The sequence below is a fragment of the Hemiscyllium ocellatum genome, chromosome 40 (assembly GCF_020745735.1).
Source record: "Hemiscyllium ocellatum isolate sHemOce1 chromosome 40, sHemOce1.pat.X.cur, whole genome shotgun sequence".
Taxonomy (NCBI): Eukaryota; Metazoa; Chordata; class Chondrichthyes; order Orectolobiformes; family Hemiscylliidae; genus Hemiscyllium; species Hemiscyllium ocellatum.
This window is the reverse complement of record NC_083440.1, coordinates 7,248,733-7,320,821: the sequence shown is the minus strand read 5'-3', so window position 1 is coordinate 7,320,821 and position 72,089 is coordinate 7,248,733. Positions and strand designations below refer to the sequence as shown.

General features: G+C 41.9%; 1 protein-coding gene across 7 annotated transcripts; it reads left to right on the top strand.

Moving 5' to 3' along the window:
* Positions 1 to 29,146: 29,146 nt before the first annotated feature.
* LOC132834537 (erythroblast NAD(P)(+)--arginine ADP-ribosyltransferase-like) lies at positions 29,147 to 60,861 on the top strand. 7 transcript variants are annotated; one of them, XM_060853465.1, is made up of 5 exons: positions 29,147 to 29,242; positions 30,985 to 31,044; positions 37,074 to 37,241; positions 37,427 to 37,600; positions 56,852 to 60,861. In XM_060853465.1, the coding sequence occupies exons 4-5, from the start codon at positions 37,546 to 37,548 to the stop codon at positions 57,694 to 57,696; spliced, it is 900 nt and encodes a 299-aa protein (XP_060709448.1). In that variant the 5' UTR covers positions 29,147 to 29,242; positions 30,985 to 31,044; positions 37,074 to 37,241; positions 37,427 to 37,545; the 3' UTR covers positions 57,697 to 60,861. The 7 variants fall into 7 exon arrangements, with proteins under 7 accessions (XP_060709448.1, XP_060709446.1, XP_060709447.1 ...); XM_060853463.1 differs by having other exon boundaries at positions 29,147 to 29,246; XM_060853464.1 differs by lacking the exon at positions 37,074 to 37,241 and adding an exon at positions 34,366 to 34,464 and having other exon boundaries at positions 29,147 to 29,246.
* Positions 60,862 to 72,089: the final 11,228 nt, after the last annotated feature.

The following is a 72,089-nucleotide window of genomic DNA, read 5'->3' as shown; positions in this document are numbered from 1 at the left end:
AAATGTGGCGCTCGAAAAACACAGTAGGTCAGGCAGCATCCAAGGAGCAGGGGAATCGACGTTTCAGACATAAGCCCTTCATTAGGGATGTCCGGGAAGGGGGCTGTGAGATAAATAGAAGAGGATTTGTTGCTGGTGGAAGGGAGCTTGGAAAACGATAGCTGGATGCAGGTGATACATCAGAGCAGAGGTAGAACAGATAGGTGGAATGGAAGATGGACAGGTGGGATAGTTGAAGACGGTGGTGCCGAGTTGGAAGTTTGGATCTGGGATGTGTGGGTTGGGTGGCGGAAGATGAGAAAACTCCACTATCTGCTGAATTGACCTTTACTTGTCACTGTCAAAGCATTTATTTTTCTGTTTAATCTTCCACAACATTTGCTTTCTTTTTGGTCAAAAAATCTACTTGATTGCTAAAAAATATCTTTATGTACAAACGGTGATGCCATGTGGAAGATGGGGCGTTTGTTCTCCAGTTGTCAGGCGGCTATGACTTGGTGGTAGAGGAGGCCCAGGACTTGCATGTCCTTGAAGGCGTGGGAGGGCCATTTGAAGTGATAGGCCAAAGACTGGTGGGGTTGTTTGGTGCCTGTGTCCCAGCGATGTTCTCTGAAACATTCTGTGCTGGTCGTTGGTGTCCTATCTCCTCAATGTCGAGAAGACCACATCAAGAACAACAGACAGAGAGAATAAGCTGTTTGGATGTACAGGAAAATCTGTGCTGCGTGTTGAAGGATAATTTTGGACCTTGGATGGAGGTGAAGGGGTGGTGTGGTCTCAGGTTTTGCTCGTCTGGCAGCTGCAAGGGAAGGTGCCAGCAGAGGAGGTGAGTTAGTGTGAAGAGTGGACCTAACGAGGGAGTCGCAGAGTGAATGGTCCCTACAGATTGTAAAGGACCTGGGTCTCCTCCACTGCCTAATCCGAGCCTCTCGAAGCCTGGAGGAAGAACGCCTCATCATCCACCTTTGGACCTTCGAACCACACAGCATCAACGTCGATTTCACAAGTTTTCTCATTTCTCCTCCATCCACCTCATCCCACATCCAACCCTCCAACTCATCAGTGCCCTGTTGAACTATCCTACCTATTCATCTTCCTTCCCATCTTTCTGCTGTACCCTCCACTCTAATCTATCAGCTGCATGCAACTACCGTCTTCCCTGCTACATTCTCCCCAGCCACACCCTGTCTCCTATTTATCTCTCAGCCCCCTTCCTCACCCCACATTCCTGATGAAGAGCTTATACCCGAAACATCAATTTTCCTGTTCCTTGGATGCTGCTGACACATCCTTATATAGCAGAAGGGGCTGCACCTCAACGTTTGGTTGGACCCAGGCTCACACTCTTAATGTACACCTTTGAACAGGGAAGGGCAGGCATTTCAGAGGGTCTTCAAGTGATGTATTTTTAGTGTGAAAGTACCAAACGTGTTACCTTAGGTCTAAAAATGATTACAAGGAGGTAATGATAGAACATTACATGAGCAGAGCTACATTGGCGCAGGTGTGTTTGGCATTCAGAAACATGGCTAATAGATAGATCATCATATAGCAGGCAATGTTCTTGTGGAATTTAGTATTGCCAGACTCGTAATTCAGATATATGTGTCAGACTTGGGAGACTTGGTTTGGAATCCCAGCACAGCAAATGAATGAATGTTACTTTAATAGAAATTTGGAGTTAAAACTCTAATGATGCCCTCAACAGGTTTTGCTTGCAAATATTAAAATAGCCACATGGATATTTTACTGATGGTGGGAAGAAAGTCTGCTAAGAAACACTTTTCACAAAGTTAGATTCGGCGATGCCGGTGTTGGAATGGGTGTACAAAGTTAAACATCACACAACACCAGGTTATAGTCCAACAGGTTTAATTGGAAACACTAGCTTTCGGAGCGCTGCTCCTACATCACGTGGTTGTGGAGTACACAATTGTAAGACGCAGAGTTTATAGCAAAAGTTTACAGTGTGATGTAACTGAAAATATACATTGAAAAATACCTTGGTTGTTTATTAAATCTCTAATCTGTAAGAGTGACCATGTTAGCTTCAGTTCTTTTATATGTAGTTGTCGATCATATGTGTATGTGGGCGTGTGTGTGTGTGTGTGTGTGTGTGTGTGTGTGTGTGTGTGTTTGTGTCTGGGGTGGGGGATTGTGAGTGGCCAGTTGGAGAACACTTCAGCAGTCCAGGACATTTGATCGTGGACCATCGGCTGACCGTCCTCCAAGGCGGACTTTGGGACAGGCAACAGCGAAAAGTGGCCCAGCAGATGCTGATAGCTATGTTCAGTACCCATAGGGAGGGTCTCAACCAGGACCTTCAGTTCCTGTCACACTATGAGTGACCACCATTGCACTATACACACACACAGACATCCCTACACGCAGGCGTGCACAAACATACACACTCCTACACGCACACAGCCACTCCTATCCACAGATAAGCACATATTCTCACACACTCCTACAGACACACACACTCCCACACTCACATATGCACCCTGTAACAGATGTAGACCCCTTTACACTCACACACACATATACAACTCTCTCTCACAGACAATCATAGCCCCGTCACTCTGACACATGCGCACACTCCTACAGACCCGCACACTCACATATGCATCCTGTCACAGACTTAGACCCCTTTACACTCACACACACACATATGCCACCCCAGCCACACACACCCATAAACCCAAACCCAAATGCACACATACACACATACATTTGTGGGGTGAATTTGTACGTGCAGAGTTACATTGTACTTTGCTCAAAAACTGCATGAAACGATGTAAACCTCTGTTAAATCAGTTTTTAGAATTGAAACAGTCTAAACATTATGGCACAGACAGCAGCACACAGGCCGCTTAACACCTTCAACATATTATCTGGGCCGACACCAATCGTTAAAGTTAACGTGAGAATGTAACTTGTAAAGAACGGTTTTGTGATTTATTTATGAAAGAAGTGAAACTAACATGGTCACTCTAAAAGATGACAGTCTTAACAAACAATCAAGGTATTTTTCAATGTGTAATTTCAGTTACATCACACTGTAATCGTTTGTTATAAATTCTGTGTCTTTCAGTTGTGAACTCCACAACCACCTGATGAAGGAGCAGCGCTTCAAAAGCTATGTTTCCAAATATACCTGTTGGACCAGAACCAGGTGTTGTGTGATTTTTAACTTTATTTACGAAGTTGGCTTCATCTTGTGCCCTCATTGTGAAACAAATATGGAATAAGAAATACAAAGGAAAAAGAGGTTCTGTTGATAGGTCTGTTGAGGCACAGTGGTAGTATCCTTCCCGCTGTGCCAGAAAATGTAGGTTCAAGTCCCAAATGTTTCAGAGGTGTGTAATAATATCTCCGAGCAGGTTGATTATAAACACATTTTAAATAAAAGTCTGATGATGGCTATGAAACCATTGTTGATTGTCAGGAATCATTCATCTGATTTAATCATGTCCATTCGGGAAGTAACCTACCATCTCTACCCGGTCTGGCCTACACGTGAGTCCAGATCCACTGCAATATAATTGATTCCTAATTGCACTCTGTGCAATGAATGGATGAAAAATGCATGCCCGTATCCTGTGAAATGCATAAAAACGAAGAACGATCATGACAAATTATCCACCATGTAGCCTTTGTTATCAGTTACTAAGGAAGCAGGAGCATTTTACCCAGTGTGAATTATTTATTGTCTATTGTCAGTGTGAGTTAGCAATGTCAGTTTCTTGATTTCAGGCTGAAGATGCTCTCAGTCTAGACATCAGTTGCCCTGTCCTCTTCTCACTCTAAATGCACCTTTCCTTAATGCTCTGGCATCCCTTTGTAGCCCAATATTAACCTTTTTTTTACTATCTTCCTTTCCCTTCTGTGCTTTGTACTTGACCTTAAACACCTCTGTTGGCTGGATGATGACCTCATCCTCTCCCTTGATGAATGAGTATTCACTGACATCGACACCCATTTTGGTTTCAATCGAAAGCAAAGTGTTATCACCTCGAACCTTCTTATAAATCGTTCAGCTAACGTCAAGTCCAAGGATGTTGAAATGAAATATTGAAACCTCACATTTTTCCCGTTCCTGGCATGGAATGTCTTTTCAATTCACCGACAGGTTTTGCACCTTTTTCTTTTTAAGTTTCCCAGGATGACAGAGAAGAAGTAGTCGAAACTTTTGAAGTAGAACTTCCACTTGTAAATGGCATTAATAGCTCCCTACTGCCTGCTTGCTGCATGTAACACCAGGTACAATATAGATGGTCGGGTGTAGGCGTGAATTGTCACCAGACGCTCCCTTCATAGTCCCCATGGAATAATATAGTTTCGGCCCAAGCTGCTGCTTGCGTTGTCCCTGCTTTTCAGGATATTTTGACATGCCTTCCAATCCATGCCTCGTCAGCCAGTCTGGTCTGCCTGAAGATATAAGCAACAGAGCTGTTCGCTCTGTCCAGGTCAATGTACTTTTCTCCAGATCTTAAAGCAACAGCTCTCTCACCTGGAAAAAAAAAGTGAACCAATGTTCAAATGCATCAGTGTCAACATCCTGGCGCTTACCATTCGTCAGAAACGGAAGTGTGCTCGCCACGTAAACACAATGTCAAAAAGAGCAAGTTGGAGGCTCAGAACGTTGCAGCCAGGAACGCTCGCATCCAGCAAATAAATTATGGTTAGGCAGCCAGCAGCTGAAATGGCTTCTACACTGTAAAAGCCTCAATCATGGTGAGAGATAGTGTCTCTGTGGTTAGCACTGCTGCCTCACAGCACCAGACGCACAGCTTCAATTCCACCCTGGTCTGATTGTTTGCACATTCCACATGTGTCTGCATTGGTTGCCTCCTGCAGGACAAAGTTGTCTAGGTTAGCTGGACTTCCCAATACCCAGCGATGTGTAGATTAGATGTTGGGATAGCAAAGGATTTGGGTCTGGGTGGTATGCTCGTCAGAGGGTCGGTGCAGAAAAATGGGCTGAATGATCAAGTTTTATACTTCAGGGACTCTATGATCATGCATTTTGGGACGTCTGGCTGGTTTTGACACCGACCTCAGTTTATTTTCTTTTTCTTTTTTTAAAATTGTTTTTCTTTTTCTTTATTTTTTCTTTTTTTTTGTTTTTTTCTTTACATTAACCCCCACACTACCGCCTAACTGCGGTAGCGCTTATTTTTCCCCAGCACCCATGGTGTGTGTGTGCAGGTGTGAGACACAGCGAGAGACACAAAGTGCACAGATCTTTATTTAAGTTCCACCACCAGGAAGAAAGAAAACACCCGAGTGGCCTGTGACAAGCAGTGCCCTTCACATCAAAGGGCAATGCTGTGTGATCAAAACAGTGAAGGGAAGGGCAAGGACTAAATCAAAATAGCGTTGGAGGGGGAAATGATGCACTCCACTCCCTGCGGCGTCCACCTCCCCCAAACAACTACAGGGTGTTGGTGGACACCACGTGCTCCTTCTCCAAGGACACCCGGGCTCTAACGTAACCGCGGAAGAGGGGCAGGCAGTCGGCCCTCACGACCCCCTCCACGGCCCGCTGCCTGGACCTGTTTATGGCCAGTTTGGCCAGGCCCAGGAGCAGACCCACCAGGAGGTCTTCAGCCGACCTCAGTTTAAAATGCAGCACGGGCATGTTGTAATTTGTAGTTTCCCGTGTTTACAAATTAAGGCAAGTGTCATGGTGCCTCTCAACAAGCTGGTCGCATTCTACCTTATATGTGGCAGTAGATATGTGGAGAACAAAGTTGGTCACATCAGTCGAATCAAGGTAGCATTTGATTCAAGAAAAAAAATGAGGATTATTGAAAGTAAGATTGGATGAAGTGAGTTGAAGTTAAATTACATGAAGTGAGAAGCAAATGTCGCCATGAATGTATGTTTCATATTAAATTAGATTAGACTTACAGAGTGGAAACAGGCCCTTCGGCCCAACAAGTCCACACCGACCTGCCGAAGCGAAACCCACCCATACCCCTACATTACCCCTTACCTAACACTACGGGCAATTTAGCATGGCCAATTCACCTGACCCGCACATCTTTGGACTGTGGGAGGAAACCGGAGCACCTGGAGGAAACCCACGCAGACACGGGAAAACATGCAAACTCCACGCAGTCAGTCGCCTGAGTCGGGAATTGAACCCGGGTCTTCAGGCGCTGTGAGGCAGCAGTGCTAACCACTGTGCCACCGTGCCGCCCACTGATATGGGAACTGAAAGCATAAGTAAACAAGGGCTTGCGTAATTTAATTCTGAATTATTACCCCAACGTTGGCCTGTTAAGTAAAGTAAGAATACTGAAGTAAAAGATTGCAATATTTCTTTTCAGGCAACAGAATAATATTTCTTAAAAATGTCATGCAGCATAACGATAAGAAACAAACAACTGGGAGCTGCTGATATGTGATCTTATCACCGACATTTTCCCCTTTACAATCAACATATGTTCTTGTCCCTTTTCCTTATCTGATTATGCAATTTCCTTTCAAATACATGAAGTGGTTCCTACAAACCTATGTTGAAACCGCTCCCGCATTCTTATTCAAGTTTGGAGGTTAGGATGGGGGTGCAGTCGTTAGTACTGCTGCATCACAAGGCCAAGGGTCTGCATTTACTTTCAACCTTTGATGACTCTCTATGTGGAGTTTGTAATGTTCTCCCTGTATATGTGTTGGGGCTTCTGATGGGTGCCGTTGCTTCCTCCCACAGTCCATGGAATTTGAGGTGCTGATTTTGGACTGGGATGCACAACGTCAGAGTTCACATGCATGACAATGCTGTCACTTTAAAAAGACTATGTTGTCCTTTTTTTAAGAGAGTTTATATATAAAAAAAGAGGTATCAAAGAGTTGAGTTGAACAAGGGAAGGGGGCGATGGTTTGAGCTGTACCATTTACAAAATGAGTTAGTTCATAAACTATACAAGCTCAAGTAAAGGATTTCTCTGACGTTTTCTGAAATCTCTCTCTGAGTTTTGTTCCCTCCATCCTGTGTTTGAGTTTGCCTCTTTTTGCCAAGGGGTATCTTTATGGGATGTTACCACATTGGAACAGTTAATGAGGAATAGTTACTGTATCAAGTCGGTTACGTTTTCTGAAAGTTAAGCTATCCTAAATTCCGCTTTATTTTGTTTGTGTTTCAGCTGTTGTGTTTAAACAAATTATGTTCTACTTAAAGCAGAGTGGTTTAACCAGCTGCATCACACCTGGAACATCCACGCCTATTCTACCTTTGACATAAGAAAAAGTAGGGCTTATGTTACCTTCCCAAAATATTTTTGAGTGTTTCTGGCCTGGTGCATAACACATAACATCAGATTATAGACTGACAGTCTGTTTGAAATCAGGTGAAGTGACGAAGCAGCAGCGCTACACAACCTTGTGATTTCAAATAAACTTGTTGAATGATAATTTGGTGTCATGTGACTTTTGACTCATCCAAAAATGCCCAGGCTAGGCATAATTGAAAACCCTTTTTGGGTTACAGTGAGGGAATGCTCAGTGTAGACTTCGTGAGCTTAATGCATCTCATAAGCCCTGCCTGCTAGTTCATTACCCTGATTTTCACTGAATCCCGCTCTATCAACAACCCACAAAAGGTCTACAGGAGCAAATCAGATGCTGGGAATTCTGCTGCCGGTCCTTGAACTTCTGTTCAATCACGTGATGAGTGCATCACTGGCTGGCAGAGCGGTTATTGTCCATTAATGATTTACCAAAGGGCAGTTAAGAGTAAATTGCATTCGTGTGATTCTGTAGTGACGTGTAGGCCAGACCAGGTAAAGGTGGCAGATTTCCTTCCTATGTGCACACCGAATGAGTTTTTTTTTTGTCCTGACAATCATTAATACTCATCATCAGACTCCAGGTCAATAACCAGAAATCTAACTGGTGTTTTTCTAAACGTTGGTTCTAAACTTCAGCATCTGCCATGGATGGACTCATCTGCCAACTTAACGGCTCACCAATAACCTCACAAAACCACAAACGCCGCTGCTGCTTTCCTAAAGTATAACAATATGACCATAAGACATAGGAGCAGAAATTAGGCCTTTCAGCGCATCGAGTCTCCATCGTCATTCAATGAGGGCTGATAAGTTACTTACCCCCTTTCTCTCGCCTTCTCACTGTAATACTTGAAGTCGTCGCTAATCAAGAACCTATCTACCTCAGTGTTAAATATACTCGCAGTCCTGTCCTCCACAACCTTCTCTCGCAGTTAATTCCATAGATTCACCACTCTCCTTATCCCCATTTGGAAAGATTTTCTCTTGACTTTAAAGCTGTGTCCTCGGATCATAGTCTCTCCTACTAATGAAAACATCTTCCCAATATCCATTTTATCTCGGCCACTGAGTGTTCTGCATGTTTAAGTTAGATACCCCATCACTCTTCTAAACTAATTTGAGTATCATCCCACAGTCCTCAAGCGTTCCTCCTAAGTTAAGATTTTCATTGCAGGGACCATTGTTGTGAACCTCCTCTGATTCAGCTCCAGGGCAAGTACATACTTCCTGAGATGTTGAGCCCCAAACTGCTTATAATACTCTACATGTGTTCTGACCAGGTCCTTGCAGAGTCTCAAAAATATATCCCTGCTTTTATATTCGAGTTCACTCAAAATAAATGCCAACTTTGCATTTGCCTTCCTAACTATGGACCCATCTTGAGAGAACTCTGAACTAAAATAGTCAAGTCTCTTTGCACTTCAGACTTCTGAATTTTCTTCCCATTTAGAAAATAGCCCATACTTCAATTTTCCTTCCCGAAGTATATGAACTCACAATGTCCCACGTTGTTCTCCATCGGCTACTTATTTACACACTCTCCTGACCTGTGCAAATCCTTCTGCAGCCTCCCTGCCTCTCAGTACTGCCTGTCCCGCTACCCATCGTTGTATCATCTGCAAACGTAACAAGTAAGCTGTCAGTTCCATCATCTAGATCATGAACGTATAAAATGAAAAGTCCAATGTGCGAGACACAAGCCAGGCATATAATGGAATACTTTCCCATTATCTGGTCGAATGCTATTCCCAAAAATGGAGTGATTGGGCAATCTTCCCCGTGCTCTGGGAGAAAATTAGATCTTCGACCAAAATCCATTTACCAAGGGGAGACTGAATTTCGAGTTAGAATGCACCATCAGTTACAGTGTCCCTATGCTCTTAATGAAAATCAACACAGTGTCATCGAATCATAGAGATGTACAGCACGTAAACAGATCCTTCAGTCCAACCCGTCCATGCCGACCAGATATCCCAACCCAATCTAGTCCCACCTGCCATCACCCAGGCAATATCGCTCCAAACTCTTTCTATTCATATACCCATCCAAATGCCTCTTAAATGTTTCAATTGTACCAGCCTCCACCACTTCCTCTGGCAGCCCATTCCATACACGCACCAACCTCTGTTTGAAAAAGCTGCCCTATAGGTCTCTTTTATATCTTTCCCTCTCACCCTAAACCTATGCCCTCTAGTTCTGGACTCCACAACCCCAGGGAAAATACTTTGCCTATTTACCCTATCCATGCCCCTCATAATATTGTAAAACTCTTTAAGGTTTCAGCCTCCCAAGTTCCAGGGAAAACAACCCCAGCCTGTTCAGCCTCTCCGTATAAATCAAATCCTCCAAACCTGGCAACATCCTTATAAATCTTTTCTGAGCCCTTTCAAGTTTCACAACATCTTTTGGATAGGAAGGAGACCAGAATGCACACAATATTCCAGTGGTAGCCTAACCAATGTCCTGTACAGCCGCAACATGACCTCCAAACTCCTGTATTCAATACTCTGACCAATAAAGGAAAGCATACCAAACGCCTTCTTCACTATCCTATCTACCTGCGACTCCATTTTCTGCACTACACCAGCAACAGTTTTCCTTTAGTCTTTCTATTATAAGCTTTCAAAGTGGTTAATGTCTCTAACGAATATTAACCAAATTGTGAGAAGCAGGGGTATATAATTTTAAGGTGAAAGGCTGGAGTTTACAGGGGATGAGGAAAACTCTTTTCATTCCGAGCAAGGTAGGGATCTGGAATGCGCTGCCTGGGAGTGTAGTTCAGGTGGGGAATTTCACAAAATTTATAAAATAAATGGATGAACACTTGCAATGTCATTACTTTCAAGGCTTCGGGTCCAGTGCAGGTAAATGGAAACAGTATTGACTAATCATACGGAGTTTGGTGGCATAGAGCTGTTGGGCAGATTGTATAAATCCGTGATTCTAAATCTTGCCTAACATTCTGTTGCCGAAGGAAAGCTCCTGTATTTTCTACCATTCACTGAAGCCTTACATCCGTGGTGCCCTTGAACTAAATTTCTATGCATTGTATTCTTCAATGTAGTGCCCAGATTTTTCTCGATAACAAATAGGAAACAAAATGTCCTAACGATAGCCATAAATCACTTGGCTTGTTACTCCATATTTCTCTCTATAATTTTTAAAATAAAAAAAGTAATGATCACTTATGCATATAAAATATCATTTGCAAAGCCTAAATGTTGGTGGGAATCTGGTTCACTACAGCCGTCCAGATAATGGGAAATCTGCCATCTATGCCTGGTGTGGCCTGCATATGATTCCAGGCCAACAGCAATGCTCGGGCAAAAAGAGCACAATACATAAGATGCAGTAGCAGCAATTAGGCCATTCATCTCATTGGGTATGCTCTGCCATTCAATAATAAACAATCATGGGATGGATATAAAATCTGGCCCAGCCAGCGAAATCACATCCTACGAATGATTAACTACAAATTCTTTACCCTTGTTGCCCTCAGTCTTTTGTACAGTTGATGTTCATCATTGCATAGTACTGATTCTACAGCCTCGGTGTGTCAGTGGTTTGGAGAGGGGCAGAAGGGCATCCTTTCCTTTGTTTGATCCCACCCTATTGGCTTTTAGGGCAATAGTCTCCCGACTGTGCTGCCAACTCTGGTTGGTATGTCCTACCGGTGGTGCCATTGATCTATTTTGGGAGGTCAAGTGTTAGAGAAAAAATATGCAGTTAATGGCACGAGATTCACAAGAATGTTCATAGAGATGAAGGGCCGAGTACATGAGGAATGGTCGAAAACTCCGGATCGGTAGTCGATGGAGTCTGGAAGGATGAAGGAGAATCTGAGTGAAACTTACAGAACAGTGAGAATCCTGGATTCAGTCGACGTGGATAAAAGTCTCCACTCGTCAAAGGGACTAGGACCAGAGGACATTGCATTGGAATGAACGGACGAACCTTGAGAATTGAGATGAGGATGGCATTCTTCAATGAGAAGGTGGTGAATCTAAGGAACTAATTGCTGCAGAATGACGTGACGATCAAGTCATTGAGTGTATTAAAGACAGGGAAATGTGGTTCTTAATGAATAAGAGGGTCAAGTGTGACGGGGAAGAGATTAGCACTGCACCCTCATGGAGCCAGAGACCTGGTTTCGTTTCCAGTCTTGGATGACAGTCTGCATGGACTTTGCACATTCTCCCCGTGTCTGTGTGAGTTTCCTCCGGGTTGTCCGCTTTTGTCTTACAGTCCAAAAATGTGCAGGTTAGGTGGGCAGCCCCGTAGTGTTCAAGGATGTATGGACTATGTGGACTAGCCATGGTAAATGTGGAGATAGGTTGGGCCTGCGATGCATTTTCTTTGGAAGGTTGGTGCTGACGTGATAGGCTGAAATACGTCTTTTGCACTGTCAGGACATTTTGAGAAATATTTCTGCCATGATCTAATGGTGATGCAGATTTGGTGGGTCGAATGGCTTAATTCTGCTCCAATATCTTATAGTCTAAGAACCTGTTGTTCACAGTGAGAAGGAAGGATATGCACAAATGCCTTATTCAATAGCACTAACAGCACGAAATTGAATCTCTTATGTTAAAGACATGACAGTTTAAAATGAAAGAAAGCGTGTACCTGCAACACAAGGGGATTTTGATAAAGCTGAGTTTACATTGAGAAGTGGTTTGTTCATATTCGAACAGTTTTTTTCTATGCGAGCTGACAAGCTTGACTTATGCTGTTCACAAGTAAAGGCCTTCAGCTTTGCTGGCAGTTGTGGTTAGCTGTCGTCAGGGTAAGAAAAGATGATTTGACATTTCCTGAACCAGATGTACACATGCAATAAATTACAGCTTCCTCGATGCCTGTTCACTGCAGTGGGCTTTGCAAAGAATTCTCTAAACGACAGAAAATGTATGAAATATTTTTTAGGTTACATTGTTATCAAAACAGAAGAAAATCAAGTACTTATCTTCTTGGACGTGGGAATGGTGGTGTGCTGGTAGTTAGTGGGGAATTAATTTTCTCCTCTGCCTTCCTGTATCTATTATTGCCTTTTCTCTTTCAATTAATTATATAAAACAAATCAAGCCTTCTCTTTTTTTTGCGATTTTCTGCCCGATCTATGAGTTAGATTTAAAGCCATGTCTCTGTCTCTTAGACATGCACCTCTTTACTTTTGCCTCTCCATATCTCAACTTTTTTTTTACTGTCCCTCTCTCACTTGCACAACGTTTTCTTTAATCTGTCTCAAATCCCCTTTCTCTATCTCATCTGTTGCTCATCTATTTCTTCACCTTCTGGCCCTTATGCTTTTTTGGAATCCCTACAGTGCAGAAACAGGCCCATCATCCCAACAAGGCCTTACCGACCTGTGAAGAGGAACCACCCCAGACCGATTCTCTTATATTTATCCCTTACTAATGCGCTTAACCTAGGCATCCCTGTGTGACTTTGGGGAACTTAGAATGGCCAATTCACCCAACCTGCACATCTTTGAATTGTGGGAGAAAACTGAGCACCCGGAAGAAACCCAAGCAGTCACGAGGAGAATGTGCAAACTCCACACAGAAAGTCGCCTGAGGGTGGAATCGCACCCAGGTCCTTGGCGCTGTGAGGCAGCAGTGATAACTACTGAGCCACCATTCCACCCAAAACGCATCTGGATTGGTTTTTTTTAAGATTAGATTATTTATAGTGTGAAACAGGCCCTTCGGCCCAACAAGTCCACACCGACCCGCCGAAGCGCAACCCACCCATACCCCTACATTTATCCCTTACGTGGTCAACTCACCTGACGCGCACATCTTTGGATTGTGGGAGGAAACCAGAGCACCCGGAGGAAACCCACGCAGACACGGGGAGAATGTGCAAACTCCACGCAGTCAGTCGCCTGAGTCGGGAATTGAACCCGGGTCTCAGGCGCTGTGAGACAGCAGTGCTCACCACTGTGCCACCGTGCCGCCCGTGGTATATGTGTAACAAGGGTTTATAGTGTTTTGGGCCAGATGCTGGAAAAGAGGGCTAACTTAGCTAAAATTCTATTCAGCATGGACAAGTTGGACTGAAGGGTCTGTTTTAGTGTGATACGTCTATATGACTGCAGAACTGTGAGATCTGCTCAGGCCTCCGTGTAACATGCCAATCTTTCAATTAAACACGTTGGATTCTTGGTACACATTTGAATGGCAACATGCAAGTCATCACAATTTCCCAACTCATTTCAGTCAATTTTCCCTAAAACAGGTTGGTGCCACTGTGGCCTGAACCAAGGGCTTTCTGTGAAGCAGACATGATATACACTACACTATGGAATTTGTGTCTCAGCAGCTTTTCTCCGTATCCTTCTCCACTCTCCCTTTCTGCAGTCTTTCTGTCACCTTTCCCCTTCCTTTTGCACTCTCTCGTCCCGTCAACTTCACGATTTCCCAGTTCAAGTTCTTATTTCACTTAATGTAGGCAATCAAGCATTATTTATGAAGACAGACCTCGCTGCGCACAATGTGAAATCTCTGATCTCAGCTCAAAGCAATTTACAATGTAACACAAGACAGTGTCACTCTGTTTGAGGACGATCAGAGGCACAGAGAGATCCTGTGGTGTATTCCTGTACAACACAGCTGGACAGATTAATAGGGAAGTTAAGAAGGCATAGTGGATTCTGGCATTTATCAGTCATTGCATCGATTATAAAAACAGGGAGTTATTTTGGAGTTGTACCAGACTTTGGTTTGCTCACGATTGCCGTACGTTGTGTAGTCAGGTCTGCACATTATGGAATGTATTCGATTGTTCTGGAGTTTCACCTGGGATGGTACCGTTCCGCGATGAAGGGAGACTAAATAAGCTCACTTTGTTTTGTTTGGAACAGTGACGATTGAGGGGGTTGCTGATAGAGGCGTATAAGATGATCAGGATGGATAGGAAGCAAATTTTCTCCTTCTTTGAAGGGTCACTAACAAGGTGGCATAATTTCAACGTGAAAGGCAGGACGTTTGCACTGGAATTTAAGAAGATTTTCCTTTCAGCCAGTGAGTGGGGTGGAGTAGAATGCACTGCCAGAGAGGATAGTGATGGTGGGAACCACACAATCGTGAAAAAGTACTTGAATAGCACTTGAAATGTCATGCCATCCAAGGCTACACCCTCACTGGCGGTAAGTGCAAGAGTGTAGATCGATTGATCTAGAATTGGTGGACAAGAGCCTCTTTTGCACTGGATAGCTCCATGACTCTGTGCTTTTACAAATGAAATAAGAGGAACCCGTTACATTGGATGCTTGGGAAGGTAAACGAGCCTTCTCAGGAAAACAGCAACTGCCACGTTTTGATTGCCCTTCCCAGATATAAAGTATTGACACAGCTATCACAAACAAATCAGTTTAGCACTCTGTAATCCAATCAAAATGGATACATCAAATTTAGAACTCCTCATAGTGTCCTCAGCGTGTAAAGCGAAATCCCACTGGTGGCTTGCTTCCTTTGGCAATTCTGACACGCATACTTTATACTGCTGGGATAGATTTGCATGGTACTTGTCAACCTGTGACAGATCCTGAGGTTTATATCTCAACTCTTGCAAACGTTCATAGACAAATTTATGATAGAGCATAAGAATGAATAATTTTTCAATGAAGTTTCAACATGTTTGCTGAAGTTCTGCATGTGAAAACAGGCCAATGCGTCGTTCAGGGATTAACAATTATACACACAAAGGTTGGGACATTCTTGCAACCCTCTTCCACAAAAAGCAGTGGATGCTGCATCAGCTGATAACTGTGATTATGAATAAATACATTTTCGTTAAGCAAACGTACTTAAGGATATGGTCTTAAGACCGGTGTATGGAGTTAGGTTGCCTGTGAACTGTGCACTGGGCAATGAGGGATGTTCCACTGGTAGTTGAAACTAGGACAAAAGGGCTGTCACAAAGTTGATTTCTCATTTTTTCTAAAAGTTGTTCCCTTTCTCAAGGTTGCAATGTCCTTGGTTTTTTATTCAGAGGGGTAATAAAACGCTCTCCATTCCGATTTCAGTTTGGTTTTGCCCATAGATTAAAGCGTCTTAAGAGACTTTTTTGTTTATATGGAAACAGATGAAACTTCAGTCTAAAGTTGTCATGTTTTACAGGTGACCTGAATAAAGACCGGTCAGTGCTGTAACTGACCTGTTCAGTCCAGAACCGATTGGGGAGTTCAACAATGAGCTGTGTGGAAACTTTCTGTTCTGCTTTTGTAACTTCAAACTGCATGCATCTGATCATTTTTGTACTGTGTATTAAAGGGGGCTTGCGTATTGGACTGTTGTGAATATGCAGAACAGCATGCTTATGTCTAGTTTGGATCGACTGAGTTCTTTGGGGTTCTTTATTCTGTTCTTTGTGTTTCATTGTGCAGGGTTGTGAATAATTTTTTTGTCTGTTTTAAACCTTGCAGCCAATCTTGCTAACTCAGTCTGAGTAATTTTCACTGCACTCATTACCAAAACTAAAATTGCAAAGTTATAGAACATAGAACATAGAAAAATACAGCGCAGTACAGGCCCTTTGGCCCTCGATGTTGCGATGATCCAAGCCCACCTAACCTACACTAGCCCACTTTCCTCCATATACCTATCCAATGCCCGTTTAAATGCCCATAAAGAGGGAGAGTCCACCACTGTTACTGGCAGGGCATTCCATGAACTCACGACTTGCTGAGTAAAGAATCTACCCCTAACTTCTGTCCAATATCTACCACCCCTTAATTTAAAGCTATGCCCCCTCGTAATTTGATCTGGGTTCCCTGCTTTGGAATGTTTTGGGTGGTCTGGCCTAGTCAAAAGTAGAGGGAGTACATTTAGGACTGAATACAGAAGGAACGTCTTCAACCATAGGTTTGTAAATCTATAGAATTCCCAGCCAATGGAAGTCGTTGACGCTAGTTCAGCCAATGTTTTTAAAGCAAAGATTTTTTTGATCAAAGATGCAATTAAGGATTATATTGAAAGGATGTTTAAGTGTGCTGAGGTCACAAAAAGTTCAGCTGTGATCCCATTGAATGGCAGAGGAGGCTCGATGGGTCAGGTGGCCTACTCCTGCTCCTAGTTCTTATGGTCTTACTTAAATGCTGGTCTCATCACCCATGTCCTTATACCGCGAATGCCTTCAAAATTCATAGATCAGCTATGATCTCATTGAATGGAAGTAAAGGCTTTCATGTCTGAATGGCCTACTCTTGTTCCAATGATTTACTACCAAGGTAGAATTGCCTAGATCAACCAATCACATTGCTGTAGCTCTGGAGATACATGCAGTCCCATTAGATTTGAAAAATCTCAACAGTTGCATTGGCGCTTTAATTTGAAATTTTAAAAATTGAATTAAAATTCCACAACCTACAAGATTCAAACCGAGGCCTCTAGATTAATAACGGGGCAAGTGTATCCAGCTTCAAGGTGCCGCGTTTTAAGCCTTCAGTGCGATTTTCTTGTGGAAAATCTCACCAAAGTAGCTGCACGAGTTTTATCTGCATATCTAAATCTTAACAACGTATTTGCGATGTAAAAGACTCAATTTTCCAATTAGTAACTGTGAGAAGATATCACCTGAAACAAGTTACGTCCATCTTTAGATCTCAGAATTTCATTCCACAACTTGGAGTCAGGAGTACATACATCAACGTACTTGATTATCATTAGCTCTTCATAGCTGATACATTTACATTCAAGGAGTTGTAACAAGTTTAATGCTGGTCATTTCTTTTCTGGTATATTGGTCCTACATACAAACGAAGGCTAATATCTGTTTTTTTTTTCTTCCATAAGGGAATTTAATTCCAAATGTGAAAGGTTAAGCATCATTTTAACTCGGAATACGTGAGCCCTTCTCTGGAATTCTGTTTTCCTTCAGGAAGGAGTCTTTAAATCGGAAACAGTGAGCCCTTCTCTGGAATTCTGATTTCCTTCAGGAATGAGTCATCTTTGCTGTTAGCACTTCAGTGAAGGTTAGCCTGACGAATATTAGGAATAAGCAGGTTGCCATGTTCCTGGACTGCGACTTAAGTTTGTACTTATATGTCAAGAGTGTGGTGCTGGAAAAACACAGCCAGTCAGGCGGCATAGGAGGAGCACGAGAATCGACATTTCAGGCGTAAGGTCTTCATAAGATCTCCAGCATCTGAAGTGCTCACTTTCTCCCTTTTGTGCTTATATGGGGAGCCAGACAGTGGATACAAACGGTTTCAGTGATGGCATGTGCTTGCTATGAATGTTACATGCGGGAAAAAAAAATCTATAATTGGAGGTCAACTGTTGTAAATAAGCATTGCCCACTTAAGGTTGAGACAAGAAGTTCTTATTTTTAATCTCACACTATGCCATGAAACTTTGAATCTCTCTTCCTTAAAACATTTTAATAGCAGAGACTTTGCACCTTTTAAATCCAGATTTAGATTGGCTCTTGTTGGGGAGAAAAAAGTGAAATAATTGCCCAACCTCAGCGGGAAGGGGAATGAATCATATCAGCCACAATCTTAAAAGAAGACAACAAGGCAGACTGAACACGCAGTCAGATCTACCTCTGTGGTTCATTGAAATGCTGCTGTATTTGAATATTTCTTTACCTCTGTTACAATTACACGGTTGAACCATATTTAGCATTTAGACAGAAATTTATGCATCTCTAACTTAATTTGAAAAGAAAAGCAAATTGACCTCAGTGGTCAATTGTCAAAAATATGCTTGCCCTTTTAATTTTTAGAAAGGAAGATGAAATTTTGTTCCAGACTAATAACTTTTCACGTATTAAGTACGCTGGCCATTCAGTTGCTTCAGTTGCGACTAATGTTGGTTCCTCGCCATTTAAAAAAAAATCAACTTGTCTATTCATGCATTATCGAAAAACTGATCACCTTGGAGGTTGGCTAACTTGGTGCCACTGTTTAAGAAGGTTGGTAAGGACAAGCCAGGGAACTATCGACCAGTGAGCCTGACATTAGTGATGGGCAAGTTGTTGGAGGGAATCCTGGTGCATGTGTGGAACGGTCTCCCAGGTGAAGTGGTGGAGGCTCGTGCAATTGCAACATTTAAAGGCATCTGGATGGGTATATGAATAGGGAGGGTCTGGAGGGATATGGGCCAGGGGCTGGCAGGTGTTGAATAGATTGGATTGGGATATCTGGTTGGCATGGACGAGTTGTTCCGAAGGGTCTGTTTCCGTGCTGTTTATCTCGATGACGTTATGATAACGATATATAATTCTCTTTTGAGTATTATTGTGGATGGGCAGTCCAATGCTTACTCAAGCACTTTGCCATGAGAATCTTGAAACTTAACCAAAGTACGCATTTCTTCTTGCCCTTCATTCTTCATTCATTCTATTTGATCTCTCCTTATGCCTCGTTACTCTATCATGTCTGGAAAGGTTCCCACCAACTCCATAAAGCGCACCTTATTTTTCACTCTCCCAACGCGAATAACAGCACTAAATTCAGTGACCTGAATGCAGTAAAAAACGTACTGTAGCCACCTTTGCCAAAGACACTGAAATACGTAGGAAATTAAGTGCAGTGAAGGGGCAAGAAATCTACGCACGGAAATGGATAGCTTTGGTGAATGTGCCAAAATTTGGCAGAAGGAGGTTAACGTTCATTGTGAGGTTATCCAGTTTCAAAACAAGAAAAGAAAGGCAGCTTATTCTCTAAATCATGGAATCCCTATAGTGCAGAAATAGGCCATTCAGCCGAATGACTCTACGCTACTGTTCTGATCAACATACCTCCTCGACTCAGCCCTATCCCGTAATCCTACCTTTGCCATGGTTACTTCGCTAACCTACACATCACTGGACATGACAGGAAAAAAAAAATAGCATGGCTAATATACTTAACCTGTGCATCTTTGGTCTGTGCGAAGAAACACGACACATACACCCACTCAAGGCTGGAATTAAACCTAGGGCTCTGGCACTGTGTGACTGCAGTGCTAATGGAGACAATAATGGAGAGAAACTTCAGAGTGCGTCAGTACAGAGGGATCGAGGTGTCCTCACATGTGAATTACAGAAAGCAAACGTGCAGATAAGGCAGCAGCTAATAGGGGAGGAAGTGAGGAATTTGAATTTTGGGATTTATTGTAAACGCATCAGCGCATCGAATCAGGGAGATCGTTATGCAACTGTAGAAAGCATTGGGTAAAACATATCTGGAATACTGCAAACAGTTCTGGTACCTTTACCTTCAGGAAGGATGCAATTGCTTTGCAGGCAGTTCAGCGGAGGTTCACTTGATGAATTCCAGAGATGAAAATCTTATTTTATGAGGAAGCATTGAGCAGATTAGGGCTATACTGGCTCCAGTGCAGAAAGATTTTTTTAACTACACATGATGCTGAAGCGGATTGACAAAGTAGACGTAGAGAAGGCGCTTTTTCACTGTGGGGCAAATCCGAGGAAGAGCCAATAGCTTTAGATGGAGGTGGCAGAGTTAAAACAGAGATAAGGATGAACTACTTTTCTCAAAATATGGCTAATCTGTAGAATTCATTCCGTTCAAGGATGGTGGATGCTGCGATATGGCGTATTTTTCAGAAGGGGCGAGATATTTATTTTATTAATTAAGAGGTTGAAGGGTTACTGGGAGCGGGAAGGAAAGTGCAGTTGTGGCAAAACTAAGATCAACCGCGATCGTGATAAATAGCAGAGTAAGTTAGAGGAGCTGAAAGGCCTATTCTTGTTCCTTGTTCTTATTTTTCCACTTCACTTAAATCTCAACTCCCTGCATCTATTCTGGAAGATATCACGTGCACCTTGTTCACAGTCTTGTCATTCGTCCAAAAGTTTGCAATTCTACGGGTGTGATTGAACAAATCTCCAAGGAAAGTTTGTCTTGACTATTTTAGTTTTGTCTCTCTACCCTGTTTTAAAACACTCAAGGATCCAACAAGTTTTCAACAACATGATTAACTTGTCCTCCGTGCTTCAATGACTGGTACGCAGATTCCCACTTGCTCCGTGGTGCGTTTTAGAAACAGTAACAACCCAAAATTGTGCAGGTTTGGTGGACTTCCCGGTAGTGTCCAGGGATGTACAGGCCATGCGGACTAGACATGGTAACTGTGGGAATAGGGTAGGCCTCGGGCAAATGTTCTTTGGAAGATTGGTGCAGATTTAATCGGCAGCAATGCCTCTTTTGCACTGACAGGATTTTATGAGAGATATTTCAGTCATGATGTAATGGCGCTGCAGATTAGATAGGCTGAATGCCCCAATTGAGCTCCAATATCCTATTGTTTAAGAATCACAATAAGTAGGAATTATATGCACAATAGCCTTATATGCAGTAGGAAATTGTCTCTGAATTTAAAGACATGGCAATATAAAAGAAATAACGGCTTGTAGGCACAACATATGGGGCTTTTGATAAAGCTGAGGTGATGTTGAGAAGTGGTTTGTTCACATTGAACAGTGTTTTTTCCAATGTGGGCTATCAAACATGACTTATGCTGTTTGGAAGTAAAGGTCTTCAGCTTTGCTGGCGGTTGTGGTTAGTTGTTGTAAGGATAAGAAAAGACGAATTGACATTTCCTGAATCAAATATACACATGTTATAAATGACAGCTTCATCGATGTTTGTTTGCTGCAGTGGTCTTTGCAAAGTATTCTCGAAACGTCAGAATATCTGCGAAATAATTTTTGCAGTGTAAATTATGATCAAAACAAAGGAAAATCAAGTATTTATCTTCATGGACATGGGAGTGGCGGTATGCTGGTAGTTGATGTGGAACTAATTTTCTCCTCTTCCTTCCTGTCGCTATTAGTGCTTTTTCTCTTTGAAGTCATTGTGTAAAACAAATCAAGCTTCCTCTTTTTGGTCATTTCCTCCCGACGCATGAGTTAGTTTTAAAACCATACTTATTCTCAATTTCTCTCTGTCTCTTACCTTTGCCTCTCAATATCTCTACTTTTTAAAATCTCTCCCTCTCTCATTTGCACAATATTTTCTTTAACCTCTCCCAATTCCCCCTTCTCTTTCTCGTCTCTTTCTCCTCCTTCTGGCCTTATCATTTGATCGAATTCCCACAATATGGAAACAGGCCGTTCAGCTCTAACAGGTCCACACTGACTCTCCAAATGGAAACCCTCCCAGACACATTCATTTATAATTATACCTTACCAATTCGCTAACTCCAGACATCCCTGAACACTACGGGTAATTATGTATGGCCAATTCATCTAACCTGCACATCTTTGAATTGTGGGAGGAAACTGGAGCACCCGAAGGACACTACGCAGTCACGAGGAAAAATGTGAAAACATCACGCAAATAATTGCCTGAGGTTGGAATCGCACCCAGGTCCTTGGCCCTGCGAGGCAGCAGTGCTAACCACTGAGCTAACATGCCACCCAAAAGGCATCTTGATGGGGATATGTGTAGGAATGCTTCAGAGGGTATTGGGCCAGGTGCTAGCAATTAGGGATATTTCAGGTAAAGTTCTGATCAGCATGGATGATTCGGACAGAGGCATCTGTTTCAGTGTCATTCATCTGTACAACTTTCGAGCTGTGTGGTCAGCTCGGGCCTCTGCAAAGCATGCTGATCATTTGATTAAGCACGTTGGATTCTTGGGTTCACATTTGAATGGCAACAATGAGTGCAATTCCAATTTACCAACTGATCTCAGTTAGTTCGCTATAAAGCAGAATGGTTCTAGTGGTGTTCGAATCCAGAACCATTTGCAGGTGAAGCAGATGTGATATCCTTTACATTATGGAACGTGCAGGGTAGAATCCTTTCTCTGTCTCTTTCTCTTTCCTCCATTTCTACAGACTGTCCATCTTCTTCCCTCTTTGTTTTGCTCCCTCTCTCTCCGTCAATTTCACTATTCCCCAGTTCAAGTCCCTGTTTCATATAATGTAGGCAATCAAGCATTGTTTATGATGACAGACATAACTGTCCACAATGTGAAATTGCATTCAATCTCTAATCTCAGATCAAAGCATCTTTACATTGTAACACAAGTTAGTGTTACTCTGTTTGAGGAAGATCAGAGGAACAGAGAGATCCTCTGGTGTATGTCATACACGGTGGGAGAGATTAATAGGGAAGTTAAGAAGGCATAGTGGATGTTGGCATTTATCAGTCATGGCATCGATGATAAATTCAGGGGGATTATTTTGGAGCTGCACTAGACTTTGGTTTAGTCTCGACTGGCGTACTTTGCTTACTTCCGGTTTTCTACCCCAAAACATCAGATCGTTTCATTGGTTTGAATATTATCAAGATACTAAATTCGAATTTGATTAAATTCTGGTGTTATGAGGCATAGTTTCAACCGATTAGAATTTTATCTTGTTCACTTTGTTTCATGACAACGCTAGCCATTTGACCAAGTTACATTATTACATTGTTACATTGCATTGTACGATGTCATTGTTAGCTTTTCAACTCTCTTAAATGTACAGTGGCATTACACCTTCATGACATGCTTTTGGGTGTTAGGAAGTTATTTATCCTTAGTTTGTGAAGAGTGTGTTTATTGACACCACTGCGAATGTATGTTCTTCACTCTGATCACAGAGAAAACCATGCCCCATTCAACCTCTCTTTGTCTCTCAGCCTACACCCCATTTCTCAGTCTATTCTCCTAAGGCACCAAAAGAAGAGTTGCCGGAGCATGGAGAATACAAGAAGTGAGGTTGGTAAAGACGGGCATTTCTCATACTAGAGACGAGTTAGAAGCAATGTTCCCCATATATTTGTGTTATTATGTCTGTTTTTTTTGATTGATATAAATGATTTGGATTTGGGTATTGAAGGCAGAACTTCTAAATTTGCACTGCTGATTATAATCTTACGAAGGTAGTGAATTGTAAGAATGTCTGTGAATAACATCAGAGAGACAAAGTAAAAAAGTTACCAATAGGCAGACACCTGGGAAAATAATTTAAGTAAAAAGTGAGGTCTGCAGATGCTGGAGATCAGAGCTGAAAATGTGTTGCTGGTTAAAGCGCAGCAGGTCAGGCAGCATCCAAGGAACAGGAAATTCGATGTTTTGGGCTAAAGCCCTGATGAAGGGCTTTAGCCCGAAACGTCGAATTTCGAAAATAATTTAAGTGCAAAGAAACTTAAGGCATTACTTTTTGCATAATAAGTATAGAGGGGAAATATAGAGTCAGTGGTGAAACCTTGAGAAGAACTCAAGAACAGAGGAACCTCGGGGTCCACGTACATAATTCTCTGAAGGTGGCCAGGCAAGTGAAAACTGTTGATCAGAATTTTACAGGATGCTTGAATTTTTAAAATAAAAAAAAGTATAAAGCAAGTAAGTGATTCTAGACATCGACAAATCATCGGTGAGACCACATTTGGAGAATCCTTTTCAAGTCTGGGCATGTTATTGAAGGAAAGATGTTAAACTCAGAAAAAAAAATGCAAAGATAATTTGCCAGAATGTCACCAGGAACAAAGCATTGTAGATATAAATAAGAACTAGCGAGATTAGACTTAATCTCCTTGCAGCAGAGAAAATTATGAGCTGACATTTTGGACTTGTTCAATATGACAAACATCTTTTTTGCAGGGTAAAGAATGATATTTTGTTTGCTCGAGTTCATTTCGTGAACTACTGGCCATATTGCCAAGACTGTTGGCAAGAGAGCAAGGAGCAAGATAAGGATAAACTTCTTAACTCAGAGAATTGTTAGGATTTGGAATGCTAGACAGTAGTGGAGGTCGATTCCACTGGAGATTTTAAAATAGAGCTGGATATAGTTCTGAAAAGGATAAAGATAGAGGGAAGTGGAATTACGATTGGAGAATGGAACCACTTCCTTCAAAAATCTGTACAGACACGATGGGTTAATTGGCCTCCTTCTGTACTGTAAATGAATATGCGGGAAAGTAAAGTTGAAGGTAAAATACAAACAACCAATGATCAGGCTCGAAGAATCAAGTAAATTACTTTTGTTCTATTGTTCTATTCTTTGACTTCTGCATTACCTCTCAACCCAAGTTGTCGTTCATCTTAAGATAATTATCTGAATTTTTTTTCGAAAAACAGGGAAGTGGGCAAAGAGTTGGCAAATGGTGCATGATTCTGGAACCTTGCTTATTTTGCAAGGGAGAGCAACTCGTCAAACAACTCACTTGCATTTGTCAGACACGACACGCCCTTGACAGAACTACGTTTACGGTTTAGCAATTTTCTCTAAGTGTATTATGATCCTGAATTATGATCTCCATCGGTTTTCCAATAGTTGATGTCAAAGAACTAAAAGATAAGCTGTGAAGGTGGCTGAGGATAGTTGTGAGGAGAATCACATGCAGCAGAAATGTCTGCAATGTGAGGATGTCTCTGAGCAAAATCAGAGAGACTTTGAAAAATTGACGAGATAACTGGGAAGTAAGTTTCAATGCAGAGAAAATTAAGGCAATGCTTCTATCGTACAAGAAATACACAGAAGCAATATCGGGTCAGTGGTACAACTTCGAGAATAATTCAGGGGCAGAGCACTGAATGTGACCAGGCAAGATGAAACTGTCTATAAAAAAGAAATCATAGGTCGTTTGAATTTGTAAACAAAGTCATAAAATATAATGCAAGTAAGTGGTGGTTCACATCCACAAATCATTGCTGGAAAATTATTCATTTTGCAAGCGAGAACAAGGCACGAATTGTCTTTTTTTCAATTCTCTCATGGGATGTGGGCGCCCCTAACTTTGTATTGCTGGTCCCAGTTGACGGTGGGAATGTAGTGGTGACCTGCCTTCTTGAATGGTGCAGACCATGTGCTGTATCTACACGCACAATTCCATTAGAGAAGAAATTTCATGATATTGATGCATCGAAAGTGAGGAGACAGTGATATATTGCTCGGGTAAAGCATCTCACTTGATTATCAAAAGAAATGCAATCAGCCACTCACTCTACCATCGACGCTCAGGAACAGCAGTGTGTACTGTCTACATGATGCACTGCAGAAATTCGCCAAAGATCCTCAACACTCTCCTCTGGAAGGGCAAAGTCAACAGATACATTGGAACACTAACACTGCAACTTGCCCTCTGAGCAACTCACCATGATGACGTGGAGATATATCGTAATTCCTTCAGTGTTGCTGTATCAAAATCCTGGAATACCCTACCCAGGAAGACAGCAGATGGATTGCATCGGTTCATGAAGGGAACTCACTACCATCTTCTCAAGGAACAACTAGGAAGTGGGCAATAAATGCTGGGCTCTGCCAGCAACGCCACATCCCTGAAGTGAATAAAGCAAAATTAGACTCATGCAAAGGTTAGAAAGCTACAATAGCATATTGTGATGGAAAATACCAATTTCTATTTGCAAAAATATGGCTAACTGGAAGTCAGTCAGCACAGAAGACTAACTGGGACAGATTATCTGAAAAATTAGCTTCATGTTATAATGAAGTAGCGAAGAGCAGAGATGAAAGGACAACAGCTGAAGCCAATAGGGTTCTTAATGTATAGTAGTAGTCTTTCTACCTCTAAAAAACCCATGTTCTAAACAGAACGACACTGGATAGTGTAGTGTGTTGTCTTGAACTCTAGCAAAAGAAAATTGGTCAGTGGACAAAAGGCTTTTTGGATTCCACAAAGAGGGTTTTATTGTGAACAGATAAACATTGTATTTCTTTTTGCAAAAGTACATATGACAATAAATTCTAAATTGTAATTCAAAATTCTAAAGGAGAAATTGATACATGGTCGTCCTGTGCGGGGACCTTAGTGAATCGATTTTGAAACCATAGAATTTAAGTAGAGAACAAGCTGCAGAAATCATTCAACTTAGATGGACTTGTCAGAACCTGTGCATGAAAGACAGAAAGCTAACAAGTGGCATGCAGCAGGTAATTAAGAAAGCTAATACAACGTTGGCCCATATTTAAGGAGGATTGTTGTATGAGAACAGGGAAGTCGTAGCGTAAATATGTGAGGGACTAATGAGAACATATTTGTCACATTGTGAAAATATTTCCTGAGAGATTTGTAAAGGGACACCAATTTAAGACTGGGTTGAGGAGGAATTGCTTGTCTCAGAAGGTTGTGAGTCCTGGAACGCCTTGCCACATAGAGCTTTTGGGGCAGCGACCTTGTGTATATTTAAGGCTGAAAAATAACGTTTTTTGGTTATTTTGGGAATCATGGGCTCTCGGGAAATGGCAGGAAATTGGATGTGATCAGTATGGTATTTGCCATGATTTTATTGAATAGTGCAGCAGGTTTGACGTACCTCTCCCTACATTTACAGAAAACCTCTGGTTTTCCGACCTGAGAAAACGGTGTGGTAGGTCCTCCCAGACATCAGAATTAGTTCCTTTACATTTCGTGCTTTCAGTGCCTATTCAGACACTGGGTTTCCATAGCGTAATTAAAAGGTTACGAATTGAAGAACCTTCAAAATTTCAGAAAGAGCGAGAACTTAGATGGAGCAATAAAATGTACAAACACATGGAGATGTAAGTTAATACGGAAGTTGTCATATTGGAAGAAGAAACAGAGGAGAATATACACTTGTGGACTACAAATTGAATCCAAGCACATGAGTAATGGGATCATTGCAAATAGGGGCGCACATTAGAGTCAAAACAGGAATCGTGCCAATCATTTATAAATTCCTGCTTGCTTCTCTCTGTCTGTCTGCCTGCATCTCTCTTGCGCACGCGCTCTCTGTCTCACGCACACACAGGCACACATGCAAATAAACACACATGCACTTAATCAACAAGCTCACTCTGCTGGGTATTGTCTGGCTAATACTCAGACACAAAACAAAAACTGACAAATCTCTACTGAAAACGAAAACAATGCTGAAGAGGTAGACTCGAAATGTTAGCTTGCTGTCTCTCCATGGACACTGCTTGTGCGTGGTGTGCATGTGTTAGTGCGTGTGTGTGTGTGTGTGTGTGTGTGTGTGTGTGTTATTGTGTTGGAATTGAGTATTTTCCAGACACCTTTAAAATCAGCCAGACAATGTTGAAAAGACATTTGCGTAAGTAAGAATAATAGTTTACTCTCCCTAAATGGCATTCAAGATTCAGATGTGTTTTCACAAGAATTTACGGCGTGGTTTCATTGCAATGAAGATTACAGAGACAGTTTTAGGTTTAATTTATTAAATGACAGTAGTTTACATGCAGCGGTTTGCATCCATTTCCAAACGTTTGCAATTTAGTCGTTTGGATGGCTATTCCACTCGCATGACCACAAATACACCATATATGCTCGCAAATTCACATTCTCCTTGCCCGTCCCAAGCAATGAGAGAGGACGTTTTCACATATATTAGGTGCATGAACAGAATTGTGATAAGGTCGTCAAAAATAACAATATTCCTTGCATCTTCTAGAAAAATAACACGATTTTAGGCAAATGTTGGAACAAGAATTATCTCTGGGAGTTACCTTAAGTCTCAAAATAACACAGAAACCACAAACACCAACCTTTTTCAGATGTACGCTCACAAAACTGTGCAATGACAGAAGCACAACAGCATACGATTTTCACTGAACAACCGATGTTATATGACGAGACGACACAGGATATCCAGAGACCTACTCGCAGAAAGGCAGCTGCAGTGGTTTTATTGCTGTAAAAAGAAACCCCAATGTCATGCTTTTTTTCAGGGAACTGATCACGATTTGAAGCTTTGAAGGTTTTGAATCAATTTTCCTCAGTCCTCACCCGGGGAGAAGGAAATTGAGGATAGTGAGATTTGTGTGGAGCATGCTAATATGCTACCGTATATTGAAGTCAAGAAAGAAACGGCATTGTGTCTCTTGAGGAGCATTAAGGTGGATAAGTCATCGGGACACTGGCATCTACTCCATGTTATTCAGACATCCAAACCAGGAGATTTGTTCGGGCTGTGATGAAGATCTATGTATCCTCATTATTCAGTAGGGATAATCCAGGAGAATATAGACCAGTGAATCTCCCATCAGTGGTTCAGAGACGTTCGGAGAGAATTCTTAGGTATAAAATTTACTTTCATTTGAAAAAGTATGACCAAATTAAGTATGTCACTATGGCTTTGTGCAGGCAACGTAATGACCTACTAACTTGATTGAGTTAAAACTCACACAACACCAGGTTTTAGTCCAAAAGGTTTATTTAGAGGCACTAGATTTCGAAGCGCTGCTTCTTCATCATGTGGTTATAAAGCTGGATTATAAGACACAGAATTTATAGCAAATAATTACAGTGTCATGCAGCATGTAATGTCTTGTAAATTCCACTTCAGAAATGGAACCAGTCTGACTCAAAATTAGGATGCAGGCAGAATTTAACCTCACAAAATTATTGCATTATCTGAGTTGAGATGATGGCACCGTTCCTTACAGCATCTTAAGCTATCTTGAGAATGTGACTTAAAAGAAGTTCTGAGATTTACATATTAAAGAACCGAAACTAGCAATCCCTTTCTAAAAGATGAAATACTTAATCCAAATTGTTCAATAGAGCATTTCAGCTGCACGACACGGCAATCTTTTGTGACAAATTCTGTGTCTTAGGATCCTGATACACAATCGCCTGAAAAAAAAAGCAGGATCTAAAAACCTAGTGCCTCCAAATAAACCGGTTGGGTTATAATGTGTTGTTGCATAATTTTTAATTTTGTTCATCCATATCGAACATCGGCTTCTCCAAATCATAACTGAATCTTTCAAGGAGGTGACGAAAGTGATCGATGAGGATAGCACAGTGAATGCTGTTTACATGTATGTTAGTAAGGTTTTCGACAAAGTATCTCATTTCAGGCACACCCAAAACAATAAGATGCATGGGACCCATCGTGACTTGGCCACGTGGCTTCATAATTAGATTGCCCATAGAAGGCAGAGGTTAGTAGTACAAGGGTGTCTTCAGGATGGACGTCCGTGAGTCATGGTGTTCTACAGATATCAGGACTGAGACTTCTCCTGGCTATATATGACTTAGATGGAAACATCGAGAGGTTGGTCAGTAAGTTTTAAGACGAAACATAAATCATGGTTCCCTTTATTGGTTGGGATGTCATTTTATAGTTTTACAAGGCTTTGGTCAGTTCACGCCATGAGGCCTTCGTTTAGTTGTGTTCACTTCATTACAGTAAGAATGTGAATGTTTTGGAGTGGGTGCAGGAAACTTTATCAGGATTCTGTCTGGATTGATGGACATGAAATAAGGAGAGACTAGGAAAAGTCGGATTGCTTTCCTGGGAGTAACGGACGCTGAGGGGATACTTGATTATTATCTATAAATGTTGAAGATGCATAGATAGAGTTGTCCTTCAGAACTCTTTTTTTCGCCCAGAGTTAAAATACCTGAAATTAGGGGGAATGCATTTAAGGGGAGGTGGGGGGGGGGGGGGGGGGGTGGGCTGGGAGCGGAATTTCAAAGGAGAGGTTGAGGAAAGCTTTTTCACAAAGAGTGGTAGGAGTGTGGAACACGGTGGAGGCAGATACGATAAATGACATTTAAAGCAATTTTACATAAGATCATGAATATGCAATGAATGGAGGGAAATTGATCAAGGGAAGGCAGAAGGAATTTGTTTAATTGGGCGGTATGTTCCAAATAACATCATGGGTGGTAAGCAGCCAAAATAGTGCTGTACACAACTACCATCATAATTCAACGTGCACTTCTAATCAGTGCCTTGATTGGGAAAGATAAATGCTTGCTGAACCACGTTTCTAATTTGTACAATAGATTTCAAGTGTCCGTAGCCTTGTACACCAAGGTCTGCCCGATCCTTTCAGCTTCCTGAGCCTAATCCATTCAGTGTGCACTTCCTTACTTTGTTAGTTCTTCCAAAATGTGTCAAATATCACTTTTCCGGTTTAATTTTGTTTCTGGCCATCTGCCACGCCACCAATTTGTGTATCATTTGTGACCTTACTGATCAAGCCTTTTACATGTGTACCGAACAAATGACAAAGAACCGAAACCTAACTCTGGAAAATCATGGACACAAGGCTTCCAGTAACGGAGTACCATTCACTTATTGCCCTCGGATTCCTGACACTCAGTTAATTTTGGACATATGTCCGGCATCCTTTGTACTCTTTACTTATTAACCAGTAATTATTTGAATCTGATATGATTTGTCCTTCGAACTGAGAATTTTTAGAAAAATGTAGTATTTTATAATTTTGTAGGCAGAGGACAGAAGGAAAGAATTGGGGTAAAGTCCCACTGTGAAAGACAGGGTTAGGTAATTTTGGTTTAGAATAATAGAGATTCACTGTGGAAGAGTGGTTAGCATTGCTGCCTCACGGGGCTGGTTACCCTGGTTTGATTCCAAACCTGGGTGACTACCAGTGTGGAGTTTTCATGTTCTTGCATTTCTGTGAGCGTTTTCTCCCACTGTTCAAAGAGTTTGTGGGAAGTTTTGTGGGATGGCCATGGTAAATTGCATGACATATCAAGGGATGTGTTTGTTAGCCATGGTAAACTCACTTGAGGGAGGATGGGGTGGTTGGAATGGTATTCTGGTGATCAGTGCAGAATTGATGGGCTGAATTGCTTCTTTCTGGACTTCAGGGATTCTATGAATCTACATGTCAATGAATGTGTGAACACTGGATGTCACAACTGTTGACTGAAGGCAGGGTGGCCTTTTGTTGTTGCTTAGTCATTCACAGGATGTGGGCTTCACTGTCAAATTCAAACATTTATTGACAAACATTTAATTTTAGTTGTTAATTTCCTCAGACACCAGTTAAGAGTCAACCATATCATTGTGGATCTGGAGTCACAAATAGGACAAACAAGGTAAGGAAGGAAACCAGGGAATAATTCCCCAATCAAGAATGATTGGGATTTAAAAAAATATATATAATTTTAAAATTCCGCCATTTGTCATACTGGGATTTGAACTCAGAACTCTGGATTAATCACAGGGTTGTCTGGACTAATCTTCTCTTGATTAGGCAATAATACAATCATTGCCTCCTCTAAAACTCTCGATCCAAAAATACATTTTGACATGCTCAGGGATAATTAGCAAGTTATGGACTGTTGTTTTGTGTCTTTAAGAAATAAGGTAAATAGCTTTTTTTCCCCTTAATTAGGACTTGGATGCGTAGATGTGTGTAATTAACTAATATTGGGTTAATAATCCCAGTATGATGTACTTAATGTCTTAAACGTTTGTTCACTTGGCATGATTGCAATGTTTTCTGACTGCTGTCAACTGCATAATATGCTAAATTACTAAAAGGGCAATTGCTCTGTCTATGAGCCACGAGACAGGAATGATGGATCTTGGTGCTGTATGATCTCAGAACATGCCTGTGGCACGATTCCTCAGTGGTGAGCACTGTTGCCTCACAGCACCAGAGACTCGGGTTAAATTCCCAGCTCGGGTGACTGTCTGTGCAGAGTTGCACATTCTCCTCTTATTTTCGTGAGTTTTCTATGGGTGCTTCAGTTTCCTCCTGAAATCCAAAGATGTGCCATATCATTAGGCGCACCATTTACGGTTAAATGTAGGAGAGTGGGCCTGGGTGGGTTACTTTTCAGCGGCCAGTGTGGACTTTCAGGCCAGAATAGAATGTTTCCACACTGTAGAGAATTTAACCTGTATTATTTTTGACAAGACATGAACCTGGCTTGAAAGATTACAACTTTGCATGTTACATTTTTACAACGTGGTGTCTTGTTAAATAATAAAAATAGAATCATAACGTCTCTCAATTTTGAAAAAAGGTTGTTTGGCCATTAAGGTAAAAGCAATGACTGCAGATGGTGGAAACCAGATTCTGGATTAGTGGTGCTGGAAGAGCACAGCAGTTCAGGCAGCATCCGAGTCTGCATCAAATCTCCCGTGAGCATCCCACGGAAATTCAGCATATCCCCATGATCCTGCACGAACCATGACCAATCACTAAACCTGTGCAACTTTAGATGTGGGGGGAATCAGAAGCCCCCAAATGAACCATACGGGCGCAGGGAAAATGTGCAAACTCCACAAACACAGTCATCCAAACGCTGGAATCGAATACAGCTGTTTGGTATTGTGAGGCAGCAGTGTTAATAAGTGAGCCATAACGCTTCAGATTCTGCTTCAACAACAAAACTGATATTCATCACAAAACAAAGTAAGATAAAATAGTCATACCATTTATTTACTAACAATGCAAACTGTAAGATTACAAATGGCAGTACAAGTAGAAACCCACATTGGCTTTGGAAGTGGGCAATAATAATTTCGAATATAGGTACTTGAGGAAGGTTTCTGATAGATTACTCAGGTTGTTAGAAGCACCACTTTGGATTCAATGTATTAACGATTCGGACAAAAGAACTGAAGGTACATTCAAAGTTTGTAAATGGCACAAAGATACATAGAGTGATCAGTGGCGTTGAAGAGGTGGGGCGGCTGCATAACGACTTGGGCAGATGAGGAGACTGGGCATAAAAAGTAGCAGATGGCTTCTATTGTAGGAAAGTGTGAGACTATAAAGTTCAGAAGGAGTAATAAAGGCACAGGCTATTTTCTAAATGGGAAAGGGCTTCGGAAATATGATGTATAATGGCACTTGTGAGTCCTAATTCATGGTTCTATTAATACCAAAAGCAGGTACAGTTGGCAGTTAGGATTCATTTCAAGACGGCCAAGCAATAACACGGAGATATACTGTTTTGGCTGTATACGAATCCCGTCAGACTGCTTTTGAAATATATGATCAGTTTTGGGCCTTGTAATTAAAGGAAGATATGTTGAGTTTGAAGGCATAGTGGAGGTTTCAAAGAACGATTCTGGGGATGAAGGGCTTATCATATCAGCAGACGCTGAGAACTCTGGATCAGTAGAAGACACAGCTTAGGAAGTTGAAGGGGGGATCTCATTGTAACCTGCAGAATACTGAGAGACCAGGATACAGTAGAACTAGAGAAGATGTTTGCAGCAATAGGAGAGATGAGGATTCGAGGGCGCAGCATTAGGATAAAGGGACGACAATTTAGAACTGACGTGAAGAGGACTTTCTTCAGCCAGAGGGTAGGGAATCTTTGGAATTCGTTGTCACGTAAGTCTTAGGTGGGTAGGTCATTGTACATTCAAAGCAAAGATATATCAGTTCGTGACCAGTAAGGCGATCAAAGGTCAAGGGTAGAAAGCAGGAAAATGATCAGCTATGATCAAGTGGTCGAGCAGACAGGATGGGCGCAATAGCCTAATTCTGCACCAATATCTTACAGTTTTATGAATATCCTAGCTAATTAGACAAATACAGGAATTATACGAGCTGCGACCATGATGCTTGAATGACCAAAAAGCTCTTTGGTAGTTTGGAGAATCAGAAGTGACAACTTTAGATTGATAGTGTGATGCTTTGAATCTTTGGACCTTAGAGAGCAACATCGCAGAAAGGAGGCCTTTCGACACTTCAACTCTGCCCCAGTCAAAAGAACCAAACTGACATCATTTTTTGATGCTTTGCCCAAAGCTTTGTAGCTCTATGTTAGGAACAAATTGATTTTGTTTTCTCAGTCTGTCGTCAGAAATCTCCAGGTCTTCATCAAAGAAGAAGATGGTTCATTCCCCTGGAACCTCTCCCTCTCTCACTGCCCGCCTCCCAACGGTAAAATTTCTTATTTTTAAGTCTTGGATCAATGCTGCGTCAGCCATCTGTCGAAAACGTCTCAGCCAGTGACAGTTGGAAATCACTATTGATACCATGGTATTCATTTTTCCTTTCCCTACCATCATCAGAAGATTGTTCAGCACGCTTTCGAAGATCAAAATGTTTCTTAATTTTCTCCAAAACACACTTGCACCAGATACTTTGCTGATGTTGAAGGAGGCACCATGACCTCTGTCACTCTTGGGTATCCCCCTTTATGCTTTATGTGCTCGAAATTTGGAAAGTCACTTACTGCAGTATTAGCAGTTCAATGAAATCTCACGCTGTACAGTAAAATTAAGAATTTTTTTTAAAGGAACTTCCCAATAATATTAATCTTAGAAAGCTGCTTTGTCAAGTAAAAGCAAATACACACAGCATTTGCATCGCACCTAGTTCTTGCTAGTATATAATCCTCAACTCTACTTCTTGTAAAGCATACAAACATGACTTCTTTAATACACAGACCAGTACCACTGTAGTCGACACATCGGTGTTTTTATCGACACTTGAGACTTCAGGTTTCAAACTGGAAGCTGCGACAGTGTCTTCCTGAAGCTTTCAGGTATGTCAACCTCGCCACTCTTATTTTTAATAACCGGTGTTGTGCTTTTCCATCTGACTGAAAACAATACTTCATCTTCGTCAGTCCCAGAGAGTCAAAGGTGACTTGATTTCTTTCTACGAGTGCTTGGTTCTATTGCATCCATCAAAGAAGCTCACTCGCTCTGACCTTCTGTTTTTTTGGTGAACTGCTTAGTACTTCTATCTTGATCGAACACTTTCACAGGACTGAAAATGAAAACGACTAGAATTTCAATATTTGATCTAAAGATTTATTTGAATTAACCAAGGATCCCCAGCAAACTGAAAACCAGTACATTTTCAGACCTCTCCGGCAAAACTTTGGGTCCTGTGCTGGGTTGTAAACAATCTTAAGTTAGCAGAAGGGCATTATTTTATCGGAAACCATTCACTCTCTAGGCAGGCTTCAAAATACTTTTCAAAAGAAAGCACCATGCTTACAGAAACACATACTTGTTAACTATTTACCTCAGACACATAGAGATGCTGTAACTACCATGAAAGAATATGCACAGCAAGCTTTTTTATTATCTGGCACATGCAGGACCTGGTATGCTGTAGTTCAGCAAAAATTCCGTTTGATCAAATATACCAGTTGATCCAGATGTCAATATAATCATTTATAAAATACACACTAGTAATAGGAATGTAACGCGGGGAGCATAAATCATCGCTGCTTAAGCTTTATTTACAGCATAAATCACTTAACTAATAACGCAACTTTGCCTTAGGAAGAAGCTACTGCGCAGAGACTTCTCACTTACACCAGACGGGTACAACATGATTAAACAGTAAATTCAAGAGTTTTGAGATATATAATTTTTGGCAGTCTATCTAGAGTATCTGTTCACGAGATGCCATTTTAAACAAAGCTTACTTAACAAATGAATCCACAGTTAAAGTCCGATTAGTACAAATTAATTTCGGAATTGTTTATTCATTCATTTGGATATGAGAGCGATGTACTTCTCTTGTGAGAAACCAGGAGACGTTGGTGAGTTGGTTGTAATGCACCTTTATGAGTGGAGGTACAGAGTAAATAAATAAAATGTGTTGTGCTAACTTTTGATAAATCAATTTGAGCCCAATTTGTGTAACTCTATGACAATCTGAGTTTGTAGATTGGATACTAGACAAAGAATTTGATGGGTTTACTGGCACGGTGCAAGAGAAGACCAGTTTAGGACAGGAAATGGAAATGTTGCATTTCACAGAGCAAGCGCAGATCATTTAAAAAAAAATCAACAAAACATGAAGTGTTCAAAAGAAGTAAATAGCGAAAAAGGATTGGATTTCATGAGCCGCAGTGTCTATAGCAGAAGGCGCTCACAGAAAACAATTGTGAAAGCAATTCTGATAATTATCCACGTGCAATAAGCTATTGTGAGACCTGGAAAAATTGTGAAAACTCAATTGAATAGCGAGTTCAAAAATAGTATTTGAACAAAAGATAACCAAAAAACTTACTTTGAACATAAATATAAAAACCAGGAGCAGGAGTAGGCCGTCTGGCCTTTCAAACATTCTCCACTGTTCAATTAGATCATGGATGATCTGTTCGTGTACTCAGATCCACTTATTCCCATTCTCACCGTCCACCTTAATTCCCTCACTGTTCAAAAAAAGCCATCTTAGCTTTTAAAACGTTTACTGAAATAGCATCAACTACTTCACTGAGTAAGGAATGCCATGGGGTTGCAATCCTCTGGGTAAAGAAATTCCTCCTCAATTCAGTCCCAAATCTGCTCACGCTAATCTCAAAGCCTTGCCCTCTCTTCCTAGTTTCACCTGCCAGTAGAAGCATTCTCTATATTTCTAATTTAATTAATCCCCCCATAACTGTATGCGTTTCAAAAACATCCCTCCTTATTATTCTGACTTCCAATGAATATCATTCCAGTCTGCTCCGTCTATCCTCATAAACCAACGCCCTCAACTCTGGAACCAACATAGTGAGCCTCCTCTTCACCCATTCCAGTGTCAGTATATTCTTTCTCAAGTAAGAAGACCAAACTGCATACAGCACTCCAAGTGTGGCCTCGCCATCACCCAGTACAGCTCCAACGTAGCCTCTCTGCATTTAAACTAAATCCCTTTAGTAATGAAGGACATCCTTCCATTTATCTTCCTAATTACTTGTTGTACCTGCAGGCCAACCTTCTGTGATTCATGCACAAGGACACCCAGGTCCCTCTGCATTGCAGTATGCTGCATCTTTTTACCATTAGAGTTAGAATCATATTTACTCTTGCTCCAACCAAAATGGATGACTTCGTATTTGTTAACATTGCTTTCCTCTGCCAGACCTTTGCCGACATTTTCACAGTCCTCTGTACACTTTCCTCTGCCACTCATTTTAGTGTCTTCTGTGAACTGTGATACACTACACGTGGTCCCTGACTCAAAATCAGCTATATAAATCATGAAAAATTGCAGTCCCAACAGTGATCACTGAGTCACACTGTTAGTCACCGATTGCCAACCAGAACACCATTCATTTATCCCCAAGCTTTGCATCTTTCTAGTCAACCAATTTTCTATCCATGCTAATACTATAATAGTAACACCAACCTTTCTTATCTAATACAGCAGCTTCTTGTATGGGATCTTGTCGAAGGCCTTTTGGAAATATTGATGCGCCACATCCACTGGGGCCACCGTGTCTAGCTTGTTCATATTATCTGCATAGAATTCCAAAAGAAGTAATCTGCTCTGACTGCCCCAGCGTCCAACGCGTTTTGAAAAATTGCCATCAAGGTATTTGTTATTTCTCCCGCCATCACGCAGAAGAATGGGCAATTGCAAAGACGGAGATTGCAGCTAGCTGCGTGGCATTTTCACAGGAATGATTGCACCATCTTTCTGTGTTAGTTTGTGATCGTGTTCCGTTGTGCTCTTTCACACGCTGAGTGTTTAACATTTCCTTTTTATATCATTTCAAGATTGGCGAAAATCATTTGCTGTGACGACAGTTCATTTCTGTGGTTAAACATGGAGGAGTGGGTAATATAGGAGAAACAAGAAGCCTCGGAAATAAATTTCTCCAAGAGACAGACCAAAGATGATGAGAATGCAGCTTTTGGGGCAAATCCTTCTTCTTTCTCTGTGTTTGGAGAGTAAGTATTTTCTGTCTGCAGTAAGGTCAAAAGAAATATTTTTGGTTAATGTTGCTAGTCTTGCAAATGGACAAGCATTCTATTGTTGTTGAAGGATTCTGGAATTGAATGCTAAAGGTAAAGTCACCATTATCGACTGAACGTTGATTAAACAAACCTGACTGGTGTTGAAATACCCGAGCTTTATCATGCCTCAGGCAAATTGTGAGTTTAGCAAAGAGAGCCCTTCGTGGTAATTTCAGCCACAGCAGGAGTTGAACACTTGCTGCACGCGTCAGGTACGGTGGTTAAGTGTTTTCCAATGCTGCCTTTCAGGTCCAAGGTTGCAGGTTCAACCCCAGCTGCGAATGAAGGATTGCGTGGGTTTTGTACCTTCTGTCACTGACCTCAAGCGCTCTTGCTGCGTGCTCTTCCCTCCTGCAGTCTAAATATGTATAGGTTTGGTAGATGATAAATTCCCCTGTAGTGTCCAGCATTGAAACAGGTTAGGTGGATTACTATGCATGGTTTAGATGGGGTGCCCTTCTGAGGATTGGTCAAGACTTAATGGGTAGAAAGGCCTCTTTCTGCACATTCTGGATTCTACAATTCACGACATTGCAAGCCAATCTTTTAGGCCAATGAGGAAAATGACCCCATCTCATAGTTTGCACTTAAGCATTAACGAATGCTGCTCTGTTTTCTTCTTCTATGGACTCTGACCAGCCAGCTCAGAGCCAGTCCCTGGGGCGAAGAGATTATCCAAAAGAAGCTATTCTAAGGCAGCCTGTTAAGGTAGAAACAAATAGCGTCCACTCAGTCTGACACATGACTTCAGCTGGAGGTTATCCAAATCACTTACTACGTTGAACTTCAGGTTAGTGTGGCAGCGAGGCGAACAGTCCTTGATTACGTCTTTCATTTCTATGCTAGAGTAGTGTGAACGATGAAACTGGACACCTAGATATATTCATTCTTAACTCATCGATAGCACAGGTGAAGGCACTTCGATTCATCATGTCTGTGGCAATCCAAACCAACCAGCTAACTATTCGAACCTATTTCTCCATAGCCTTGGCAATGCAAGTGCGCATCTAAATACCCCAGTAATAGAATGAGGGTTTCTGCCTCTATCACCCTAACAAGCAGTGAGCTCCTGATTCCGTTCATTCTCTGGGTGAAAAACCTTTCCTTTACATTCCCTGTAAACTTTCTGCCCCTTACCTGAAATCCATGCCACGAAATATTGATCCATCCATCAGGGGGGAGGGTATTTTCTTAAATCTATCTATCCCGTTAATGTCCTGATAAATTTTATACATTTCAAACAGTTCTCTCACAATCTCCACTACTCTATTTATATAAATGATTTGGATGTGGACATCAGAAGCACGTTTAAACGTTTCCAGGTAACAGCGAATTTGATAGTGTAGTGAACAGCAAAGCTGATTATCTCACAGCACAATGTGACCTTCACCAGTTCAGCCCAATGGGTTCAGGAATAGCAGGTGGCGGTTAATTTGGATGAATGTGAGGTGTTGCATTTTGATAATGCATTCCAGGGAACTACTTATAATCAATGTTATGACCGTGGAAGTGTTGCCGAAAAAGATGATATTCGGATTATTCGGGAAGCAAAGGGGGTTATGAGAGAAGTTGCAGGGAGGTAGTCACACCTCAAGCACCAAAAAAAGGCAGATGGGTTACAGTCAGGGACAGAAAGGGATCCCCTGTGGACTGTTCCTTCAATAACAATATATCATTTTGACCACTGTTGCGGGGATGGGGCGGGGGTTGGGTGAGACTTACCGGAGTAAGCCACGAGGTACAAGTTTCTGGCACAGAATCTGTCCCTATTGCTTAGAAGGGAAGGAGGAGAAGAGCAGAGCATTCGTCATTCGGGACTCCATATTTACAGGGACAGATAGGAGGTTCTGCGGGAAAGAGATATTCACACAGACATAAATTCTTAGCGATGTACAGCACGGAAACAGGCCCTTCAGTCTTATCCATGCCGACCAGACACCCTCACCCAATCTCCTCCCACCTGCCAGCTCCCAGCCCATATCCCTCCAAACCCTTCCTCTTCATATACCCAACTGAATGCATTTTAACTGTTGCAATTGCACTAGCCTTCATCACTTCCTCTGGCAGCATATTCCATGCACGTAAGATGCTCTGTGTAAAAAACGTTGCTCCTTAGTTCTCTTTTCTATCTTTTCCCTCTTACCCTAAACCTATGCCCTCTATTTTGAACTCCCACACCCAAGGAAAATGCTTTGTGTATTTATCCCATCCATGCCCCTCATGATTTTCTAAACCTCTTTGTTGTCACCCCTCCGCCTCCGACGCTCCAGGGAAAACTGCACCAGCCTGTTCAACCTCTCTTCAAGATCAAATCCTCCAACCCTGGCAACGTTCTTGTAAAATTTTTCTGAAACCTTTCAAATTTTGCAACATCTTTCTGATAGGAAGAATACCAGAATTTCACACAATATTCCAACAGCGGCACATCTAATGTCCTGTACAGACGCAACCTGACCTCACAACTCTTGTTCTCAATACTCTGACCAATAAAGGAAAGCAGACAAACGCCTTCTTCACTATTCTATCAACATCCGATTCCACTTTCAAGGAGCTATGATGCTGCACTCCATGGTCTCTTTGTTCAGCAACGCTCCCTAGAACCTTACCTTTAAGTGTATAAGTCCTGCGAAGTTTTGCTTTCCAAAAATGCAACACGTCTCATTTTTCTAAATTAATCTACATCTACCATTTCTCAGTTCATTGGCTCATCTGACCAAGATCCCGTTGTAATCCGAGTTAACATTTTCTCTGAACTCGACACCTTCAATTTTGATGTCATCTGCAAACTGACTAATTACAGCTCTTATGCTCACATCCAGTTCATTCATATAAGTGATGAAAAGTAGTGTATCCAGTACCGATCCTTATGGCACCCCACTGGTCACAGGCCTCCAGTCTGAAAAACAACTCTCCACTACCATCCTCTACCCTCTACCTTTGACCCCGTTCTGTGTCCAAATGGCTCGTTCTCCCTGTATTCCATGAGATTTAACCTTGCTAATCAGTGTCCCATTGGGAACCTGTTGAACGCTGTAGTGAAGTCCATATAGATCATGTCTGCCGATCTGCCTTCATCAATCCTCCTTGTTACTTCGACACAAAAGTATATCAAGTTTGTGAGCCATGATTTCCCACGCAGAAGGCCATGCTTTCAATTACTTAATCAATCTTTGCTTTTCCAACTATATGTATATCCTGTCTTTCAGGATTTCCTCAACAACTTGCCCACCTTCGACGCCAGGCTCACTGGTCTTTAATCCCCTGGCTTATCCTTATCATCTTTCGTAAACAGTGGCACCACGTTAACCAACCTCCAGTTTTCCTGCACGTCACCCATGACTATCGATGATATATTATCTCAGAAAGAGAGACAACAATCACTTCGCGAGCTTCCCACAGATATCTAGGTTATACCTGATCAGTTCCTGGGGATTTATTTACTTTTATGCGTTTCAAGACATACATCACTTCTCCTTCTGAAATATGGATTTATTTTCAAAATGTCACCATGTGTTTCCCTGCATTGTGTATTTTCCATGTCCTTTTCCACATTAAATACTGATGTGAAATACTCCCCCATCTCCTGCGACTACACACAAATGCGGTCGCCTTGCTAATCTTTGTGGGGCCCTATTCGCTCTCTAGTTACCCTTTTGTCCTTAATGTAGTTGTAAAAAACGTTTGGATTCTCCTTATCACTATTTGCCAAAGCTATCTCATGTCCCTTTTTTGCCCCCCGATTTCTCTTTCATGTATACTCCCACTGATTTTATTCTCGTTGAAGGATTCATTCGATCTATCCTGTCTATGCCTGCGATATGTTTCCTTCTTTTTCATAACCCTCAATTTCTTTTGTCATTCAGCATTCCCCATACCTCGCAGCCTTTCCTTTCATCCTGACAGGAATATGTTGTATCTGGACTTTCGTTATCTCATTTCTGAAGGCTTCCCATTTCCAGCCGTCCCTTTACCTGTGAATATCTGTCTCAAATAGCTTTTGAAAGTTCTTGTCAAAATTGACCTTTCTCCAACTTTGAAGTTCAACTTTTAGATTTCGTCTATCTTTTTTTCCATCACTATTTCAAATCTAATAGAATTATGGTGGCTGGCCCCAAAGTGTTCCCCGACTAACACCTCAGTCACCTGCCCTGCCTTATTTCCCAAGCGTAGGTCAAGCTTTGCACCTTCTCTAGTTGGTGATTCATACTGAATCAGAAAAGTTCCTTCTGCACACTTCACAAATTCCTCTCCATCGAATCCTTTACACTATGGTAGTCTCATTCGATGTTTGGAAAGTTAAAATCCCTGGTCATAACCACTCCATTATTCTTACAGATAACTGAGATCTGCTTACAAATTTGTTTCTCAATTTCCCTCTGACTCTCAAGGAGTCTACAATACAATTCCAGCTGATCACCCTTTTCTTTTTATCATTTCCATTCAAATAAATTTTCGAGATGAATCCTGGGAATATTCAACCTCAGCACAGCTATAATGTTTTCCCTTATCAAAGACGCCATTCCCCTCCTCTCTTGCCTCCCTTTCTGCCTATCCTGAAGATTTGTATCCTGGAATATTAAGCGGCTGGTTTTGTCCTTCCCTGAACCATGTATCTGTAATTGCTATTCCCGGGTTACTAACCATACTATAAGTTCACCTGCCTTCCCTGTCAGACCTCTTGCATCGTAATAAATGCAGTTTATTTGATCAGTCCTACTTTATTCTCTGCTTTGTCCCTGCCTGCCCGGAATGTTTGACTCGCTTCTTTTCTCGACTGTAACAATTTCAGATTGATCTCTTTCCTCACTATCTCCCTGGTTCCCACCCCCCACTTTAGTAGTTTAAATCCTCCCAAGCAGCTGTAGCAAATCTCCCTGTAGGAATATTAGTCCCCACCCAATTTAGGTGCAATCTGTCCTTCTTGTGCAGGTCAATTCGAACCTAAAACTGCTTCCATAGATCCAGCCCCCTACCAATTCTCATGCAACACGTCCTTCTTGTACAGGTCACTTCGAACCGAAAAGAGCTGCCAATGATCCAAAAGTGTGAAGTACTCATGGTTGGTGTATTGCCTCCCGGTGCCAGGGTTCGTAATGCCTTGGATCATGGTTTATGGATCCTTTAGGGGGAGGGGGAGCAGCTCCAAGACATGGTCCACGTAGGCACTAACGACATAGTTAGGAAACGAATTGGAGATGTAAAGCTGAAATTCTGGAACGTATGGTGGAAGCTTAGTGCGGAGACAAGCCGAGTTGTTGTCTCTGGTTTGTTGTCCGTGCCACGTGCTAGCGAGGCAAGGCATAAGAAGAGAGAAGAGTTGAACACGTTGCCACAAGAATGGTGCAATTGCGAGGGTTTCTGATACTTGGATAACTTGGTGTCATTCTGCGGTAGGTGAGACCTCTACAAACAGGATGGACTACACCTGAAACAGAGTGGCACTAATATCCTGGGGGCGAAATTGCCGAATGCTCTCTGGGAGGTATTAAATTCATTCAGCAGGCGGATTGGGGCCTAACTGATAGCTCCATTGTTCAAGAGGGTGCGAGTAGTGAGGTCAGAAATAAGGTTTCACGACCGCAAGAGTTCAGTGGTAAACAGGAAGCTGGTTTGAAGTGTGTCTACTCCAAAACCACACTTTGGAAGCCGGAATAACTGTTGATAAAAATGCAGCATGGGCCTTCAATGTTGTGGCTATTTCAGAGACTTGGATAGAGCAGGGATGGGAATGGTTGTTGCAGGTTCTGGGATTTAGATGCTTCAATTAGAACAGAGCAGAGGTATGGCATTTATAGTCAAGGAATGTTTGACGATGGCATAAAAGGATGTTTGAGGACTCGTCTACTCAGGTAGTATGGGCTGAGGTTAGAAACGGGAAAGGAGAGGCCATACTGTTTGGAAGTTTCTGTAGGCTTCTGAATAGTATCAGAAATGTAGAGGAAACGATATCAAAGATTGTTCTCCATATGAACGAGAGGAACAGGGTAGTTGTTATGGGGGACTTTAACTTTCCAAACCTTGCGTGGAAATACGATAGTCCGAAGAATTTAAATGAATTAGTTTTTGTTTAAAGTGTGCAAGACATTTTCCTGATACGTTATGTAGACAGCCAAAGAAGGGGCCAGGCCACATCGGATTTGGTATTCGGTAATGAAACTGGCCAGGTGTTGGACTTGAATGTCAGTAAACACTTTGGTGATAATGACTACAATTCAGTTATGTTTATTTTTGCGATGGAAAGGGATAGGCATATACCGCCGTGGAAGAGTTATAGCTGGGGAAAGGCAATTGTGATGCGAGTAATCAAGATTTAGGATGCATAGGATGAGGAACGAAAGTGCAGGGAATGGGCCCAATTGATCTGTGGAGTTTATTTAAGGATTAGGTGCAGCATTTCCTTGATAGGTGTGTAGCTGTCAGGCAGAGAGGAAGTGGTCAAGTGAGGAGCCGTAGTTTATTCAATAAGTTTAGTCTCTTATCAAGAGAAAGAAGAAGGCTCATGTTTGGATGAGACGTGAAGGCTCAGTTAAGTGTTTGAGAGTTGGAAGATTGCCAGGAAACACTTAAACAAAGAGCAAAGAAGAGCCAAAAGGGGACATGAGAAGTCATCGGCAGACAGGGTCAGGAAAAACCTGAAAGCTTTCTCTCGGTACATCAGGAATAAAAGAATGCCTAGAGAAAGATTAGGGCCAATCAAAGATAGTAATGGGATATTGTGCGTGGAGTCTGAGGAGATAGGAGAAGCACTGAATGAATTTTTGTTAGTATTTACACTGGAAAAAGCCAATCTGTCGAGGAGAATACTGAGATGCAGTTACTGTACTCGACGAGATTGTGCCTCACTTGGAGGAGTTGTTAGCAATTCTGGAAAGTGTGAAAATCGATAAGTTCCCTGGGCCGATGAGATTCATCCCAGGATTCTCTAGGAAGCCAGGGAAGCCAGGGAAGTTTATGTCGTCATTATCTCCAGGAATAGTGCTAAAAGAGTGGAGCATAGCAAATCTTGCCCGCTTGCTGAAGAAGGGGAGTAGAGACAACCCTTGTAATTATCGATCAGTGAGCCTTACGTTGGTTATGGGTAAAGTGTGGTACAGGAATATAAAAGATATGATTTATAACCATCGAGAAAGAAATAAGTTGATTAGGGACAGTCAATACGATTTTGTGAAGGGTAGATAGTGCCTCACCAACTTTATTGAGTTCTTTGAGATTGTGACCAGTCAGGTGGATGCCACTAAAGCAGTTAATGTGTATATGGATATCAGTAAGACGTTTGATAAGGCCCCACTGTGGGCTACGACACTGATGCAGAGGCATGGGTATGAGGGTGATTTAGCAGCTTGGAATTGACTGCTGAAAGAAGACAGAGGGTGGTGGTTGATCGGAAACGTTCATCCCGGAGTTCAGTTACTCCTGGTGTACCGCAAGGATCCGTTTCAAGGCCACTGCTGCATGTCATTTTTATAAATTACATGGATGAGGGCATAGAAGAATGGGCTAGTAACTTTTCGGATGACACGAAGGTCTGTGGAGTTGTGGATACCACTGAAAGATGATTCACGATAGGAGTGAGAGAGGTAGGGTAGTTGTCATTGGGTCTTCAACTTTCCAAATATTGACTGGGAACACTATAGTACGAGCAGTGTACATGGGTTAGTTTTTGTCCAGTATGTGCAGGAGGACTTCTTGATATAGTATGTAGACAGGCAAACAAGGGGTGAAGCCACATTAGACTTGATACTGGAAACGAACCCGGCCAGGCGTTAGACTTGGAATTAGGTGGGTACTTTAGTGATAGCAATCACAATTCTGTTATGCGTACTTTAGTGATAGAAACGGATAGGTGTATACCACTGGGCAAGAATTACAGCTGCGGGAAAGACTGGGGGATGTGATTAGGAAAGATTTAGGAAGCATGGGATTGGGAAGTAAACTGCAGGAGATGGGCACATTAGAAATGTGGAGCTTATTCAAGGAAAAGCTTCTGAGTGTCCTAGATATATATGTACCTGTCAGGCAGGGAGGAAGCTGCAGAACGCGGGAGCCGTGGTTTATGAAGGAAGTGGAATCTCTGGTCAAGAGGAAAAAGAAGACTTCTGTTAGGAAGAGAAGTGAAGGCTCAGTAAGGGCGCTAAAATATTATAAGGTAGCCAGGAAAGACCTGAAGAGAGAGCTCAGAAGTGACAGGAGGAGACATGAGAAGTTGTTGGCGGATAGGATCAGGGTAAACCCGAAGGCTTTCTACAGGTATTGAAGGAATAAAAGAATGACGCGAGTAAGATTAGGGCCAATCAAGGATAGTAGTGGGAAGTTGTGTGTGGAGTCAGAGGACATAGGGGAAGCACTATGAATATTTTTTGACAGTATTCACTCTAGCAAATGGCAATGTTGTCGAGGAGAATGCAGAGATACAGGCGACTCGACTCGGTGGAATTGAGGTTCACAAGGAAGAGGTAAAAGACATCCTGCAGAGTGTGAAAATAGATAAGTCCCCTGGGCCGGACGAGATTTATCCGAGGATACTCTGGGAAGCCAGGGAGGAGATTGCCGAGCCTTTGACATTGATCTTTAAATGGTCATTATCTACAGGAATAGTGTCAGAAGACTGGAGGATAGCAAATGTGGTTCCCCTGTTCAAGAAGGGGACAACGCTGGTAATTATAGAGCAGTGAGCCTTACTTCAGTTGCTGGAAAGGTGTTGGAAAAGGTTATAAGAGATAGGATTTATAATCTACTGGAAAAGAATAATTTGATTAGGGATAGTCAGCATGGTTTTGTGAAGGGTAGGTCGTGCCTCACAGACCTTTTTGGTTTCTTTGAGAAGGTGACCAAACAGGTAGGTGCGAGTTAACCGGTTGATGTGGTGTATATGGATTTCAGCAAGGCGTTCGATAAGGTTCCCCACAGTAGGCGATTTTACGAAATGTGGAGGAATGGGATTGTGGGAGCTATAGCAGTTTGGATCAGTAATTGGCTTGCTGAAAGGTGACAGAGGGTGATGGTTGATGGGAAATGCTCATTCTGGAGTCCAGTTACTAATGGTGTACCACAAGGGTCGGTGTTGGGTCCACTGCTGTTTGTCATTTTATAAACGGCCTGGATGAGGACGTAGAAGGGTGGGTTAGTAAATTTGCAGACAACACTAAGGTCGGTGGAGTTGTGGATAGTGACGAAGGATGTTTTCGGTTACAGAGAGACATAGATAAGCTGAAGAGCTGGGCTAAGAGGAGGCAAATGGAGTTTAATGTGGACAATAGTGTGGCGATTTACTTTATCTGAGTGACCGGAATGCAAAGGACTGTGCTAATGATATGATTCTTGGTCGTGTAGATGAGCAGAGAGATCTCGGTGTCCAGGTACACAGATCCTTGAAAGTTGCCACCCAGGTTGACATGGTTTTTCAGTTGGCATACAGTGTTTTAACTTTTATTAATAGTGGGATCGAGTTCCGGAACCATGAGGTTATGCTACAGCTGTACAAAACTCTGGTGTGACTGCACTTGCAGTATTGTGTACAGTTCTGATCACCACACTGTAAGAAAGATGTGGAAGCTTTGGAAAGGGTGCAGAGGAGATTTACACGAATGTTGCCTGGTATGGAGGGGAGGTCTTGCGAGGAAAGTCTGAGGGACTTGAGGCTTTTTCGTTAGAGAGAAGAAGGTTGAGAGGTGAATTAATAGATACATATAAGATATTCAGAAGGTTGGATAGGGTGGACAAAGAGAGCCTTGTTCCAAGTATGGTGACGGCGAGCACGAGGGGGCATAGCTTTAAATTGAGGAGTGATAGATATAGGACAGACGTCAGAGGTAGTTTCTTTACTCAGAGAGTAGGCAGGGTATGGAATGATTTGCCTGCAACGGTAGTAGATTCGCCAACTTTAAGTGCATTTAAGTCATCATTGGATAGACACATGGACGTACATGGAATAGTGTAGATTAGATGGGCTTCAGATTGGTATGAGTGGCCAGTGCAACACCGAGGGCCGAAGGGTCTGTACTGCTCTGCAATGTTCTATGTTCTATGTTGCAGGTTACACAGGGACTTAGAAAAGCTGCAGAGCTGGACTGAGAGGTAGCAAATGATTTGCCTGCAACGGTAGTAGATTCGCCAACTTTAAGTACATTTAAGTCATCATTGGATAGACACATGGACGTACATGGAATAGTGTAGATTAGATGGGCTTCAGATTGGTATGAGTGGCCAGTGCAACACCGAGGGCCGAAGGGTCTGTACTGCTCTGCAATGTTCTATGTTCTATGTTGCAGGTTACACAGGGACTTAGAAAAGCTGCAGAGCTGGACTGAGAGGTAGCAAAGGATAATAATGTGGAAGAGTGTGTGATGATTCACTTTGGAAGGATCAACAGAATAAAGAACACAGGGCAAATGTTAAGAGTCTTGGTAGAGTAGATGAGAAGAGCGATCTCGGTGATCATGTGTATAGAACGCTGAAAGTTGCCACTCAGGTTGATAAATTTGTTTAGAAGGCATACAGTGTGTGAGCCTTTATTGATAGAAGGACTGTGTTTCGCGCCACGAGTTGATGCTGCAACTGTATAAAACTCTGGTGTGGCCACACTTACTTTATTGCGTACCATTCCGATCACCACGTTATAGGAAGGATGTGGAAGCTTTGGGAAAGGTTCAGAGAACATTTACTAGGGTGTTGCCTAGTACTGAGGAATTGTCTTATGCGGAAAGGTTGAGTGACTTGAGGTTGCTTTCGTTAGAAGAAAAAACGTTTGAGAGGTGACTTAATTGAGCACACATAAGATAATCAGAGGATTTTATGGAGTAGACAGTGAGAGCCTTTTTCCTCGGATGGTGACTGCAAGAACGAGGGGACATAGCTTTAATCTAAGGGGTGATAGGTCTCTAGGACAGATGTCAGAGGTAGTTTATTTGCTCAGACAGCAGCAGGTGCATGGAACACACTGCTGCAACAGTCGTAGACTTGTCAAGTTTAAGGGCATTTTTGAATGGTCATTCGATAAACAAATGGATGAAGATGGAATAGTGTAGGATATATAGGCTTCAGATTGGTTCCACAGGTCGGCACAACATCGAGGACTGAAGGGTTTATGCTGTTCTGTAATTTTCTATGTTCTAGAGACCTGGATGTGTGGGTGCATAGTTCCTTGAAAGTAGAGTCGCAGGTAGACAATGCGGTGAAGAAAGTGTTTGTCGTGCTTGTCTTCATTGGTTCATCCATTGAATATAAGAGTTGGGATGTGATTTTGTTTCTATACATCACATTTCTGAAGCCACTTTTAGAATACTGCATGAAATTATTATCACCCTTGTGACCTAAAGATGATGTTACATTTGGGAGGGTGCGGAACATATTTGCAAAATGTTGCCAGAACAGGAGGTGTTGACTTATTGGGAGAATTTCAATCGGTTAGGACTTGGTTTTCCTGGTGTTTTGGAGGCTGAGTGGAAACTTCATAGTGTCAAAAAATCATTTATGTTTCGGGGAAATAGCCAACATCATTTATCCTGGGTTGAAGAGTCCAAGACTAGATGTCAATGGTTTAAGGATCGGGGGCTGATTTAGAAAACATCTGTGACGGGGGTGGGAGTTGGGGGAGTAGGGGTAATATTGTCATGGTGATCTTAGTGCATGTATGAAATGAGCATATTTAAAAAAAAATCCCGAATGAGTGCATGCATAGGATGGGTTTAGATGGGCATGGGCCAAATGCTGACAAATGGGACTAGATCAGATTTGGATGCCTGATTGGCATCAGCACTATGACTTTATGTCTATATCACCCAGTGTGTCCAATCTCTCTTCATAACTGAAATTCTCGAGCCCAAGGAACATCCTGCTAAATCTCCTCTGCATCTCGTCCAGTTATGTCTCATCTCTCCTATAATGTGGCTTGCAGATCTGCACATTGGTCTGCAGCCAAACCAAGCAAGAACTTTGGGCATCATCATTTTTGAAGAAGATTACTCCTGTCAAAGCTCTTTTAATTCAGCATAATTATTCTAACCAATAAGAGATTTCCTTGTTCTTATTTTGGTTCTTTTAACATCCAATTACAAATTAGACAGTCTGCTCATTTTCAGAGCTACGTGAAAACAAATTTGTATTATGTAATTTTCCTTTCTTAATAAATACAGCACAAAAACCAAAAATCCAGAGTTGCCTGAACCAGGCTTCTGTGATTATCGATTGGTGGGTGCCAATAGGAGTGTATTTCCCTTATTTGTGCAATAAATTTAAAAAACAAGAATCGTAGACGACGGAAATCTAAAACGAAAAGCAGAGTTTGCTGGATAAACTCAGCATATCTGGCAAACGTCAGTGGAGAGAAAGCAAAATGAAAGCTTGCAGTGTAGTCACTCTTCTTTATCTCGCCAATGGTTTCCAATCTACCTGTCTACAACCTTCAATAATAAGAGCATAAGAAGACAGAGCAAGTAAGGATCCGATTGTGCATAATGGAATGGTTAACAGAATAAGCCGACTATTACTCTTCCCTTTCCCCACAGTCTTATGAATATCATTCGTTGTAATATTTATGACATTCACTTTTGGAACGTTGTCGCTGTATGAATTTCTCTAATGCTCTGTTACTGATATTAAATTATCGCAACAGTTACAGAGCACTGTCTGTAGAGACAACATAGTGCACTCAGAAACATTGGAAATCCTCGTCTGCACAAATGCACTGTTTCAAAGCGTCACAGGACTCGAAACCGTTACTTTGTGCTTGTCTCTCTCTAGAAATGCTGGGGTTCCCCATGCTTTCTGCTTTTTTTCTTTCCAATGCCCTGATCCTGTCCTTTAAACTAACAACTGAATTCAATTCGGGAGTTTTAAGCTCACTACGTGATGGTTAACTTAAGAGGTACCCTCAAATTATTCCAAAGCTGAGTCTATGCTGCTACTTAGTGATTCGCAGAAGAATTCACCTCATCATCCTCATTCCCAACCAAGCCTGATCCAGCAGTGCAATTCCCCAGATGTGACCGCATTACCTTACCTCTGCTCCTTGACTCGAGCTAAAATAGATCCACCATACATGCTTCAAAACCTACCACCAGGCTTCCGCATATAATGTGCTGCAGCTTACCTCGGACTTATGTATGCGTTCAAATATCTATCCAGCCAGTCACTGCACTCAGTCCATGCACTCAATAAATGCACTCACCCAGTAATGCATTCACTTACTGGCACTCACTCCCATATGCACTGAAACACACACACACACACACACACACACACACACACACACACACACACACACACACACACACACACACACACACACACACACACACACACACACACACCTCATTCACTCCTCCTTGACAGTCATGCGCTCACTGGCTTATACTTCTTTACTCAAGCACTCCCTGACACGTTCACTTATTCACTAGCAGTCACTCCTTGGCACTCACTGGCAACTCACTCACTCACTCACTCAAACACTCACTCACATGCTCACTGGCACTCACTCAATCATGCCCCACTCATTCACCCACTCACTCATCCTTTCACTCACTCACTTGCTGACACATTCACTCACTCACACTAGCTCACTCATTTATTAATTCATAACATGTGCTCACTCACTACTGAGGTTCACTCACTAATACTCTCCCTTACACACTGGCATTTATTCATTCTCCGACCCTCTCACCTCCCTCACTCAATCATAGGACATAAAACATAGAAGGTGACAGTTTTGAGGAAGTGCCACTCGACTGAAATTCTAGGTTTGATTTCATCCCACGGACGCTGCTACGATTTCCCAGCAATTTTTGTTTATGTTAAAGAACAGGATAGCAACAGAAGACCTTCAGCTCAATAAGTTGTGCCTAATATGATGCAAAATTAAACAAATCTTTCTGCCTGCCCTTGGTACATACCCCTCCATTCCTTGCATATTCATGCACTTATCAACAGTCCTTTAAACCTGCCTATCATATCTGCCTCCATCACCACTCCTGACAGCGTGTTCCACTCTCCTACGAATCTCTGGATTATAAAAAGATGCCCCTCACATCTCCCCGATCACCCTCAGTGCACGCCCCCTAATATTAGGCATTTCAACTCTGGGAACTAAATTTTGACTGTCAACTCTATCTATGCATCTCATAATTTTATAGACTTCTATCTAGCCTCCCTTCAGCGTCCGCTGCTCTCAGGAAAATAACCCAATCTTTCCAGCCTCTCGTGATCACTCATACCGTCTAATCCATGCAGCTTGCCCAAAGCCTCCATATCCTTCCTGCAAACTGGTGACAATATTTGAACGCAGTACTCTAAGTAAGGCCTAGCCAAAGTCTTATAAAGCTGCTGCATGACACCCTGTCTATTGCACTAAAATTCCCAAACAATAAAGTCAAGCAGGCCATGTGTCTTTTTTTTAATCACCCTATCTCCTGTGTGTCCACTTTCAGGGAAGTATGGACTAGAATCCCAAGATCACTCTGTCCATCAATGCTATTTAGCGACCTGCCATTAACTGTAGACCTGCATGTCTTAACATTTAATTCCCTAAATTGTGGCATCACACGCTTACCCGGATTAAAGTCCATCTGCCATTTCTCCACCCATATCTGCAACTGATCTATATCATTTGACAACCTTTTACACTATCCACATCTCAATCAATATTAGTGTTGTCTGCAATCTTACCATCCACGTACATTTTCAACCAATATCACAAACAGCAGAGATCCAAGCACCTATCCGTGTGGAATACTGCTAGTCACGGACCTCCAGCTTTGACAAACACCTTTCCACTATTACTGTCTGCCGTCTAACAAAGCAAATTCTGAATCAACGTGGTCAATATACGGAGGATCCCATGCATTTTAATCTTGTGGATGAGTGTAACATGAGGAACTTGGTTGAAAGCCTTAATAATATTTATTTAAACAATATTCACTGCTATGCCATTAATCAAATTCTTTGTCACCCCTCGAAAAATCCATTCAAGTCAGTATGACATGACCTGCTCCATACATGGACAAGATTAGAGTGGTGCTGGAAAAGTAGGAAGGGCTGATGATGGGCTCCTTCCCAAAGCGTCGATTTTCCTGATACTTCGATGCTGCCTGACCTGCTGTGCTGACTCTGATCTCCAGCATCTGCAGTCCTCACGTTCGCCTGTTCCATACACAGCAATGCTCACTGTCTCTAATTGGATCATATATTCCAATGTATGTAAGGCATATCTCTAAGAATTCTCCCGCTCATAGCTTCCCAAACATTGATTTGAAATTCAATGATTTGCTGTCTGTGGGGTTATCCTTATTTCTCTTGTAGAACAGGGAAAAACATTAACTACTTAGCAGTCCTCTGGGATCTCTCCAGTGGCTACCGAGGATACAAAGATCTTATTCAAGGACCCAGAAGTCTCCGCCCTTGCCTCTCCCAACAGCCTGGGGAAGACAACATTGTTCCCTGAGAACTTAACCAAGTTAAAGCTCTTCAAAAAACCCAACTCACGTCTTTCTTGTTCTGAAAATGCCCTAGCATATTAATATGCTCGACACTATTCTCAAGACCCACTATATCTTTCTCTTGGGTGAAAAGTGACGTCAAGTACAGGCTGATTTTTGACGTTGCCCACATCCTCTGCTTCCAAGCACAAGTTCTCTCCTTTAGCCTCGAGGGATCACACCTTCCCCCTTGTTATCTTCTTGTTTTTAATGTACACTTCAGGATTCGCTTTAACCTGACTTGCCAAGGTAATTTCTTGACGTCTTATTGCTCTCCCAATTCCCCGTTGAATTTGTTTCGTAACTTCTTTATATTGCTCATGTACCCTGTTCAATTCTGGCTTCTTACATAGATTTCTCTTTCTTTCCACCTTTTGACTAAATTCACAGACCTCCTTGTCATCCAAGCGTCCATTACTTTTCCATCCTTGTCTTTCCTCCTTGATAGAACCTGACTGTCCTGAATTCCGACCAGCAGGTCTGAAAAAAATCCCATTTGTTTAACACGGAGTTCCCAATAACCGCTTTTCCAGATTAGCACTCCATAGCTTTTGCCTGAAGCTGGCTTAATTTTACCATTTCCTCCATTTCGTACCTTCCTACAATGTGGTGATTTATCGTAATTCATCTTAAAAAGTAAGGAGTCATGATCACTGTTCCTGAACTATTCCCCGACTGAAATGTTCAGTCTCTTAGCCAAAACAAGGATCATTATGGTCCCTCTCCCAGTTGTAATATCCACATACAGTTTGCAGAAACCCTCTTGGATGCACTTAACAAATTCTGCTCTGTTCATGCCTCTTGCTTGAATGGATTCGCAGTGAATATTGGGGAAGTTAAAGTCACCCACTCTGACAAATTTGTTGTTATTCCATCTTGCTAAAATCTGTGACAGACTTGTTCTCCACAATCTTGGTGGCTGTTTTCGGGCCCACAGTAAAGTCCTATCAGAGGTGATAGCACTCATCTTGTCTTTAAGCTCTACCCATCCTGTGTCAGTGGATAACCATTCTAGTAAGACCTCTCTGAGTGCAGATTTAGCATTCTCGTAATGAGTCACATAACAATTGCATTGGAACTCACTTATTCAATCACCCATGCATTTACTTGTACACTGTGTTGCTCACACACTTACATCTATTCATTCACTTTCTGTCCCCACTCATTTAAAGCACATAGTCACTTATCCCAGTTACTCACTTACTAATTCATCACCCGAACTGACTCGTTCACTCACTTCAATATTTGCTGGAATTAAATTACTCACTTGCTAACGAATTCACTCTTACACAGACACTCAATCAACCACTCACTCTACCCACTAACTCACTCAACCACTCATTACCATTCACTCACTTACATTCCTTTCTGCTCACTCACTCACAGTAATTCACTCATTCACTCGCAGACTGATACTCACTCACTTATATTCACTCAATGGCTCTTATTCGCTCACGAGCACAAGCGCTCACTTACTCAGTAGCACTTACTCGATCCATCCCTCACCCAGTAGTACTCAGTCTCCCAATCACACACTCTCCCACTCACTCAGTTACCTACTCACTAACTTACTCATTCAATTTCTCTCATTCACTCTGTCTCTCATTCATTCAGTTGCATTCAGGCACTGGCCATCACTCAATAATTCACTCATCCCTGATACTCAATCACTCAACCATTCGCTTCCTTTACTTGCACAATTGTACTTCCGCTCACTTACTGGCACTCACTCACTCTCTCTCATTCCTCATTCATTGGCACTGACTCACTTACTCAATCTAGCTCTCCCTCAAGCACTCCCTCCCACACTCACTCACTGACTCCCACTATATAACTGCCTTGAACTGACCGCCAAATATTCGTTCACTTACTCACGCTTCTCATTCACTCCTTCAATCACTCATTGTCCTCGTTGACCAACTCCCTTCCAAACTTTCTCTCTCTCGCTTACTCACTCATTCATCGCTTCCATTCAGTCCCTCATTCACTGGCACGGTATGGCTCACTCAAAGCACGAACTCACTCTCCTCATTCATGCACTCTTTCACTCTCTGACTGACGTGCTCACTCCCGCTCTATCCCGCACCCAAAGCTTATAAAGAATATGGGCCAAATCGCAAATATACAACAGTTTGACCACAGGTTATCTCATTAAATGGTGTAAAAGGCTAGTGGGGATGAATATCCTACTCCTTTTCCTGTGCTTCTCTTTTCCTATTTTTTTCATCATAAAAGTACCTCATTCCAGGAATCAGGAATGTGATCATTCTCTTGAATACTTCAAATCCAATGGTGAAAGCAGACAGAAATTTACACAGCCCTCTTCGACTGTGTCAGTAATACAATGTGCAGTTTCAAATTGCACTACATTTGTCGCACAGCCCCATAATATTTGATGCTGTTGAATAGTGAATAAATCTTTAAAATGATATTACTTGATTGTCAAATGGGAGCGAATATTGCCTCATGTTTTGCCAGATGTGAACTTGCCCACTTCACATTAACACCTCGGTGGACCTATAAAGTTGACTTACTTTTTATCTGAATCTAGAGTCATTGTGGTCTACAGCACGAAAGAAAAACGTCCTTTGGCCCATCGAGTCTGTACTCATCAAAACAAAAACGCCTTTACCATTCTAATCCAATTTCTCAGCCCTTGACCCATAGCCGTAACTGCCTTGGCATCGAAGTATACATCTGAATACTGTTTAGGAGTTATGCGTGTCCCAAGTATACAGGCAGTGATTCAAGATTCTCAATACCTTCTGAGTAAAATAGCATTACATCACATTTTGTTGAACCCTCCTACCGTTTATTTTAATGATATGCCCTGGTCACTAATCAATCCAGCAAGAGTAATTGTTTCTTCCAGTCTACCCTATATCCCTGATATTTTTACTCATTTCAATCAGGTCCCCTATTCTGCTTCAAGGAAAACAATCCCCGTCTGTCCATAGCCGAAACTTTCATGCTCGACAGGAGGAAAAATTTTCAGCATGGAATCAAATATATTGTTTTCTTACTTAAATATTGGGATGAGACAATTTAATCATTAATGTTCGATAATAGGTAGTGCATGGAATATAATTGATAATGGACGCTTTCTTTGTTACATGACATACTTAATTATCAATTCTTGCTCATAGTCACGGCATGGTAAATGACAGATAATGCATGTATCATGTTAAGAATGACTGCTTAATTATAAATGTTTTATCTCAGTTAGTGAATGATAGAAAACTGATAGAGCATGCATTATATTATACGTTTAATTACTGATGACGTATCAATCATAGTCCAAGAGACACTTGTTGAATCTTTTCTTCAGTGCTATTACACTCCTCCTATAATGTGGATTCCGGAACTGCACATTGTGTCCTAACTAATGTTTTGTGCAGTTCTAGAATCACCTACGTGATTTTATGCCTCAATAGTAAAGATCTGAGTCCGATACTGATTCCCAGTAAATTGATCACTCTTGGACATTCTACATGGGCTGTCTCTCCCAAAGGGTACAAGTGGGAATGACAGGATACGAGTTCAGTCTTGCTGTAGAAGCAGCCATCTGATTGCAATAGAATACATTGTATAGCAGAATAATGTAGTTGCTTTCCACTATCTAATTTGTAGGGTTCATAAAATTGAGGCAACAGCGAACCGACACATTTGTATCTGTGGTACGGCAGCATGACCGAATAAAATCCACTTTCTTTCACAGACCAGCGAACTTCAGCTCTGAAAGCTCCGGGAAAATGGATCAATCTGGACATGGCAAAGAATTCGGCCGCTTATATATTCACCCAGGAAGAGACCACCGACCAGGCAGCAATTGATTACATCAGAAAGGAATGGCAAGACCAAAGAGATTTTCTCCAAGTATGGGAACTTGCAAACAGAAGTTTGGGGCACAATTGCATCATACCACCAGGATTGCGCAGGGAGCATTTGATAGCTATTAACGCTTACACTCAAGAATCCAGTTTATATAAGGAATTTAATGCAGCCACCAGAAAGTATGGAGCAAGCGACGCCATCTATCAAACGAAATTCCATTTCAAAAGTTTCCATTATCTCCTCTCTGTAGCACTAGCTAAGTTTCAGCAAAAACAGCGCATCACCTTCAGGGGAGTTCGGATCCTATTCAACGCTACAAAGGGAGAGGAAGTCCGGCTGGGCCAGTTTTCTTCGACCTCCTTAATGCGTTCAATAGCCATTAGCTTCATGAACAGACTGTCGGATGCCAACACGCTATTCGAAATAAGGACCAAGCTGGGAGTGTTCATCAGTGAATTTTCGACTATGAAAAGTGAAGAAGAAGTCCTCATTCCACCTACCGAGGTCTTTGAAGTTGAAGACACGCCGCTGTGGGAAAAACAAGGCAGTAAGAAGTGGATCAAGATTAAACTAGCTTCGAGAGGGAGCAAGGGTATCAGGGTGACAGTTGACACATGCAATGGCGCATTCAAAGTCAGCAGAAGGAAAAGCAACTGCTCCAAACTTGGTCAGCGCTTACGAGGCAGAAAGCCGTCCTGGCTCAGCAATAAGAAGCTGATAGCTAACTGATTATAAATGCTTGATGATAGATAGTGCATGGCGCATACGGATGGTATATACTTCAACTTTTAAAGTACATTATTGGTTAACAATTCTCGCAATAATTAGTGCATGGCACGTGACTGATAACAGTGCAGCATATTTTTATATTGCAAGCTTAATTATCAATGCTTGATAATATGCATATTATATGACTGATATAACATGCTCCATGTTTCATATAACATATTTGAGTAACAATGCGTGATGATAGAAAGTGCTCGTGATTTATGTTTTATGCCACATACTTGACAACAGGCAGAGCATGGTATTTAAATTGTCATGCTTGATTATCAATGCTTGATAACAGATAATGCTTGGCATAGACCTGTAAGTGCACAATTTCAGTTTTGTATTATATGCTTGATTATGAATGCTGGCTAATCCACACTACGTGGTATATAACTGATAGAGCACCATTCATTTTCTGCATAACATAATTGACCATCAATGCTTGATAATCGTGCATGATATACAGCTGACCTTGCATGCATCATGTCTTATATAGCATACTTGATTACCAATGCTTGGTCATAAAATGTGCATGGTTATATTTGCTACTGCTTTTTCCTTTATGACTGGTTATCAATTCTGGCTAATCAGTAGTATGTGGTACATAATTAACAGAAAATGGTACGTGTGTTACATAGCATACTTGATTATCGATACTTGATAACTGTGGGTGGCACGGTGACATAGTGGTTAGCTGCCTCATAGCACCAGAGACCCAGGTACAATTCCTGCCTCAGGCAACTGTCTGTGTGGATTTTGTACATTCACCCAGCGTCACCGTGGGTTTGTTCCGGTTTCCTGCCAAAGTCAAAAAATGTGCAGGTTAGGTGAATTTGCCATGCTAAATTGCCCTATAGTGTCAGGTGAAAGGGTAAATGTAGGGAGATGGGTCTGGGTGGGTTGCTCTTCTGAGGGCCAGTGTGGACTTGTTGGGACGAAGGGCCTGTTTCCACACTGTGAGTAATATAATCTAATGTAGATGCAGCATGATATATAATTCAAGGTGCATTCTTCATCTTTGATAATAGTGCATGATAAATAACTGGTACTACATGACTCATGTTTTATATGACATAACTTGATTATCAATACTTGATCATGGATCATATGTAGTATTTTTCATGTTTTATATTAAGTGCTTGATTACAAATTCTTGATAATAGACAGTACATGGTACAAAACTAATTGTGCACTCCTCATTTTGAAAATTACTGCGATTTATCGCTATGGCTAGTTTTAAAGAAGTTTGCTTATGCAAGCCTTCTGTTCCCCGAATATCGAAGACTCAGCAATCATGATTCAACACCTTGCTGCTGGCAGCTGACTAATTGACATTAGTTGAATAACGTTGGAAAACAATCACCCACACACTTGTCCCAAGCAGTCAATCTATTCTGAATAAATATCAATGTACTTAGAATTCACTGTTGCATGCCGCATGTAAAGAGAGTTCAGATAGTTTGGCAAACGGGCTCTGGCTGACATTAGCCACGGTTGCCATGGATAATAGACATTTCATAAGAAATGACAGACAGTTAGCTGCCAAGCTTAATTCAACTTTTATACTGGCAAGTTGACTGTGATTACTCCAGCACTGCACTGAAAATGAACCAGATAATGTTTGTTCAACTGTAATAGGAACAATGCATGTGCTGTCATTTTTGTTGTTTTTTTCTGCATAGCTCTGTAAGCCCTGATGCACTCAATATTGGAAGATTTTATTAAACGTATTGCATTTCAGCAACACTCAAATTTTCAAATGTCAAATGTTAGGGCGGCACGGTGGCACAGTGGTTAGCCCTGCTGCCTCACAGTGCCTGAGACCCGGGTTCAATTCCCGCCTCAGGTGACTGACTGTGTGGAGTTTGCACGTTCTCCCCGTGTCTGCGTGGGTTTCCTCCGGGTGCTCCGGTTTCCTCCCACAGTCCAAAGATGTGCGGGTCAGGTGAATTGGCCATGCTAAATTGCCCGTAGTGTTAGGTAAGGAGTAAATGTAGGGGTATGGGTTGGTTGTGCTTCGGCGGGTCAGTGTGCACTTGTTGGGCCGAAGGGCCTGTTTCCACACTGTAAGTAATCTAATCTACCTTCAAAAAAGTATCATTACCAATCAATGCAGCTAAAGAGCTCAATCAGAGATCGTCGAGTGTCATGTTAATTCAAGGGTAGGAGAGTGTATCTGTTTGAGATACTCTTCAAGGAGCAGTGTGCACTTGTCAGGTCACACTGTCTGCAGCCACACTGTTGTGATTCTATTAAAAAAGAACTATTGACATTACGATACTTACATAGATGTCTGTCTGTGTGGAGTTTGTCCATTCTCCTCACATCTACATGGGTTTACATCAGATGGTTCCGTTTCCTCCCATTGCCCCAAAATGTGCAGACTAGGGGGAGTGGCCATCTTAAAGTGCCCATAGTGTCCAGGGACTTGCTGGGCAGGTGGGTTAACCATGCTAACTGGAGGAATGGGAAGATAGGATGTAAAAATGTGTTTGATTAGGAGCCTTTTCGGAGGGTTAGTGCAGATTTGACGGGCTGAATGACCTCTTCCTGCAATGTCTGGATAAGGATCTCTGTGAATTATAACATTGGTAATTGTACAATGTAGACTTCAGAACTTTAGCAATTACTCCAGGATCGATAAAAATGTCAACAACAACTGTTTGTGGAATAAGTTCTTTCTGGAGAAAAAGGGACAATGAATTAAAAATATTATCTATCTCTGGGAAGAGAAGGATTTCAACCTGCATAAGCAAACTACTTGGAAACAGCCGACACTTTCTGTGACAAGGAACAGGAACGAGGTACTGAGAAGCTGAATTTCACTTTTGGCAAGAAATGCAGCGACACACTTAGTGGCCTCAGAAGTGTCACAAATAATGTCACACCATGAGTTTAAAAAGAGAAAATGCAAGATGAATTCAACTTCTTCAGCAGCAGAGAACATTGTTGCAGAAGAGCACACACTGGAGGCACACAGAGGCAAATGTTGCTGACTGGAATCGTGGCTAAAATTCATCATTGATTGTGTCATAGCCAATTTGAATTGTGAGGCTTAATTTGGTTACACAAGAGGAATTGTTTTGGTTGCTTTATGCAATAAAGCTTAAATCATTGCTTCAACATTTTAATTTCTGTGGATGTCTTAATAAGTAGTCAACTTAAATGCAGCTTATAGTGATTTACCGACAATAATGTGAATGTCATACTTATTCCTAACTGTACCTCAGCCAGTGCCCCTGCGTTTGAAATGTGATATGCTACTATTTTGTAGCTGCATACTCTAGTAAATATAAGGACCAATGATCATAAGAGCATTGAATTAACAGAGGAAGTTGTCCACTCAGCTGCCACAGACTCCTCCCCTGTTCAGTACGTTCATGGCTGATTTCACCATTTCAAAATCTATGCCGATGCTGGATAACTTTTCCCCTCTTTGCTTATCGCAATTTAAATACGTCTGATTTGCAAGTACCGGAAGTCACTGCATCTACTTTCCATTCATAAAGGATATTCTGAAAACATCCTCTGAGAATGCCAGAGCGCGCAGGAGAGATCAAGAGAGAGAAAGTGGAGAAGGAGTGAGGTTTTGTGTGTGTGTGTGTGTGTGTGTGTGTGTGTGTGTGTGTGTGTGTGAGAGAGAGAGAGAGAGAGATAGAGTGTGGGAGAGAGAAAGTGGAGAGAGAGTTACTGAGAGACAAGTGTAGGAGAGAGAGAGGATGAGAGATAGAGATCAAACAGACAGTCAATGAGCTGGAGAGCTAGCACAAACTAACGAGAGAGAGAGACAGCGAGAAATAGAACAAGCGAGGTCAATGCAGAGAGAGAGAACAAGTAGATGATAAATAGGCCAGAGTAAGTTAGCAAGAGAGAGGAAGAGTGACAACGGCCGAGCTAGAGAAATTAAGGGACACAGAGTGAGAAAGAGAGAGTGTGAGAGAGTAAAAGAGAGAGACAGAGACAGACAGACAGACAGAGACAGAATTAAAGAGAGTGCATGATGGAGACAGTAAGGTTGTGTGAGAGGGAACGAGCGAGAGGGAGACAAAATAAGAGATAGAGCGAGCAAAAGAGAGATCATGTGACAGTGATAATGATCCAACGAGAGTCAGTGACTGGAGAGAGAGTGGGCACCAAGGTGAGCTAGGCAGAGAGAGAACTCTCAAGTTTGTGAGTGGACGAGAGAGTGAGCAAGACTGTGACTGAGAGTGCGACTGAGAGCGCGAGAGAGAGAGCGAGAGAGAGAGAGAGAGAGATTGCAAGTGAGAGAAACCATGAAAAAGAGAGAAAGCTGGAGTGTAAGTGGTACTGTGAAAGAGTGAAACAGACTGAAACAGAGACCGTGCAAGACGGCAAGATATGGGGACAGCAAGAGAAACAAAGCACAACTGAGAGAGAGTTACTGAGAGAGAATGCTGAGATCCTGAGAGACACTGAAGAAATTCCAAGAGAGTGCTTGAGAGAGAATTAGTAGGAGAGAACTCGAGAGACAGAGTGAGAGCTAGAAAGTACGAAACAGAGCAAATCTGAATCAGAGTGAGAGAGTAAACGAGAGAGAATGAGTGGGAGTGTGTCTGAGAGAATGTATGTGAAATAGCAAATAAATTTTTCGTTGTTAGTGAGCAGGTGAGACAGCAGCAAACGCAGAGGGAGAGTGTGAGAGCAAGCAAGCAGGCAGAGAGCCAGACAGAGTTCGATAGCCAGTGTGACAGGGTGTGGAGAGGCAACAATAGAGAAAGAGAGAGCATGAAAGAGTGACAGAGTGCGAGGCAGTGAATGAAAGCGAGCAAAGAGGTGGAGCATGAAACAGAGAGAGAGAAAGTGCAAGCACATGACAGAAAGAGAGCAAGAGAGAGAGGGCATGAGACAGTGAGAGAGTGAACAAGTAAATAGGGAGGGGAAGAGAGAGGAACTGCACAGAGAATGAGAGAGAGCAAACAAGTAGAGGCTGAAAGAGAATGAGAGAGATTGAACATGAGGGAGCAGAAGAAAAGAATAGCAAGTTCCTAAGAGAAAGCAAGAGTGCAAAAAAGAGTGAACGAACAATAGAGCAAGCGAGAGCGTGAAACAGTGAGAGAGAAAGAGAGAGACAGAGGCAGTAAGTTAGAAGGTGAGTGAGTAGAAAAAAATGGGAGACAATGCAGGAGAGTAAGAGAGAGAGAATGATTGGGAAAGTAAGAGAAAGCAAATCCAGCTGAGAGAGCAAGTGAAAAAGAGAAAACACGAGAGAGCGAAATAACAGCTGAAAGAGCAAGAGAGAGTGAAAGTGAGAGAACGAAAGATAGAGAGACATAAGAAAAGAGAAAGAGTGAGCAGGCGAGAGAGTCAGAGTAAACGAGACAAAAATGAAGAGCGACCAGAGGAAGGTTCTGAGGAAGTGTTAATCAACCTGAAACGTTACCTCTGATTTCTGTCCTCAGATGCTGCCACACCTGCTGACCATTTCAAGAAATTTCTTTTTTTGTCTATTATTGAATAGAAACTTAACTGGACTCACTGAATATATACAGTGGCTATAAGAGCACAAGGTGCAATAGGATCCTGAACTCCCACTAAGAGTATCTGCTTCCCCAATTAGCATTTGATGTGAATCGACGGTGTGGTGCTGGAAAAGCATAGCCTGTCAGCCAGCATCTGAGGAGCAGGAGAATTGACATTTCAAGCATAAGGTTTCCATCAACAATGAGGCTGGTGGGCCAAGCGGGTTGAAAGATAAATGGGAGGGAGTGGGGCTGTGGAAAGGTAGTTGAGAATGAGATAGATGGATAGGAGTGTGGGTGAAGGAGATATTTCGGAGATGTGGGAGGGCAGATAGAGACGTAAAACAGGTCAAGAGGTGGAGCGAAGTTGGAAAGTTGGATCTGGGGTAAGGTGAGTGGAGGGGAAATGAGAAAAGTGGCGAAATACACAGTGATCCCATGTGGTTGTAGGGCATTATGGCAGAATGTGAGACGTTCTTCCTCCAGGTGTCAGGTGGGAAAGGCCTGGCGCTGGAGGAGGCCCAAAACCTGGGTGCCCTTGGTAGAGTGGGAGGAAGAGAAAAAGTTTTGGGGCACAGAGTGTATGCCCCTCTTTAAGTCCCCCTCCCCCTCCCCTAGGTCCTGGGCCTCCTCCATCACCAAAAACGTGCCACCCAACACCTGGCGGAAGAACACCTCATCTTCCATTTTGCGAACTCGGCACTGCCTTCTTTACCTGTCCTACCCATCCATTTTCCTTCCGAGCTATCCACTCCAACTTCCTCTTTGATCGATCACGTCTTTCTGACATCCTTCTACACATCACATGTTCAGCTATATTCCACATCCCCCCCCCCCACCCCCGCCCAGCTCTCAGCACTCTTGGTCCACAAGCCTCAATCCTAATAAAGAGCTTATGCTCGAAATATCGATTCTCCTGCTTGTCGGATGCTGCCTGACCAGCTGTGCTTTCCCAACAACTTCGATCTCCAGCATCAGCAATCTTCAGTATCTCCCATTACTTGAGGCGACACAATTGTCAAGTAGTATTATTGCTGGACTGTTTATCCAGGAAACTCAATAATATTCTAGGGGGTCTGAGCTCGAATTCCACCATTTCAGGATTTTCAATTTGAATTCAAAGAACTTTAGAATTAAGTGTCTAATGCTGATCATGAATTCATTGTTAAGTGAGATAACATCTGCCTCTTTAGGGAAGAAAATCTGCCATCCTTACTGGATCATGCATCCCTGTGACAATGGTGGCTCAGTAATTATCACTGCAGCCTCACAGCGTCAGGGATCCAGGTTTGATTCCGGCCTCTGTCCATGTGGAGTTTTCACATTTTCACTGTATCTGTGTCGTTTTGCACTGCGTGGTCTGGTTTCTACTCAGCATCAAAAGATGAGCAAATTATGCCGAATACCAGAGGTGCAGGGATATGCAGACGTGGTAGTTTACTAATGGGAAATGCAAGATTACAGGGATTAGATGAGTGCTCTTTGAGGTGTTAGTACAGTGCAGATGGGCCGAACTGCCTCTCTCTGAACGATATCAATTCTCGAATTAGCATTAGGCTTGTTGTCAAACGTACACATATAATTACAATGAAATACTTATAAGTCACCACTTGCGATCTCATCTTAGGTACAAGGTACAGATTCTTCACTGTAAGTTGTTAGAAAAAGAACAAAAATAAGTATATGACATATACAACATTATAGATCACCTAAGTAAAGTAGAAAATAGAGAAATAGAATGTTCAAACCAATAACACTTTCAATCCAGTCCACAACCACAACATAGCCTCCAGCCAGCTCAGAGACTTGACTCCAGATAGTAAAAAAAATCACCTCAAGTCCTGGATTCTTTAACTGTAGACCCACAGCAATGGCCAATAAATGATTGAATGGCTAATGGCGCCAACAGCCGATGAATGAATTGAAAAATAAAATTCAACCCGAACTATCGCCCATGGCACTGGTTATTTCAAACTAAGCGCGACTTAAAGACCAGTTTGAGTTTAGCAAGTGACGTGTACGTATGATGGAGTGTGAAATTGAAGGAGACCAGGCGTCAAGAAACACATAGAGAATTGCATGGAAACAGACATAACCATGGATGGTGTTTGTAGTGCATATTAATAAGTGAAGGAAGTTTGGTTAGTAAGCTGACAGAACACTTGAAATTGTTTTCATAAGAAATAACAAATTCGAATGACTTCAACTGACAGCATATTGGCAATCGTGAAAATTGTCACATGGTGCAATAGGGAGGATGGACAAGGGGGCACAGGCCTTGATGAATAATTAAGACTCTATGAAGTCCAGACAGTCAGAGTGAACTGGCTGAGCACTTCACATGTACTTATTCAGAAAAAGGAAGTGAAAAAGGGGGTTAGCAAGGCCTAGAAAATACTTGTAGTTATGAGTTAAGACATTATTTACACCAAGAGAGTTGTTTTTTCAAGGAAATTAATTGGGCCACAACTGGAGTGGAGTCATAAAATCATGTCACATGGAAACTGCCTCTTTGGTCCAATTGTGGAAAAGGAGAGAGTGGTGAGGAGTGGGGAGAGTGGCCTGTTGTTTCTGCCAACATCGCTCAATGCAGGGTCAGATTACCAGCAGGTTTCCCGGGTCTGAGTCACTGCTTCCTGCAGCAGTATCAAGGTTCTGCTAGGCTGCAATTAGTACAGCTCAACCACTGAGCCAGCTATGGATTGACTGCCTGTCTGAAATGGTCTTCCACTGGGGAATGCGGTTGGAAATGTAGGAGGAGTCTTGGAGTCGCAGTTGGCCAGGCAGGACTACGTTTTGGTGGGGTTGTGAGACCGTTGAAGACGCATCCTGTTTGGGCAGTCAGTTTGAATAGAATTGGAGGTAAAGATTGAAGGACTTGTACTTGTGTCTTAGCGAGATGCAGATTGCTAATGATTGGAATGTGGGCTAACATGGATGTTACAAAAATGAAAACTCTGGAGTTCATTTCTAGAGGAGTAGAACGATAATCAAGGAAGTTACAGTGAACTTGTCAAGGTCTCCCTGGGAGCTCCTGTGTAAAGGTCCAGTCTGTACATCACACTAGGAGATGGGTTTCCCATCCACATGTTGCACGGAGAGTTACCATGGCCGGTTCCAGTTCTATGTATCCTAAAGGTTATTCTGCAATTTGTGGTTTCCAGAGAGCTCAAAGGATAGAAGAGACAACAGAGAACATGCAAAAAATGAAAATTCATTTGGGTTGCCGTAGTCTCAGAGGTAAAATGGCACTGTGGCTCAATGGTTAGTACTGCTTCTTCACAACACCAGAAACCTGAGTTTAATTCCAACCTCGACCTACTGTCTGTGTGGAGTTTGCACAATCTCCCTGTGTCTGCGTGGGTTTTGTCTGGGTGATCCGGTTTCCTCCCACACACCAAGATGTGCAGGTTAGATGAATTGGCCATGCTAAGTTGCTCATAATGTTCAGGGATGTGTAGGTAAGTGGCATTAGTCTGGGGTAAAAGCAGAGTAATGAGTTTGGATGGGATAGTCTTCAGAGGGTCGGTGTGGACTTTTTGGGACGATGGGTCTGTTTGCACATTGCAGAGATTCTAATTCTAAATTCATCCATACCAGTCAGATAACTTCAATTCATCTCTGCTCTTTTGCCATCAGTTTGCACATACCTCTCCGAACTCATGCAGATGCCTTTGAATTGTTCTAATTGTACCCGCCTCCACCAATATGTCTGGCAGATCATTACTCGTACCCCCTAACCTCTATGTAAAAAGGTTACCCCTCAGGTCGTTTGCAAATGTTTGCTCTCTCAACCTTTGCCCTCTACTTTGGACTCACTCACCTGAGGAAAAACACTTTGGCTATGTACGCTATCCATGGCCCACTTAATCTTACCAATATCTATAAAGTCACTGTCAGTCTGCTAAACTCCAGGGGAAACAAAATCTAAACTATTCAGCCTCTCCCTCTAATTCAAATCCATACCTGGCAACATTATTATAAATCATTTGTGTACTAACTCCATGTTAACAATATCTTTCCTGTCAAAGGGTGATCAGGAAATCGCACGGTATTCTAAACGTGATTTCCTCAATGTGACATCCCAAATCCTAGTATTGTGTGCAATTCCCTGCAACTCACTATAGGAAGCATGTGAAACCATTGGATAGGTTGCAGAGTATATTCACTACGACATTTCCTGGGATGAAACCTTTCAGCTGTGGACACAGACTGTCTACGCTGCAAAAGCTCTATATAACTGGGGTCGTTTACCTTTCAGCAGGAAGAGCTGGGGTGTTAGGGGCAATTGATTGAGTCTTATAAGCAGCATCTACAAATTTTAAAAAAATCATTTCATTCCACTGAGAGATCAATAATCATGGGACTTGGGCTCAAGATAAATGCAAAGTGGTTAAGGAGACTTAGCAGGTTCTTTTTCCGCACAGAACGTGAGAAGTATCCTGAGCGCACTGCTTGAACAGATAATGGTGACGGGAACTATCACAGAATTCATGAACTATTTTGATGATTAGTTGAAGTGCCATAACAATGAAGACTACAGGCCTATTGCTGCAATTGGAATTGTGCAGATCGGCTTGTTGACTGGCACGGAGCAATGAGGCCTAAGCACCTGTTGCATATTGTAAAACTGCAGCACTTTCTTGCAATCTTCTATGTTTGAAATTCAAAATTATCACTCCAATCATGTGAGGTGGGTGTAATTTTCCTGGCCAGCATTTCTTATCCAGAGTGCCGTTAAGACCTTATCACATTGCACCAAGTTTGGATTCACATGAAGGCCAGACCAAGTCAGGATGACAGCTTTCAATCTGCAAATAGAAAAAAAGAACCATTTGTTTATTTTCTATTAACATGCCAGCAGCGACTTACGATGAGATTTTCACTTACTTGAATTCAAACGTTTACGACCTGCATAAGGAGACTTTCACGCCTGTCTGTCGGCCATGAAACTTGACTACGTCATCTTTACTATCACTAAACCAGCATCTTGTCAAATCCTTAAATCCGACAACACGAATTTCGATACTGCAACCCACATTTTTTAATTGATTGATAGGATTTGGTGTCCAGAATTAATTTCCCAATTTCTAATTACCAAGAAGGCACCTGCACATCAGCCATTTTGTTGGGGGTCACAAGTAGGTCTGACCAGGGAAGGATGGAAGTACCCTTCCCAAAAGATCACTAAGAATCAATGGTCACCACTAGACATTTACGTGCAAGTTTTGATTGAATAAATATTCCCCCATCAGTCATGGTGTATTTGAACCCGCGTCCAAAGTATAGGAGTTGGACCTCTAGATTAATAGCTAAGTGGTAATAACACTTGGCCATCTGCTCCTTTTGAAGAATCTATTGACAGTTCTTGAACCTTGCACCCTCACATTCATAGTGCAGTAATCCGGGGTATTCATTTCAACCAAAATACAGACCAGAATAGGATTGACATTCTCGTCAATTTGGGGAGCTCACCGCAAAATTATACGACAGACCTGACATTACTCACAGTTCCACGTGCTGGTGAGTTCAGAATGTGGACAATGTTGACAGCTGAGGCGGAGCTGGAGATAAGGTGGGTAGTAAAATGGGATTTTGGTGTTTTTGAAATTTCGATGAGGATTTGGCCAAATCGACACGATCTGCAGTTCAAAAGGGCAGGTCTGAATAAAATAAAAGAAAGCAAGAAAATTAATCTCAAATGACAAAAGTAGTACAGGAAAACCAGAGGCACAGATTGAGAGATTGAAAATTAATGACGCTCAAGCAAGCAGTGCAGGAATCTCTCGCAACTGTCTCAAGGAGGTTGAATAAATCAATGTCCATTGTTCACCACGAAAGACACATATACCACTGTTGCCCCACTGGCAGAAAATAAGTTCCCCTCCTCACCTTAATCTGAACTGGGGGATCCCAAGCTACAGTTTCTTAATTGATGAGGAATCAATTTCACGGAATTAACCCTGTCAACTCCCAATCAGGTTGCTTTATGTTTGAAAAGAGTCGCCTCTAAACTCTCATGGATTCAGACCATTTTTAGCCATCTTTCCTCGTAAGTCAATCTGTTCTTCCCAGTGATTAATTCAGTAAATCTTCTCTGAATGGCAGCTGATATAATCTTAGACTTTCTTAAGTGAGTGATCAAAACTGTGCACGATACTTTATGAATCCCATGGAAGTGAGAAAGCATTTAAGATACAATGAGAAAGGGGAGGAATGGGGAAAACATCATAGCGGGAAGAAGCTGAAGAGAGTGGAGGAAATTCAAATATAACATGTAACAAAATGATGCAGAAAACTAAAATGGGGAGTGGGAAAATGTTTGAATGAGAGACAGGAGGAGAGAGAAGATTATACCAACTGAGAGAGAAAGAGAGAGAAAAAATATAGGCAAAGTTTTTCTCAGGAAGGAAATAAGTGTGTGACCTCTGCAAAGGAAGTGCACGATAAAGAGAGAAGGCGACAGAGAGTTGAGCAATGAGAAGTAATCAAATTGCCCTTAACTTGAATTAAACTAAAGTGAACGTCTGATGCAGTGTTCCAGTATGTTTCATTTTGAAGAGTGAATACGTTACCGTGCACGTTTTGGCTTCCACTGCAGATCAAAATTTGAAAGGTGAGTCCATTGGGCCTAACAAAATTGAGGATCATGGACATTTGTGCTTAAGAGGGGTCAGATTCAGACCAGAGTGTTAAAACGTGAACTAATTCAAAATTCCATGCCAATTAAAGTGCTGTGGGTATTTTGACACTTCGACAATAATGGATCATGAAAAAACATTATTTCACATATTTTCTCCATTTCAGACAAAAAAAGAGAACTCTTTGCAGAGTTTTAGGATGACTGTACACATCCTGTGAACGTTTTTTTTTAACGCAATAGGCGAAGAACCACCTTCTATCTGTTATCTCAGCTTCACACATTGACCACATTCAGCACCAGTTAACAACAAAGCTGGTACCCTTGCACTGGTGTAATCCTTCTCTGGCAAAGCACGCAGGAGAAATGATTGTTCAAGCGATAGGCTATTTTAAATTGGACACCAGGATCTTGACAGGAACAGAGGGGAGGATTGTTTTTCAAAGGAACGATTTCAACACACAGTAAAAAAAAGTGATTCTGATTATGCAACTTAACCTGAAAAGTCTGGGCAAAGACTGTCGAAAGATTGTCACTCAGACCTTTTCAGTCGACTGGTTTCTTATTTTCAGATCTGAACCACAGCTCTATTGCAGTTAAAAATAGATGTTTCTTAAAAGCAAGAAACAGTTTGCATTTACATAGATAGCGTGCAACTTAAAGTGCTCCAAATGCTTTTCAGGCAAATCATTCTTTTGAAATAAATCCTCTCTCTATGACTGTTGACAATCAATCCATGCACAGTACACCGTAGCCTTATTTGGTGACATTACCAGAAAGATGGTGCCACCTGCACAACGTGTTAAAGCTGCTCTTATTTTCTGCTGCCCTTCAGGAAGTGCAGCTTCAATGTAATGACAAATGGTTGCACCAGATGACCGGGAGTCGTGAAGACTTGTATGATAATCGCCATATTGTGTGCATCACTATGGCCTTGAGCAGGCGCTGTTGAGAGGGGAAATGGAGTGTTAAGTGAATATGATGTTTCATCTCTGAAGCTCAGCCAACTCAAGTTGATGGCCTAGTGCTATTAAATCTAGATCTATACATCAAGACGTCGACCTGGGCTTAAATCTTAAATTGATATTTGAATTAAATTGTTTCTATTAGAAAAAAGAGAAAGTCTGGAATTTAGAATCTGATGTCACAACCATCAAATAAAAAAAAACAACCTTTTAATGTTCATTAATACCTTTTAATGAAGGAAACTGCCGTCGTTACCTGGTCTGGCGTATATAGACCATGCGACTCATTGCAATGTGGTTCACTCCTCCCTTTTCTTACAATTTCCTCCGTCTTCTTAATTTCTAAAACTGGCATATCGCCTCAAATCTATCTTACATGATAAATACAGGATAAATTAATATCTGAGCTGCTTTTCCTATTGTCCAACGTTTAATATTTTGTGAGGCTTGAAACATGTCCAAATATGAAAATATGGAATTAATGAAACGTAATTTGTACCTGGATATAGAATTTCAGTAAAACTTGCTGACCGGGAAACAATCGACACAAAATAGAGTGAGAACCCTCAAAGTGAATGGCGACCATTCCTTCAGCAATTGGCTTTTTACGTTCCATTTGCATCTTTGAGAATAGTTGTTACTGGCTAAGCTCGCATTTATTGCAGAGAGACAGACTGTCAATATACAAATGATGTGGAAATTAAAACACTGCAGATAGGAGCTGCACATACAGAGCTCACAAGATGGGGGAGACAACGAGCACAGAGTATGATTTATCAACGGGAACTGCTGCAGAATAAAGTAAATGCAGGTTTACCAGGAAATTGGGTCATTTCGCGTGTCACTGGCTGTACCACCATTAATTGTTCATACCTAAATACCCCTTGACAAGTTACAGGTGAGTTGTCTCAGATGACACGAAGATTTGTGGAGTAGCAGAAAGCATAAGGTACTTTCAAAGAATACAGTAGAATGTAGATAGACTGGAGCGTTGGGCGGAAAATTGGTAGATGGATTTCAATCCAGACAAATGTCAGGTGATGCATTTAGGCAAGACCATTTCTATAGCGAATTATACAATGAACGGAAAAGCCTTGCGAAAAGTTGATGAGCAGAGAGTGCTGGGAGTGTAGGTCCATTCTTCAAAAAGCATAAAGTATGCTTGCCTTCATTGGACAGGATATTGAATATACGAGCTGTCAAGTCATGTCAAAAGTGTACAAGACATGTCGTTCAGACACATTTAGAATACTGCGTACAGTTCTG

Coding starts and splice junctions, on each gene's coding strand:
- LOC132834537 (XM_060853468.1), top strand. CDS start 37,546: ATGATGAGAATGCAGCTTTTGGGGCAAATCCTTCTTCTTTCTCTGTGT. Junction 37,601..56,851: donor TCTTTCTCTGTGTTTGGAGA/GTAAGTATTTTC, acceptor TTTCTTTCACAG/ACCAGCGAACTTCAGCTCTG.